This window comes from Apteryx mantelli, chromosome 6 (assembly GCF_036417845.1).
Source record: "Apteryx mantelli isolate bAptMan1 chromosome 6, bAptMan1.hap1, whole genome shotgun sequence".
NCBI classification, from domain to species: domain Eukaryota; kingdom Metazoa; phylum Chordata; class Aves; order Apterygiformes; family Apterygidae; genus Apteryx; species Apteryx mantelli.
In genome coordinates, this window is record NC_089983.1 from 40,291,395 (window position 1) to 40,361,034 (window position 69,640).

Below are 69,640 nucleotides of genomic sequence, written 5' to 3' on the forward strand. Positions count from 1 at the left end.
TATGTTAACATATTTCTCCTTCCACAGAAACACAATTCACATGTATCTCTGTCTATTTGCACAGTCATAATTGAGTGCAGACCAGAATCTATCTCTGTTTCCACACCAGAGGAGCTGAATACAATGTGCCTCTGGAAAAGCACTCTATGAGGTTTCCTGAAATGTAGCAAATCAATGAAAAAGGTAGCTGAAAAGAGGGGATTATCAGTCAGCAAATCTGCAGATTTCCTTGGGATTGTCAGTATAAATAAAGATTGTGAATTAGGATGTAAATAGGTTATTCTCACTTCAGTTTTATAGCCATATTCCAAATATCGAATCAAAAATGCACGGCCTGATTGTCAGACAGCAGTAGAGGGATTACAAGCAATTTACTTATTTAGTGAAGGATGGAAAAAATGAATGATTAGACTGAAGCACTAATGGAAATTTTAAGTATTAACAATTAAATATTTAACATCAAAGTTAGTTGGTGCTTGATAAGTAAAGAATCCTACAATCAGAGTAATATAACTCAAAGTAATTTCTTTTATTTGCTCCTAAAGTTACAATTAAGTCTTCCATGATTCCATGAACAAATTCCAATGTTTCCTTTCTGTTTTAGCTTACAAAATTGATAGAAATTCCACGTGACAGATAAAATGGATATACTGAGGAGGAGTTAGTGTAGATGTACATAGCAAAGTACAACGCTACATTGCTTAATTAAGCAAACTCCTTGTTTCAGCATCTGTAAATTCTTGTTAATAATTCTCTTTAGTCTGCTACTGCTAATACATTTCCTAATGCGCTGTGTCTGTCCCAGCTAGCTAACATCTGTCACATTGTGATTCAAACAATAGTTTTAACAGATGAGAATTCTCCAAGTCTTACTTTGCATCCAGCTTCTTTCAAAGCCTCAGACTGCACAAGAATGTAGCGCAAGAGTCACAAAATATTAGGCTTTTCATTCCCGCTGTCGGTGTTTAATATCCAATATCTACTCTCCAAAAGTCTTGGGTAACCATTGCCTATTTCAGAAAATGCCCCACATTAGGAAGTGCATTAAGGAGCAAAGCTCCCTAGAGTCCATAAATGTGAGCAAGAGTGGTTGCTTTCAGGGGAAGTTGTTACACTATGAATGGAATAATAAAATATTCTTTGAGCCAAAGAAAAAGAGAGAATGACTTAGCACCCCAGTGCAACGATGAGACATTGCCAGTGCGGTTTCTTTAGACTACTGTAATCACATTGTTTGGCTGCCTCTCAGACCCCCTTTTAACAGTTGCTTTAACCCTTTGACCAATTTCAGCGAAATTCTGGGAAAGCAGAAGTCTTAAAGAAATGGAAGGTCCTAAAGTTTAGTGTGGATAGGGGCAAGGAAGACTGAAACCTTTGCCTTTCTGAGGGAAATTCGCTGCGTGAGCTTGATAGTTTTGTGCTCGGCTTGGCCTGCCAAGTGGGCAGTGAGTGCACGTAAGCCCGGCAGCCGGGCAGCGCACCCGCAGCTGGGGGACAGGGCGCATGCTGCCGCTTGCCCAGCTCCTGCTCTGGGGAAGGCGCCGCGTGTGAGAAACAGTATTGCAATTCAGCGATCCTAGGGGACACACAGAGCTGGAGTTACTGGGGTGGGAGCGGGCAGGGAAGAGGACAACACTCTCTAGGAAACTGGGATTGCTTCATTATGCTGCTCACCGGATGATTTGCTTAATCCAGTGAGTGATTTTCCATGCACAGGTAACAAGCCAGATGTTTTACCCCCGTGGTCATTGGCTTTACTGGTAGATCTGGAGAGCGCACCCTGAGCAGATGAGGACAGCAGACCCTGAGTCCTGAGGGAGCTCATCTCACCACAGTTGAGCAGCTCTGGGGTGATGGTAAATTGGAAAAGATGGTAAAAGATGTTTCAAGACATTTTGCCATACCTGGGGATGGCAGTGCTCTGAGGACGGGCACTAGTGCACAGGCAAAGCTCGGCTCTTTTTTGAGGCCGTGTTCATTATTGGTGTGTGATCCCAATGCTACAAGTAAACCCGGCAAGCGAGGGTTTTGGAGCGCCTGCCGTGGCAGCTGGGAGCCCACAGCCAGTGTAAGCACACGGCCCCTGTACGGGAGCTTTGCCGTGGATGCAAAACTCACAGAAATGCAGAGCGCTGTGCTGCCAGGGAAGGGGACTGCTGAAAAAGTGCCCCGGGGAACCCCGGAGGGCTCAGATCTACGTCCCACCACGAGCTACCGCAGGGATCTGAATGTGATGGTACCCTGCGTCCTGTAGCACCCGGACCAAGCGCAGCCTGGCTGTGTCCCTGGATGGTGGATGAGAGGGTGGAGTGCAGGGAGCGCTTGGAGTCTTCTCTGGCAGGGGTGGGAAGAGCAGCTCCTCTCTTTGCCTTTTCTCTGATGTCTTCCCCAAACTCTGGCGTGACTTGGGCACCGGCTGCTGCACTTGGCCCCAGCCGGGCAGCAGGTGACGGTGGCCAGCTCCGCTCTGCCGCCTCCGCCGGCATCCCGACTGCCGGCACGCGGGGATGCGTGCTCGCGGTGGGGAGGCATGTGCGGAGCTGCCAGGAGCAGCCTGCATCGCGCTCCTCGCGCCCCGCCACCCTGCAGAGCGCTTGTCCCATCCGTGTGCTGCGATCGTGCCCATTGCCCCACGATAAATCAGCTCGGCCACAGCGGGGCTGACGTCTCACGCGGGAGCCCTGCGCGGTCCCTTATCGTGGGAGCAGGAGGGACAGTCGTTCGCTGGCGACGCGCGGCGATGGCAGTGACTAATAGCTGAGCAGGGAGCAGCCAACAGCAGGAACGTGCTCGGGAGAGGGGCTGTTATCCTCGGGACAGGAGGTTCCTGCGGAGGGGGAGGAGAGCGCGGGGGGCGGACGGCAGGGGCGGGGGGGTCCTGCTGCCGCTGATGCTCCTTAGGGCTCTGCAGCTGCAGAGAAACCTTGGCTCAGGATGGTCAAAGCTTGCAAGGAAAAAACGCTAGGAGGGAAAGGGATGGAGTGAGCGAACGGAGAGGTCCTCTGGAGAGCGTACACACAGCCCGGGGACCTCTGGGGCGCGAGGCATGAAGGAGACGGACTGTGGCTGACTATGTGGACCATCTGGGTGATCATCTTCTGGATTTCAACCCTCCTGGTAGGTGCTCAGAGCCGTTTATTCCCAATTGCATGCAATCACACGTTGCATGAATACGTGCACCTCTGAAGTGGTGGCATCTTTGTTTCCAAAGGTCTGCGTATAAGGTGGGAGTCTTTTGTTTTATTTGTGCTTCTGCTGCTTCCTGCACTGATTGGCAGGTGCTAGGTGCTTGGTGCCTCAGTTTCCCCATCTGTCTAAAGAGGGCAGTGTCACTAACCTGCCTTTGTAACATGGCAGGTTGTGGGACTCGATGCCATTTGGAGATTTACACCAGCAAAGCATCCCCCAGGGGGAAATGCCTGCCACCACTAACTCCTCGCTTGACTTGGACTGAAGCAGCAGAAAGGTGTTTGCCCCACAGATTTTAGTTTCCTTCCCTTTGGCTTCATCACTCGCCTGGGAATTTATGCAGTAGATGGGTCTCTGCTCCTCCTGTGTTGCAGGCACTCAGACCGGTCGGGAAGGAAAGGGCGACCTGAGCTACGGTCACTAAGCGCTAGTCAGTTTATTTAGATTTTGAAAAGCATGTATAAAATAGAACTATCAAGAAACACGTTCAGCCAGGGTGTGAGAAGTTGGGAGAGGCTCAAACTCTCCTCCAATGTAAAAAGTCACTGTTCCATTGCAACTAATGGGAAAATCAATTTATTTGTCCTAGCAGGGACTTGGCCCAGTTTCTGAGAAAAAACAAACTCTGCCTTGGCATTTTGATTGCACAATGAATGCATTTTGCAAACTTTTTTGCCTTTTCATCATCTTTCACAATAAAATAGTGCACTGGCTTTCCTGTCATTTTACTTTGTTGTTCTGAGGTGCTGCCTAACAGACTCTCTAAAGAGATCTCTTTACTCAGAGCTGCACTGAGAACACCTCCTTCTCCTTGTTTTTTTCTAGTCCTTCCAAATACCTGTTTTGATTATGGCACATGCTTTGGCATCCTTTGTTCTCCGTTAAACCCCCACCTTAAAATCAAAACACCAACCTCCAAATTAAAACTGCTGTGAATTCTGCGGCTGCTAGTTCTATCTATATTAAATATTATAGAGACCCATTCATTTCATGGGTTAAAAAATGTAGCTAGCTCTTGCTATCAATATCATGAACAGTAGATTTCTATACATTCAGCACATGTTATCGGTGCAACTACTTCTGCTTGTAATGGCTTTGATATAAGTGAGGCAGGTATCTTTTATTTTCTTCAGTATTAAGAAGTATTTAGGAAGAGCTGGAGAAGCCACATAGATGGAAGCTGCTTTTCCTCTTTAAGTTCAAAGCATATATTGGCCCCAAAATGCGTTTTTAAATGAGAAAATGGCAGGAAATGCATTAGGAAAATAAACCTGTGCATACGCCCAGCATGCGGGGAGCAAGGAAGACGGAGGCAGGCTGTTCGCCGGGAATCGCAGACGGAAAGCGGGGCTGGGCTGCGCGGCGCGAGGCCATCGGCCGGGGCAGTGCACGGGGCGCCGGCGTTCCTGGCGAGCGGCTCCGCAGAGCGGCCCGGCCCCGGCTCGCTCCCGGCTGACGTTGCCCGCTTCCTGCAAAACACGGGTTTCCCGCCGGCAGCCGGAGGCTCCTGCTGGCCCCGAGTGCCAAATCCAGTTACTCGCGTGTCTGTTGTCGGATGGCGGCGTCCGCCTCATCGGAACAGGGCGAGCATCATTCGCCCCGGGGAAAAAGAGTAATTTTAAGGCATTAGCTACATCAGCTTCCCGTTTGAACAACACGTTTTATTTAAGAAAAAAATGCCGTGTCCAAACATCGGGGTGGTTGTCACAGCCGAATATGCTAAAACCGTGCAGCCTCATCTGCGAAGTAAAGAAAGAATGTAGACTTCTTAAATCTTTTTAAAACCAAATCTTTCTTGGGACCGACAGTTCTTCAAAGGAAGTGGTGCCCACAAGATATATATGCTTCTTTAAGGTGACAAATATTCCTGTTTCTGAGATCATTATTAATGTGATTGCTAACATTTATATTTACAGATGTTCAGTATCATCTTGGACAACCCACAGGCAGTTCAAAGCAGTTTTGTCAGCCACTTCAAATGCTCAAGATTAATTTTTTTTTAAGTATTTTCAGTGTAACTTTTAGACAGACATACCACCACAGAGTTTGTGAGTTCTGAAAAATGTATTAAATCCTGTTTACTATTGGTAATCTAATATGTAACAATAGAGATTGATAAACAGTACTCTTGTTAAAAAAATCTAACAATGTTCAGAAATGATCAAATTCAACCTTCAATTAACAACTGAAATTACTAAATGCAATTGCATTTCTTTAGATACGTTACTCCAGTAGGACATTTCTAGTTTTTTCAAAGATTTAATGGATCTAATGCATTGAAATCCTGATATCAGAGAGTAATTTGTTTCACCCAAAGTCTTTGCATGCGTGATTCCAGAAAATTCATTGGATTATGCAGGTTTTTAGTTGATTTATTTCGTGATGCACAAAGACAAGGGAGAAAGATGCTGAAGTTAAATAGAAGAGACCAGTTACATGAGACACAATACACTGCTGAAAAGATCAAACTTTGTTCAGAAATGTAAAACCCTGCAAACTTCCAGCTGAAGTGAGTGGGATTTTAATCATTGACATCTGTTAGGCTAAAATTTAATTCATCCTTATGGGCCAAACTGTAGAAAAGGTAGTCCTCATTGCAAGGTTCTCAGTGACTATTCTCTCCTAAATCTAATCTGAAAGTGATCAGCAATTTTACAAGATTTATTAGGTTGAATACTAATATGACTCTGTCGGGTTAACTTCTTCTAAACTAAGTATATAAAAAATTTCCATCTGATACTTTTCAAATAATACACCCTAATTACTTGCTCTTAGTCTTTTACGTGTGTGTGTATGTGTATGTGTATATATATATGTACATATGTATTCCTTAGTGGGAGTTTATAAAGATTTTTTGTTGCTAATGAGGGATAAATTATCTAATTTATTATAATGGACACCTGGTGGTATCCAGTACTTGTATTCTCACAAATTATAGAAACTGGCAAAATAGTGATAGCATTTTTCCCTGTATATTGCTTGAAAGCTGAAATACCCCAGGCACTTGAGGAATATGTCATCAGTAAAAACACTGCAAGACTTAACCGCTGGGACCTTGTCCTGCAAATCGTTTTGCAGTGGTTTTTAATACATGCCATTTTAATGGTCATTAGCTGTTTTGTACATTGATTTTGGTTCAGTTACACGTAATATAAACTGCATATTTAATTGCTACACCAGGATCAAGTTAAGACTAACATTTCTCCCTTGCCTCGTGAGGAAGGGGGATGGGGAGAGACACAAAGGTGAGTAAATGTACTTAGGACAAACCCTACCGTCAGTTTTCTTGCAAAAATCTCAGCGAGCTTCTGCTTTCATGCTGGCTCCTGCAGCTTCCTGATCCATCACAGTAAACCAGACTTCGGTGGTCTGCAGCCAGCGGAGATATTTGGGCCAGGTTTGCGTGTTAATGTTTCCTTGGAAAATGACTTGCTGGTTTTATGGTTTAAGAGTGCCGGAGGTGAACGATTAGTTTGCTATTGCCCTAGGGGAGCCCAGCGGGACCCTGGGTGCTTTTGCAGTCTTTTGGAGCAGCATCTTGCTCATGTGCTGTATTTAGCAAGCTAAGAGACCTGTTTCTGTCAATATAATATCAGCAAATGGGAGAAGGCAGTAACTCAGTCTGTGCTTGCCTACTACTGCACAAAAGGGGGATTCAATTCCAAAAAGTAAGTGTATTCCATAGAAATTTTGCCCACACTCAGGTGACAAGATTGCATGGAGAATGTGAGTATAAGAAAGGCAAATCCTGTGGAGGTGGCATAAGTTTTAAGAGGAAAAGTGATTCCACTGTTTTTAAAATTTGCAGATCAGAGCTGTCCCACCTGTCTGCGACCTTCTGAGCGTCCTGAAGAAGGAAGAAGAAAACTGTGCAGAGACTCTTTCCCTGGAGGCAAAGAACAGGACACCTGAAAATGATCTGCTCAGGGGTTCAGGTAAAGGGCGAATGAACGTGCAAGGTAAAAATTGGTCTTAGGTGAACTTGGTGGCTTCAAAATCTGATATCCCCACATGCCTTTTCATCGGAGGCATGCAGCGTGCATGCATCTCTCATTTAGGAGCAGAAAACAGATAAGGTCTGTTATAAGGCTCCAAAAGCAGGATTTTGACCTTACTGTGACAGCAAATAATGGAGTCGTATGTATCTTTTAACTCTCATATGCACCTTATAATGCAGCTGCTTGACTGCAGTTGTCACCGCTGGAGAGCACATGAGAGCAACAATAGTTCACCAGATCTTGTGAACTGCAGAGGATCTGGAATTCTTGTCATCTTTGGCAAAAATATTCTTAGGAAGTCAGCCCACTAAGTGCAAGTTTACTTAACAAATTTGCCTTCTAAATCAATGAATACCAGTGGCCAACATGTAAATCGCACAGTCAAAAGATCCTCGTTGCTTCCCTCTTGCTTTAACTTACTTTCACGTAACAGAGGTCTCTCATTTCACAGATTTATGGTCCTATAAAGGATCTCTGCTTTGGGGAGGTCTTGTGGTACCGAGTCCTCAGCATGTAGACCGCTTCCCCTTTGCAGCTGAGCAAATGCGTTCGTGTACAAGGGATCTTAGAGAGATAACTGGGAGCAAATCTTGAAGCTTGTCCGTGAACTGAGTGTTAGCCCCTGCAGGCAACAGCCGAGCCACCATCACACAGAGCATGCTGCATGGGGGCAGCGGATGCGGCGATTTTTGTGTGTGACCAGCCGTTGCCACTGGTTTGTACCGTTCCTAACGTCTTGCAGACGGAGCTGTTTCTGGATGTCTTTATGGACTGACCCACGTCCTGGCCAGTGTGAAAGGGCAAGGAGCTCCCATGAGAGGTGCTGAGCGCGGGGTGTCCCTGCAGAGACCAGCCGCTGCAGGGAGCGAGATGAGCAGCTTTCGCTTGCTTTCAAAGCCTACCTCTCCAGCGCAGAGCATGGAAGACAGAGAGGTGTTTCACTAGGACCTGGCCCAAGGGCAGGACTCAGAGTGAAGATTTACTGCCTGCTCTCTTAGCATGTCTAGCATTTTTCCCTATCAGTGTTTTATCCCTGTGAGCCTGGCAGACTGGATGGGTTGCCACTGCAGGTTGCCAGATGTTGCAGAATACAGATCTGTCTCATTGAATATGAGCAGTTTGATTATAGGAATAAATCAATATTTCTTGTTTCTTTCTCTGTTGCCCTTCACTGAGGAGGAGAGTGATTTCAGGCAGTGATGCAGTTTGACAACCCAGCCATTTTTCTGCTCTGATCCCATGACACAGCTGTGACGTTGAACTCTGCCTTTCCTCCGTGCCAGGACACTGAAGATATGTACAAGCTAAACTTCACCGGTGGGGACAAACACTAGCATTTGCAGGCAGTGCCATTTCATAGATGGTCTCATTTTATCTCAGTCAAATAGCAGTCCCTCAGTGAAGATTTAATCTGGTTTTAACGTGGACCCAAATCTTAAAAATTCTGCCGAGGCCTTTTGTTGCTGGAAAGTTTAACATAGGAGGACCTTACCCTCTGTGCCCTTCCCCCAAATCTATGGAAAAGGCATTAAAAGCATAGTTAAAAGTACAGGGCTGACTAAGCCCCTGTCCACCTCTGTAGCTGTGCAAACAAACCTTCCTGCGGCAGTGAAATCCCAGAAAAATAAGCAGGGGCAGGATGCACATCTTTCCACTCCAACGTCATAATTTTGCCAGGGTTTTCTGTGCACCGTGTCTGATTTGGGGGCTTTATGCCAGTGCTGTTGGCATGAAGGTTTGACAACCCAAACACTACAGCAGGGGTAGGCATAAATATCACCCAAGGTGATGTTTTGTTTGCAGTTAAACTATATTGCTTTGAAATAAATGGTTACCAAGTCAGATAAACACTGGCACAGGGAGGGCACCAGCACTGAGCTACATTGGCTGTGAAAAAGCTCCACATTTCCAGGCCCTATTACTGCTGTACAGGAAGAAATCAATATATTTCTGAAAATGTAAATATTTTTGTCAGGCTGATGGAGCCTGGTCTTGTGAAGCACAAAGCATGTGAGAAGGGTGCTCAGCACTTCCTCCCCTGGCTTTCAATGAAGGTCCAGGGCATTCAGCACATGCCAGGACCTGGCAGGCTTAAGGGTGGTCCTGGGTTGACAGAAGGGGCATCAGCTTCCCTACTAGCACCCCCAAAGCCTAGATTCATCCATGTCAGCTTCACGTAGCTGAGCAAGAGGCTGAAGCTGGGCTCACAGTCACGCTGTGCTCCGTGAGCCATCAGCACCCTGATGCTCTGCAGGTACCACCAGAAGGCAAGAAAGCCAAGCCAAGAGCTCAACCACAAAAACCTCGCTCACCTCCCTGACTACAGGAAGGCACCAGAACAAGCACATTCTTGACATAAGCAGCCCCTGCACCTAAGTGAGAGAAACTGGGTGATTCTGGGCAGTGTCTGGCAGTCTCCGCAGCTGGCGGAGGCTTCAGATGGCAGAAGGTGCAGTGAGGGCAACTGAACCATAGGTTTGCACCTGAAGAGATCAGGGCAGGACTCCAGATTCAATGGCAGCTCCGAGATGGGGCTTCCAGCAGAAACATCCCACTGTTGGAGGCCTGGCCTTGGAAAGAGCAACATTACAGGCAGATTTTGCAGAATATGGGAGTGAATCCATGTTTTCTCCTGGCCTGTAACTGTGATGGTCTTCCCTTTACAGTCACAGAAACTGGAAGAGCTCAGCAAAGTTTTGCTCTCCTGAAGCAGAAAAGCCATTGACACCCTTGGCTGAGCCCGGAGAGTGGCCATTGGTCTTATTCACTCCAGCACAGTCTTAGCATAATGAAAGAGATGATGAAGTGGAAGAGTATTTATGGTGGTATAAGGGTGACATCAATACAGTACCTCTCTGCCCCTTCTCCAGTACCATTCTGAAACCGTTTAAACTCTTGGTCAAGTTGTGTCTTTTTGTATTTATACAAGGATTATGTAAGGAAAACACCAGGCTAACTCCAAGTGGAAGCTTTAGAAAGGTTGAAATGTGAACTAAAACAGCCACATCTGGTTTCTTTCAACTTTACAGGGCCATTGAATAGTTACCAGAGGAGAGATTGGTAGCCAGGGGTCTGATCAAAGGCCTACCACAGCCCAAGGTCCTCTTTATCTGGCTACTGGAGACCAGTGGAGTCAAGGACCAGAATGGGATGGTCCTTGAAACTGTTGGGTCTGGTTTGAAGCAAGCAGGACCTCTTCTCTCCCATCTAGGTCCCAGCATGTCTCTACAGGACCTCTTCTCTCCCATTCAGATCTCAGCAGATCTCAGCGAGACCTCTTCTCTCCCATCCAGCTCGCTTTTCAGAGTAGCGAGTATCATTGTTCCAACAGCTCCTTGGTCCTTGGACGATGTTGCATGGTGTTTTGTTGTTCTCCTCTAGGCAGATGTGCTGGAATGTGGGATAACATGAGCTGCTGGCCTTCATCCGCGGTGGGACAGACTGTCAATGCTCACTGCCCCAAATTCTTCCAGATGCTGACGGGGAAAAAAGGTATCACTAAACATACGCTTTTCTTACCTGGTTGTTTTTTATTAAATGTGGTATTTACAAGGATGCTGCTGTTAGATCCGAACTCCAAGTGAAATTCTGTCCCTGCTTCTTTTAAAAAACTGATGGCCACTTTGCAGCTCCTTTCACAACACTAAGCTAAATGCAGGAGAGCCTGGAATTAAATTAGCTAGGTGTTTTAAAAGTTTATTTTCCTTAGCCAGGCTGAGAAAAGTGGGGGAAGTAAGTGCTATTCTAAAAAGCAGCTTTTTAGCATGGTGTCTTAGGGAGAAGAGTTTTTTCACTCAGGCTCTATGTTTCTGTATTTCTGGCTGTCTTTCCCCTTCTAATGACTCTTAGAGCCAGAGGTTGGTTTCAGAGAAGCTTGACAAGGGGTAAAAGTTCACACAGCATTAAGTCTTACAAGTTTTGGCAAAACAGGTGGCCAGGTAGGGGGCAAAGATCCCTTTTGTGTCTCTGCCAAGAGAAAATCTGCAGTGGGGGTTCATCCTTTAGCTGGGGGCAGACTCCATACAAAGCAGAGGCTCAAATCCATGGGAAATCAGGTTGCATTAGCCTCATGGCTCACTGAACTACTTATTCGGAAAGAGATGAGCTTGGGCAACATTTGTTGTCCATTCTGTGGGATTTCTAAGCTGGAAATGAAGTGAAATTTATTCCTAATGTATTATGGTAATCATGAACTATTAAGTAGGAGTTTCTGCCTGCTTTCTGTTAATTTCTATTTTTTACCAATGCCTGAGAAATGTGCTTACATTTCTCTTTAGTGAGTTAATGATTCAGGTCAGAAGAGGGTTCTGCATTCTTTGGATATAGAACATAGATTAATGAGGCCAGTACCTACAGAAAAGCAGCCAGCGTCTTTTTAGGGAGGGAGAAACAGAAGACAAAGTATTAGATTGTCTAATAAAGATTAGATAAGTAAGAGGAGATGTATTTAGGGCCCTTTAAAATGAGGCACAAAGCATTTAGTTTAAAAGATATATCGTGCTATTGTGTATACACACAATCACTAGCTGCCCGTTGAATAATATGATCTGGTGTAAAGATAGAAAATAAGATATACAAAGACACAGATCACTGAGAAAACCATCTGGCATGCACTCGCAAGTCTTGAGCGTAGCAACATTGGGCCTTAAACGCGTAAGCCTGTTGGCTAAATGCAACCTGGGCTGGTGCAGCCGCTAGAGGGACCTGCCCGCAGCCTCTGGCTGTCACAAGCAGCCAGCGCCCTTGTGAAAGCACCGTCCAGGGAGGAAAACAGAAATTTGTTCATCCAAAGGTCATAATAAGAAATCCAACGTGCTCTGCATTATCTTGGAGTTAGATAGTCTAACAGCTTTAAACTTTAGCTGCCCTCCTTATCGAGAAGCTGAGAGCTGAGTTGCTTCCAATAAGCTGTGACCAAAGTGGCAACGTTCAAACCAGAAACCCAAGACATGGTCCGCTGGCGTTTACATTGTATTTCAGTCTCTGCTTCTGGCATTTTGAGTCAAAGTCAACAATAGTTTCTTCTCATTCTCACAGTCACATTCTTCGCTGATTTTATACTGCGGCTAGCTTGTGAGTCATGCGTTTAATTTCTGCTACAGTTGCTGCCCTGTCTTAAGCAATTTGACAGAAAGAAAAACAACAATTTGTTTGCTTGAAAGAAAAGCAAAAATTTTCTTTCCTTGCCACTTACAAAGGAGATGGGCAGCCACAAGTGCCAAAGACCCATATGTTAAGGGACGCAGATAGGGTTGAGCCCAACCTCTGGTCTCCTGGCTGTTGTGCTTTGGGCTGAAATCTCTACTACCATGTGCAGCCCAGACTGCCTGGCCCCTTCCCTTCCTGGCCCAAAGAAACAAAATAAGCTGGAACCAAATCGGTCTGAACATTACTGAAGTTCAGGCCCAGACCTGTCTCAGGCATGAAATGAGGAAAGGTGTGATGGCTGTGGGGACAAGAAGGCCACCTCAGATGGCCCCGGTCCCGCTGTCATCGCGCATCCCCCGTGCCTGGGCAGCTCTGAAAGCCTCTAGGACACCTGTGAACGTGGGGCACCGACCGCCAGATGGGCTGTAGGCCTTGATGCTGCTCCAAGCAGTGTGTGTCGCAGGTTGCCCCAGCATGTACATTGGCCGTAGCGACTAGCACTGTTGAAATTTTGCTCATGCCCATGAGTGCAGTACGCTATGCAATCTCCTGTGCTTTGCCTGTAATGCAGGCACAGGCACGTACCAACACACAACTTCACCTCCTCTCCCTTATCTTCTCTGGTCCTCTTTGACACCCTTAGACAAGTACCAGTTACAGGCATGTTTACAAGCCCTTCAGTCTGTTCTAAATGTGTCTTTGGCTGAGGCTGAAGCAGAGAATTTGCCACCACTCCACTTCCTGCTGGGTGCCAGGCAGGCTGGAGAAGGGGAAACGGTGGGACAGCTATGTCTCTTCCTTGTGTCATTGCTGTGCTGCAGCAGGGTATAGAAAACACGGCTTGAAAAACAAGCCTGGCCCTTGCAAGGATGCTAAGCTGGAACAGGATGTTCATAAAAGCATCAGAAAAATAGTCTGACACTGGCACACCCAGAGCTCATCCTCCCTGGAGATCGCAGCGTGTTTGTTGTGCCTTGCCTTTTTTCAGAGGTGAGTCCAAATCAAGTGCAGACGTGCTGTCAGGTCACCAGAACTAGCCCAGAGGTAGCAGGAGTCCTGCCTCCATCCTGACAGTCCCAGCAGGGCTCCAAAGAGCATAAACCAGTGCCGAACATGGCCCTGCATATGCATCTCTCTCTGGTCCCTCAGCACTGTGGGGATTATTTGCAGAAACAGGATGCCGCAGAGTCCCTGCGTTTGCAGCTGAATGTGCAGGCAAAGACAGATTTCTCCTTGCGGTGCTTTCTGTCAAGGCTTCCGCTTAGGGCTGCTGATTCCTGGCCTTCTCCAAGTCCTCGCTGCTATTGCCATCACTGCAGCAGAGCCAGGATTTCACTCCATATTTTCAAAGGGTGACTCCTACCTGACAGACAGGTGTGATTAGGACAGTAGGCAGTGGGCTTATTTCTTGACAAAAGTTTCTCTTCTCTTCACTCATAACCTATAAGCCTGCTAAGGTCATTTTCTCCCAGTCAGACTGTAAGTTGTCTTCCACTGTTAACACCTAACACAAATGTGAGCATGTTCAAACCTGTCATATTTAACCATGAGCAACTTGGCAGGGAATCCATCTCACTCAGCTTTAGGGGTCTAAAAGTCAGACATCTAAGAGTGAGCTGAGGCCCCCTGGTATCACACAGAGAGAAGTGAGTTGGACAAACTGACCCACTTTATCCAAGAATTGACCTTTCAGAAGTCTCACCTAAGTGAGGTGAATCCCATGCTAACCTTTAATTTGCCAATAAGCAATGAAATCAACAGCAGAAGATGCTGTCCAGACCTGGCTGTGGAGACCAGACTTTTAGTTTTTCATTTAAATCACACCAAGAAGCTATGCTTAAAAACAAAACCAAAGAAGTGATGAGAAATCACTCAGCAATGGCAGAGTGCCTGCAGGGCTGTGGTGTCCTGCACACTGGCTGCTGACCAGGTAATGATTTGTGTTATCTTCAGACTATGACAAACCACAGTACAGATACCTGAGCGGGGAGGACATTCGAGAAAGTATCAGGTTTGCCTAGAGTAGGAATCTGTGATTCACAGAGTCACGTGGTTGCTGATCTTGGAGTACTGGCCAAGAAACACCAGATGTACCGAACAGTGTTATTTATGTTGCAATTAATAAAAACACATTCATCACAGTCATCCCTGGGTTGGCAAACAATAGTGTGACCCACACAAGTACGCTGGGCAAATATCAACCTAATTAACTCAGCTGCATTTCTCTTCCAGCTATGGGGCGTGCATCGCCTGGGGGGAAACACTCCCTTTGCTCCTGCAACATCCTTCTGCTGAGGAGAAAAACGATGCAACTGGAAACGATTACACCTGTTTTTGTCCTTTTCTGTTGTCCCTATGCAGGTTTTATCTATCGAAACTGTACTAGTGAGGGTTGGTCAGCCCCATATCCAAGACCTGATATTGCCTGTGGTTACAACGTAGATGACTCTGCGAACGAGGCAAGAGTGAGTCTGAGCGCCTGTGACTGTAGATCCTTGCTCCAGGGCCTGGAGGGAGGGATGTTTTCAAACTGTTAAAGAGGGATTGAATAATATCATGATTGAAGGAGGACAACAAGGCGGGGCTGTGGGTATGGGTGTTCTTCACTGTAAATGCTTCCTCCAAATGGTCAGAATGAGTTGCTCCAGGGCAAAAGCAAAGGAGCTGTTTTTACAAGATAATCCATTTGTAAGATAGTAAGGAGCACCCTTCTCTTGGTAGGGGATGATTTTTGCTAGATAGTCAGATACAGATGTGAATGTAATGTTCCTCTGCAGCGTTCCTATTTCATGACTCTGAAGACCATGTACACGGTTGGATACTGCACCTCCCTCGTGACACTGTCAATAGCCTTAGTGATCCTGGCCTCTTTCAGGTGAGGAAAAGTGAGCATCATCATTGGTTTGCATTTGGTCAGGACCTCTGATCACTCCTGGCTGACACAATTGGCTTTCAGGACAAGTTAAAAATGGAAGTATTCCTGAAAAGCTTCAAAGAAATCAATGATGGAAATCACCTCTGAGCCTGTCTCCCAGCAAATGGCAGGACTGTTCCTCATATTGTGATCTCCTGTGCTTTATGAAATCTAGGTGAACATACTTCACAGGGTGGAGCTTGCACTACCTCCCTGCTGAGATTTTTCTCCGATTTCATTGTCCCTGTGGGCAGAATCTCTCCCCCCAACCTGCCCACTGTTCTTTTCTCCACTTTAGACTGTGGCTAAAACTGCTCTTAGTGCCACTGCATTAACTTTTGTGAAGATGTTGCAGGTTTACAGCAGTGTGACTGAGAGTAGACTTAGCTCCATGTGCCCTTATAACCTGGAATTTGCACTTGGCTGCTTATTCAGTGAAATGATTTTCCCTTACAGTAAATATCAGGGAGGATCCTCCAGTCAGAGGAACCCCAACTACTTTGCAAACTAGTCTTGAGGCTGGAAGTCCTCCAGACCCAGATAATTTGGGGGATTTAATACAGAAAACGTTATAGGGGTAAGTGTACTGTACAAATGAACCAAAGAAATTCACCCAGGTCTGGATAACTGGCAGCTGCTTGGCTTCAGAATTGAAGGGGGGAAGCTAGACCAAGCATATCAGTGTGAAATCTCAATTTTTCTGGCAACATTATGGGGGTTTTTTAGTACCTGAGTGGAGCAGATGTGACTTTAGCTTTTTAGGGTCTTCTCTAGGGCATCCCTCTTCGGAAATGAATTGCTCTTCCTCTTATAGGCAGGAAAACTGAATGATCTTAATGTGTCAGTTCAACATTAGTAAGCATTGAAACCTGATGTTTACAGCAACAAGCTGTCCGCTTTTTTCTAGGAATATAACTTCATAGGCTCTCTCTCTTTCTTGGCACAGAAGACTTCGCTGTACAAGGAACTACATCCACATGCATCTGTTCACGTCGTTCATCTTGCGAGCCTCATCAAACTTCATCAAGGATGCCGTTCTGTTTTCCTCCGATGACACAAATTACTGCGGGGTGTACACGGTAATCCTGTCACTTCCAGCATCCTCCGCACCTCACTTTTCTGGCAGGATTCAAGCCGTGGTTAGCATGCAGGGAAGGAAACCTCCGTGCTAGCTCTCTGTTCGACATAGCGGGTTACAGGAGAGGAAGGGTATGCCCTGTCCCTTCCCTGGCACTTCACCCTGCACGTTGGTTGGTCCAGGCTGATCTTTCACATGCTTGGGTCAAACCTGGGTTTTGGGGCTTCTCTCCCAAGTGGTCAGAAGTGCTTGGTGACACACACTGGCTCCCTGTGATCAAGAGTTGCTTGAGCTCGGCCAGGATGTCACTGTCTGACATGCAAATTGAAGTGCTGGAGATTTCCCTGTTGGTTTGGAAGGGGCATCTGCGTGGATGAGGGAGGGGTGAGGAAGTGAAAGAAGCCCTGCCTGGAGCATCCCAGACACACAGAAACCCAGGCACAGATTCTCCCCAGGTGTGGATGCCTGCGTGCAGGTGCCTGCCTTCCCCTTACAGTCATCGGAGCAGAGAGGGCATCCGGTTCAGTCCGAAGTGGACATCTTCATTCACTGGCTTGAGTGCATTGACCAGATCTCCGCAGAAGGCAGCGGGAGTTCAGCACCTTGACAAAGAGGCACCTAAATGTGGTGTTCCGATCTGGATGTTGAATCTCCCATATCATGGGTCTTCGCTTCTGCAGCTCCCATCCCAACGCACCACTTCCGGAGGGAGTGATGTCTCCAAAGGAGCACCTCCCACGCTCATCCAGCCTCCCTCCACAAATCTGCCACACGCAGGGGAGCCAAAACCCCTGCCAGCCCCACAGGGCCACCGGCTCCTCCCCATGGGCTGTGGCCAAGCAGGGCAAGTTGTGGTAGTCATTACACTGTCACGTCAGTCGTGCACTCACCAGGCTCAGGCACCACTGCAAGGGGACGTGGTATAAACCAGGCAGCCACTGGCATTTTCCCACCTTTGCCTCTTCTTCCAGCTAGCGGTGCATCTGGAAGGATTTTCTACCTTTTCCCTGGCTTTTCTCGCGTCCGGCAGCCTGAGCAGCTCAGATATTTCTGTGAACACAGGATACATCAGTGGAATGGGGCTTCTTATATGGCTGATAGATTCTGGTAGATAGGGCTTGCAGGGAAAGTCCAACAACATGTAAAATATTGCTGACGTACTACAGTTTGAGAGCTGATTGTAAGATACGGGTTCACACTTGCAGACCCTGGCAAAGGAACCTCCCAGATTTTGAAGGGTTTTTTTCTTTCTCTTTTTATTGGTGGCAAAATACCTTGAAAGTGTTAGGGAAGGGACTGGAAGCCATGTTCAGTGTTCTAAAACAAAAGATAAGAATTAAGCAGGGAGGAAAACAAAAACCAGAAAAGGGTTCTTTTACCCCAGTTTTGCTGATGTTTTGTTACTGAACAAGAAGTTTTGAGCAAATTATAATTATTTTTGTCAACCATTCTTCTTAGAAAAGAAGTCTGAGAAATACATTTCACATGCTTCACTAAGCTTATATTAATGCTACTGATACTAATAAGGCAGTGATAGTAAAGCTCTTCTAAGTGAGAGAGTAATCCAGGCCCATGTGTCCTTGACACGTTCAGTTCTTGTTAGTGAAACAGCTGATTAATGTACTTACCCATGCCAGCTCTCGTACCCACCTTTGGTATCTATATGGTCACCACTGGTGTAGTTAGCATCTCACCATCTTCAGCGTATTTACCTTCAGAGTGCTCTCAGCTATGTGATACAATATAGGAAATCAGCTGAGGCAAAAAGACAGAGGAAAGAATCAGATCTTTTTGCCTCTATGTCTTTGAGGGCCCACTAATACGATCAAGATGCTCGATCTGTGACCAAATCCAGGGTAGTACTGCAGCTATTAGATCAACCCTGCTTTCTTGTCACCAGCTTAGCCCCCCAGTCACCATAAAATCTCTATTTGCCAAGACTTATTGACCAGCACGCTCTCTGTTAGAAAATAGATGGAAACAGAAGCACAAGTTAATTCTACTCTGTTTCCTCAGGCCGGATGTAAACTCACGATGGTCTTCTTTCAGTATTGCATCATGTCTAACTACAGCTGGCTTCTTGTAGAGGGGCTGTACCTCCACACTCTCCTGGTCATTTCTTTCTTCTCAGAAAGGAAGTTCCTCTGGTGGTTCATCGCCCTCGGATGGGGTACGATGGTCTCCTTTCAGTAAGAATAATTACGGGATTGTTGTGCTTTCAGGATGGATTTATGAGTAACTAGCTTTTCCAACCGTAGGTACCCCAACTGTGTTTGTTGCGGCATGGGCCATAGCTAGGCAACTCCATGAAAATATTGGGTAAGTTGGTCGGATGAGGGAGGGTTGCGCTCCATGCAGGAACATGCACCCCCCTACACACTTGTGGGCTGCTCTGTGGGTTTTCTGCTCATTTATAATTGCTGGCTGCCAAGCAAACCAAATGCCATTTAACTGTGGTGCAAGCCTGGGTCCCAGCGTGGGCAGATCCCCATGCTGGTGGGGAACATTGGTCCAGCCGGCCAATCTGAAGAAGAATCTCAAATCCCTGTAGCATTTTCATGGGTGGGAGATGGCCTCTAAGTACGAATTCAGCCCATGACTGTTTCAACATCTATATTTGACTTTATGATCAGTGAAACTTTGCTCCTTTCACTCCTCCCTTCCAAACTTTTGAGAACTGGTTGTACTTTAAAGGCAGAATACAATTTTGTCCAGTGCAGGTTGATAGTTTTCTTTCATAGTTTTATTGAAATGCTGTACCAGCTAAGTGGGAACAGGCAATTAATTTTGTAAAAGAAGGAATAGAGTCCTGTCTGAAGTGCAAAACAGATTAAACCCTTTGAAAAGATGCCAGTGTTTTGATAACTGAATGCACCTTCTCTTCTATTTTTACAGGTGCTGGGACACTAACACTAATGCCAATACCTGGTGGATCATTAGAGGCCCTGTAGTTTTGTCTATTTTTGTAAGTCTTTTCTGGGATAAGCACATTCAAACTGTATTTTCAAATATGGTGAAGGCAGAGATCATCTACTCAACATGCTTTAGAAGTGTGTTAATGAAGTGATCTTAGCCCGAGCTGGTGTGACACACAAATTACTGCTTAAGCAACTTTTGCTCAGCAGGATTTAGTCAGTAAGTAATGCCCCGGGGCTAAGTTCACAAGGAAAGCTAGAGCGTCCTCCCAAGAAGCCAGAGGCTGGAGAAGATCAGGTTTCCACATCCTGTTGATTTCATAGGATCGGAGCTGGCCTGTGGAAGCTTGTTTTGGACTGTTTCAAGGAAGGCTCCGGAGGAGAAACAAATGGCTGCAGGTTTCAGTATTTCAGTACAAAAGCCTTTGTGTCTCCCGGTCACTGCCGCTCTTGGCAAAGCCAAAAGCAACTTGCCTCACACGACCATTAGTTTTTGTTTGCAGAACTGAAAGCAGCACAGGGGCTTCAAGCCCCATGTGTTAGTGGACCGCAACTATGCTAGTAAGGCATTGCTCACTGAAATGAGCCGTAGGCAGCGAAATTCAGAGCGAACCTCCCCAACACGAGGCAGTAGTGATGTAAAGAATAGTTTGGTACAACTAATACTCAACACTGATGGTTTGAGCTTTTGTTGTTGCTCACCTTTATAGCTTTAGGTAGGAAGGGGCTGAAGCCTCTCCCTGCTGACAGTTGTTTTACCCAGGTGCAATGCTCTGGGGTAGACCTCTCTGCAATGATTCATCTGAAGCCCTGGTACAGAAACATGTGACCTGCTAGTTACACTCAAGTAACCCGCTGACACCCCCAGCAAGAACACGCAAGAGTTCATTGAGGTTTTCTTGTTGCCAGTAGGATCCATTATATTTGCAAAACACAAATTACAACCCTTGCATGCTCTCTTGGTAACCTAAACAGCAGAGATGTTGGGTTGAAGTTCTGCTCCCATTTACTGCCATGCAGACCTTCATCCCCCCTGAAACAAGCAGAAGACAATCATGCAAGCGATTCAGAATCAACGTAGTGGGATTGCAGCATTTATTTCTCTTAATGAAACAACCTTTATGCTCCAGGAGCCAGGCAGCAATATTTAAATTCCAGCCAGACCTAGAAGTTCTGCAAGATGAAAACCACAATCTTAAATCATCTTTCGAGGACCACCCGCTATCCCTTTCTAAATTTCCACAAAATACTGATCACATCTAGCTTAACTACTCAAGGCGGGAGCAGGCTGCATGAGTCTGCCTCTTCTGCTGAGAAAGGCTCTTCTCAAGCCCATAGCCCCAAAGACAAACAAACAGTTAAACCTGCAGAATTGCAAACGTATCTCTTTATTCCTTACAGCACTTAATCCTTAGCAGTTCAAAGGGCAGAAAATGCACACAGATAAACTCTTTTGTGCTCTTGGACTAACCTTCGCTGCTGTTGTGCCCACCGGCAATTTGTCCCAGCAGGAATCCCACCCTCCGTCCTTCCCAAGAGTTTTCTTCAGCAGCGAAATGCCCCACACTGCCTCCACTGGTCATGCCTGAACTGGTGGGTTAAAAACCCCAGAATCCTCAAACCTGAACCTCCTTACCCTCCCAAAACCTGAAATATTTACTGTCCTTCCTTCATGTTCCCCTCCAGACTCACTTGGCTTAGGGAAACCCATGGCCTTGGTGTCCTTCTCCGATACGCACTGGCCTGCAACTAAGCATTGGCACTGTGGCAGTGGCATTTCCAAACATGCCCAGGGAAGGGTTAAAAGCCAGGGTGGCACAAGCCGTTGCGAAAGGCCGTGCAGGTGTGCAGTTCAGCCTCTCCCCCTCCGTGCTCGAGCCGCTTTAGCGAGAAGGGCACCTGCAGCCTGGCTCCGGATACTCCTGCGCTTTGCCTGGGAGGTCAAATGAGCAGAAACCGCTATTGCCTCATCTTCTCCCCAGCCTAGAAGCAGATCAGTATTTCTATCTGGTTTCCACCCTCAGAGAGGGGGAAAACAGAAAAGGAAGAACTATTTAAATGCTCGTCCCTTGCCATTTTTAACTACTTCATCCAGCAACACATTGTTTCTTCCAGCAGGGAACAGAGGGTATTTGCAATCTCTGTTAGCCAGAGGTGGCTCTGGTGCCTTCTCCTTTGCTGGCAGCCCGTGCCACCGGGGCACCGCTGGCTGCAGAGGTTACCTGCAGACAAGAGCTGGGACTGATTTTCCTGCTGCGTCCGGTCTCTCTTTTCTCCGGCAATTTGCCCTGATAATAAGCCCTGACAACTATTTAGTTGCTGCCGGGTTCCTGCAGTCAGCTACAGCCCCAAAACCGGAGGGTCCCATAACAGGAGCCGTGGCACGCCGGCGCGGGAGCACAGCCCTTGCCTGAGCCTGCAGCGGCCGGCGCGTTGCTGGCACCAGCTGCCTCCACTGCTACCTGCCAGCTACACGTGCCGTTACTCTTCCTTTTGGTTTCTGCTGTTTTGGGTTTTTCTTTCACCTTTCCTTTCTTTTCCTTTTCAGATAAACTTCATTCTTTTCGTCAACATTTTAAGAATTTTGATGAGGAAGCTCAGCTCACCTGAAGGGAGGAGTGGTGATACCAACCAGTACAAGTACGTCCTTTGCACCGTGCCTTTACGTAACGCGAACGCATCTTCTCAATCCCTCTCGCCCCATTGTACAGCGGCTTTTCCCTGTGTTTCCATTCGCAGGAGACTCGCAAAGTCGACTCTCCTCCTCATCCCGCTCTTTGGGGTTCACTACATCATCTTTGCTTTTTTTCCCGAAGATGCAAGTAGTGGCACAGTGGAAATTCAGCTTTTTTTGGAGTTAGCTCTTGGATCATTCCAGGTAATATTTGATATAGTGCTCTTTTCTTAAAATAAGAAAAAGAGGCATAGCATACATACCCCACCCAACAGAGTTACATTGGCAAAAACAAGCTGTTCAATCTCCTTTGTAATATCTCATCTTAGTCTAAAAACCAGTTCTGCAATTCTAAATCTATGATTTTTTTTTTATCTTGTAGGGTTTTGTCGTGGCTGTACTTTATTGTTTTCTTAATGGTGAGGTGAGTTTTTGTGTATAGAACATGCTCTTTCACTGCTCAAGCATGCTTCAGTAATCCGTGGGATATGTTCTCCAATAAATTACCTTTTTCATCGGCCAGTTTTCTCCCCAGCTACCTAACGTCACTCCTGAAATTCCTCCTAGATCTGGCAAACCTAAATGATTGTATGCCAAATGCAAACTTTGCCTCTCAGTGATTTCAGCCCCCTGCTCAATCAGATAGCGTTATTTCTTTCTGGGAACGGGGAGTGCGAGTAGCGTTCCGCACACAGTCACACTGAAAATCGGAGACAGATTCTGGTGTGTGAGGCTATTAGCTCTCATTCCATGTCTGTTTTCTCTGATCCTTGGAAGGGAATTTATCAAAAGCTGTATTGAGTCCAGTTCATTGGGACTCATCGTGTAAATCTTTGGGACAGAGACCGTTTCCAAGCTTGTCGTATGATAACTTGCTCTCCCGGACTCCGAGGCTAGAACTTGTGTTCTGAAAAACACTGCTGCAATTAGAGGTGGGGGAAACATTTCCAGTCCTGCAAGACCCTGAGATTTTTTGGAAGAAAAAAAAAAGTTAGTTCCTAAAGGTTGGAAGAAAAAGTTACTTTGAAATGGAGGTGGGTTAGAAATACTCTGAATGGTGCTTGAACTTATCAGAAGAGGGTTTCAAAAAAAGTTGTTTTGAACAGAAAATCTGTATTTTTTTAAGTGTCAGGATGTCCTGTATTTATAAATAAAATAAAAATCCTGGAAAAATCTAAACCAGACACTTACAAAGGCCAGCTAGTCTCTGTAAGCAGCTTCAACATCAATTAACATTTCTAATAGAAGAACAGGTCAACTGAAAATTGTGCAACAACAATATGACTAGAAGTGACAAGAGCCAGACCCTACCCTAACCCCTCAAACTAGGGGTTAAGTATATAAATCCAAACTTTGGCAAAGGTAACCACCTCTCCTCTTCCTGTTGTACTGCTCTCTGTGTTGCCGGGCTCCAAGATCAACTAGCTGAGCTAAGTATTTTGTGACCTTTCTACCCAGGTTCAGCTGGAAGTGCAGCGAAAATGGAGGCAGTGGCATCTGAGCAAACACTTGCGTCAGCATCTGAGCACCTCGGCTAGCAACGGAGGAAGCGGCTTAACTCAAGTGATGCACACGGTGAAGTCCAGCCCGCCAGAGCACAGGAGACCAACCATCCAAAAATCAAGCGTGCTTTAGTGGGCGCCGTACGCTCGGAGGATGCCTCCATCCTCCGATGCGTGTGGTTAAGTCCCGTGGACCGCGCTGGGACTCTTGTGTACATATCTGAAAGCAGAACTTGGCTGGAGATCAGCTGCTCTTGAAGCACATCTGTTCATCTGTATCCTGTGCAGCACCAGAGTTATTTTGCAAAGCAAAATGGGCCAAAACATTTTGCTCTTCTTCGGGTTTCTGGCTGCAGTCATTTGTGTTTCTTTCCACACCAATATTTTTAAGCTGCTATTTCTACCTTAAATGTTCATGTGGCTCCCTTCCAGCTTGTTTCAGGCTAAGCCAGGCATGTGATTTTTTTAGATGTTTTATATTTCTTCTTCTGTTGAAGCGGGGAGGATATTCAGCTTTGCAAGATGAAGGTTACGTGCCAAACTTTAACGCAGCCCATAGGCTTGAAACGCAAAATTAATTCATCCCTAAAATTTACTGAGATTCAAAATCTTGCTGCTGTGGCAGTGGACATTGAGAGCATTAGGCACGGCTGAGCTCCTTCCTCTCCTGCTGCGTGCCTATGCTCCAGGGGCAACGGCAAGCTCAGGAGGTTTCCTTCCCTCGCCTGCTCTAACAGCAGAGAACTCAGAAATAGCAGTGGTCTAATTTGGATTTGTATCAGTTTTTGAAACCATAAAAGAGCTATTATAGCAAATTCCAAGCAAATGGCCAAGAAAACCTTGGTAAGACGACGCTTTACTATTTTGTCTGTACTTCTGAGATTCGCCCAGCTAGTCTTTGAAGGGAAAAAAATGAAAGCCCTTGGGACATTTAAAACTGAATTGAACTGGACAACTGAAAGTGTCTTGTGAAAAACACCACCATATTGACAGGCAAAAATCTCTCTCGAGTCTGCAGTCGTACAAACCTGCAAGCTTGTACATGATAGTACACTGTCACAAGGTATTTGAGCTTCTACTTCAGCTTTACATTTTTAAGGATAAGATTAAGTAAATTCTCCTGGTTTGAGCTGCAAAGGGATAAACAAATTCAGCCAGCAAAAGCAATCAAATCTAGTATTTAATTTTGTATCTTTATTTCCCCAGTTGAGGCAATGCTTGCCTGGCTTTCTTGATGACTGAACAGAAAGAAAGTGGGCATTTACCACACTTCTCCCTCCTGCTCACCCATAAAGCGCTGGCAGAACCAGCGCGCTCCTGCGAAGTGGGGACTAAATGGCATTTCCCAGCTGTTGCCCAAACTGCTCCAGCAAGCTCTTATTTACACCAAGTCCTCATGGCAGGCGTCTGTCATTTCACCAGAAGCAAAACATGCAGAGAAATTTAAAGGATGCCTTCAAAGTTAAATCACCTGCCCAGAAGCAGGTGTTGACTGCTGTGATTAGCTGGGTTTTAAACTGCAAGTTTAAGGGCAGGAAAAAAATAATCTTTTTTTTCTTCCCCTGTCACGCTCTCCCTCAAGTGTGGATAAAAACCCTTGCTCCTTGCTGACTTACTCAAAACAAGCAGATCCTCCCAGCTTCTGGGAGGTTCACTTGGTCCCAAGGTGTTTAGCAAGTCAGATACTTCCAAAAAGACACAGTCATTAGCCTAATTTCCTCTCTGGCCTACGAAAGCTAAAAGAAGACCAACAAGAGCAGGGAAACAACACGTCTGCTCCCTGTCTGAGAATTAAACATTTGTCAGTAAGCCAAAGCAGCTGCTTGTTTTAAACACCAGTGCCTCCTTACTGCATTAATGAAGAAATATAGATGAAGAGATCCAATAAGGTGTAGTTAAGCAGGCCTGATGCAATTATTTGCTATGGCACAAGCCTGGGGAAGAGCTCAGCTGGGGAGCGTGGTGCAAGGGCTGGCACCTGATAGCCCAAGGCTGGGTACAGCCCAGGCAGAGCACGATGCCTCTTTGTACAGAAATCCTGAGCAAACGGAGCGGGGGGAACCACATGCTCTGAAATAAAAAGCTGATGATTTTCTTTCTTTTTTTTTTTTTTTAAATCGGTGTTCGGGCATAAACTATTAGCTTAGAGGCAGAGAAGTAAATCTTAGGGAGCGGTGCAAAGAGTGGGAGTGAGGAATGGGTGCAAGACACAAATTCCCGATTTCCATGGCCTGGAAGTACCTACAGGTGCCATTGGACAAAAAATCTCAACATGAACTCCGCGTGCGGAGATCACTGACTTTCCCCTTCTCCATACTTGCTCCTTGTTTAAGGGACTGTAGGCAGTTGTTATCAGTGGACAGGACTTCAGTGCCGTCTTTCAGACAGGTTGCTTATCACCATTCAGCGACACTGGTGTGACACTCGTGACAATCCCTGGATGTTCACTCCAGGTCATCGAAGGGGCCAGCTGCAGCTCTCCGAGCCAGCAACGCCAGCAGCAGCTCGGCAGCCCTAACGTCAGCAGTCGAAGACGTAAGACTGAATTTAAGAGGAAGCGATCAACGAATTCTCCCAACACAGCAACAAGGAAGTTCCCAGCCAAACTGACAGAAGCAAAAAGCAATGTTACACCATGAAGAGTCACGTTGTGAAACTCTTCACCACTGAGCATTGGGGGAGTTGAAATAAATGGGTTCAGAAGGGGCTTCACAGGAGGTGGATCCATGGCTGGCAATCAGGGGGAACCACAAGAAGGAACCCAACCAACACCCCCCTGGGACAGGCTGGTCTTGAACTTGCAAGCTCAAGCCAGGGGGTTAGAAGAAGAGTCATTGCCTGCTTCTCACCATAATCCCCAGCAAAGGGAAAGATGACAGGGAAGGCTAGTAATCTTCCCATAGTCACCTTCCCCTGAATCACAAAAGCAAGAAACTGCTCAACACCCAGCTGGGGGTTTCCCCGCAGCACAGCCTATGAGGCTACTGTAAAGACTTAAAAATCAAAGTACCAGTGACGGTGCTCTGGGCTGTCTCCCTAGTTAATGGGCCCTAGCCTCTTATTTCCTTATTCTTATCCACAAGCAACGGTTTGTGCACAAGTTTCCAATTAAAGCCAGCACCTGAACAAGTCCGAACAACTCTTTAACAGGAGGTGGTGTTCATTACCCAGCTCTTAAGAGACATTAAACCATCTGGGACAGGCCAATGGTCTCTCCCACGGGAGTGAGAGAGAATACCAGGTGCTAATTAACTTGCTTGAGGTTACATAAACTAATTCAGGGGTGAAGCTGGAAATCTGTATGCCTGACACTTAAGTAAAACTGCTAGTATAGTAAGCTTAAAAAAAATATATATATATATTTGCACTCGAATACTACTTTCTGCAGAGCAAATGAGCACAAGAAAGCTGGGGAAAGAGCAAAGATGCTTCAGACGCTGGGTACAGTGTGGGAAAACGGAAGTGGAAGACACAGGAAAAAAGCTATTTAGCTGGTAAACAGAACATGTAACAGCAGGAAATCACTGAGAGCCTAAAAGGTTCTCCAATTCGCATAAGCGCGGCTGACTGCCCCTCTCGTTCGGTAACGCAGCAAGCGAGCTGGCTGGCTGCTGGGGCAGCACGAATGTGTTGCAGGGAAAAGGGGAGCATCCCCGGGGGCTCCGCAGAGCCTTGCCGCCCTGGCCAGCACTCGGCAGGGCACCGAGCAGCCCTTCCTTCATCTGTCTCGCAGAGTGAACGTGCAGAACTGGTGCCTGGGAGGCATCACATAAACCCCACTCTTCCCCTTAAATCTGCAGCCCAATATCTAAACGTAGGAAGAGAGAATTGCAGTTCTCTTACTTTCAAAGAAATTTATTTAACGAACTTCAGGAATCTTGCTTGACACTCCAGCAGGCTTCAGAAAGTGAACAGTTACCAGTTGCTGCCACATCAGTTGTTGTAGGTAAGGATGTCTCCAAGACAATCAATCCTGTTCTGTAGTATTTAGCCACCAAAATGCCTCTTCACTCAGAATTAGTGAGTTAAGCAGTATTATACAAAGCTAGTTAAAAAATAAAAATTAAAATTAACTGTATTTTCATGAGAGGATTCATTCCCTACCCCAACAAAAGGCATCTTCTTCAGCTAGTCGAAGGCATCCTCAAGTCATTAACAACCCTGCCGAGTCTTAGGTGAACTCAATGGCCAATTGTCGACGGTCTCCCCCACCCCAAGTGGGGCAGGAGGCACCAGACAGGGACACGGTCTGGTTTCCCCCTGCCCTCCCCCAAGGCCAGGGTCTGCAGGTGAAGGGCACCATACCCCATGGGGACTAAAGGGAGTCCACACAGCATTTTGGATGCCACCAAGAAGGCACTCGGTGAAGTTACATTCCAGGTTTCTAGACAAGCCAAGGACACGCAGGCCCTTGTCTCATGTTGGGGTGCAGCGTGGGCATCCCTAGGCACCAGAGCAGGTTCATTGGTCATTTAAGGCACTCTGCCAACTGGTGACATCAAAGTGCAACAATTTGGGACTGGGCCTTGCAGACTCTTGTTGGGGTAAGTGGCTCCACTAAAACCAACAGCACTATCCATACCGGCGTCTGCAAGGTCAGCCCACTGGCATGCTTTGAACAGTGCAATTCAGCAAATCAAGAGCACCTTTAAAAAGAGATATGATCACAGTGCAGTTTTCCAGAGGCAGGTTAAGGGCACAATCCCAGAATTTGTCATCCTTGGGAGAAGGTCAGGAAGCTCTGACAGAGCCCCAGACACCCCAAGGGATTTGGGAGCTGTGCTGGGTAACATAGCTCAGTGCACCATCTTATCTGGAAGAGACGCCAACTCATGCACAAAAGCCCAAGCAGCACTGACCTGAGCAAGCCTCATGTCTAGACCTGGACTGAAACTGGATCTCAGAAGATGCTTAGAAACAATATTGTAAAAAAGTTATGGAAAGGAGACTGTCCTCATGTAGGGAGCAAGTCCACAGGAGAGCATTCAGCAAGTGCACGCTTAGGCTCAGGCAGGACTTGTGATTCTTGGCTTTCACATGGCTCCTCAAGCAGAGCTCTTCATTTGTGGCTCACCTGCACAGCCTTCCTGGCCTTTCTGCTATGATGCCTTTGTGTCAGGTAAAAAAAAAAAAAAAAGATTGCATCAAAATCACTGCACAGGAAACGAATACCTTGCTAACGACTATCAAGAACTACAGAGATGAGGCACATATAAACATTTGTCTTAAAACTAAACACAAAAAGTCTCACCAGCAGATACAAAACAGGCATTAAATCAGAGAGGCTCTGGGATACCCTGAAGACATTTTTAATCTGCTGTCCGTGGGGTGCTGTACGCTGAACAGGGAGGACGGGTTCAGAGCAGCCAACCTCTGCAGTCACCTCTCGTTTTACATCAGACACAAACGAGGGATTTTAAAACTGCAACAACTGTAGAGACCTCAGCACAGGGCAGATCCTGATTCCTGGAGCTGCCCCCATCAGTTCCCCCTTGGGAAACGTTGGGCTTCTCCCTCCCCTTCCCGTCATTAATCCCGTGAAGGAAAGGGCTTGGTGCGATCAGGAAGATGACAGTTCGATCAGGAAGACTGACAGTTCGCTCGTCCCAGCGGTGATGCTGCGGGAGAAGTCTGTGACGGGCTGGTCGCAGCTGCAGGAGGAGCCTATCTACCATTGCCCTGGTTGGAAACTTGGGGACCCAAACGCATGGCAGAAGGTGCAGCATGCTGAGAGGCCAAGGTGATGGTGCATCTGCCCAGCCACAACTCCAACCCAAAGCCCACACAGAGCTCATCCCCCTTTCCCAAAAAGGGGGCAAAAAAACCCAGGAAGAGCAGTGCCCTACAACAGCCGAGGAGCGCAGAGGGAAGCACAGATAATCTGTCCCTGATACCAAATGAGTACATGAGACACTGAAGTTGTGTCACACATGCTTCACGAGCTCTGGAGGACGGGGGAAAGCCCAACAGTGCCAAACCCATAATAGTACAGGCTGCACATAAGCCTCACAAACAAGCATGCTTGTGCAGGCTGCAGTTTGCCATTCTTCTACACATTTAACGGCAAACCCCCTTAATCCATTGCTTCAGAAAGCTGCATTTCAATAACAGCCAGTCCAAGTTCCCGCTTTGCTCATGCTGTGCCGTCCTCCACGCTGATCGGTGGGTCTGTCCTCTGAAATCAAACCGTCCAGCTGAGGGACGCTTTCCGCACACAATGTGAGATGCGGTGTCCTTTTCAAACTTCATTAGACTCCCTCTTCTTCCAGTCTAATTGGCACAGCTGATGACGCAAAGGCAGAGAGCGCCCTCGGCACCTAGATTTTCCCTAGCCTGCTCCCCGGGTACGTGAGGCTGTTGATGTGGAGTCCACTGATCCCGTTGAGGAAGAAGAGGAAGGCAGCAATGAACTCGCACCAGTACGTCAGCGAGAAGCCTGTGAAGGTGATGTGATCCCTCAGGAGGATTGAGAAGCTCAGGACTCCCGCAGATGACAGCAAGAAGGAGACGAGGATGAGAACCGAACCTAGCGACCACTTTCGCCTTGAGTTGGCATCTTCGCAGACCTGGGAGACCATCAGGAGCTCCAGGCCGAATATGGCTACCACGACAGCAAAAGCCACCATGCTCCTGATGAGGATCATCCCCACGTTCATCCCTTCCACGTCAGCCAGGCTCAGATCGGTGACGCATTTCAGGACGCTGCTGTTGCTAACGGTGCAGAAGTGCCAGAGCCCGAAGAGCTCCCCCCTCGCGAAAAGCCAGCGGCCATCGCAGACGGAGATGGACGACAAGACCACGGCTATGGCCACACACAGGATGATGAGGCTCCTGATGAACGCCTCGAAGAAAGCCTTCCGCGGCCGCCTGTGCGCCAGCAGCCTCTGCGCCTTAGGGGAGAGCGGCGAAGAAAACAAATTGAGTTAACAGGGCTCCTTTCAGCCATTAATCAGGCTGAAATGAAATTAGACGGGCGAAGTTAATGGACTTGTAGGAATGATGTCAGTGCTGGAGGAGATCTGGCCGCGCGGGCAGCAGCGCTCTGCCCCCCGGCCGGCTGCGGGCAGGGGAGCTAAACCCCGCCGCAGCCCCCCAAACCGGGCCCCGCGGCCCCGGCTCTGCCCGCGCAGCGCCCCGCGCTTCCCCGCCGGCTCCCGCGGCCCCGCCGCAGCCTTTCTGCTCCGCGCCGCCACGGGCGCCGAGACGTGCAGCGCCGTGCACCCGCCGGCCGTTCAACACCCCCCCTCCCCGCCGCCACGCTGCGCCCCCTCCCCGGCGTGCAGCGCCGTGCACCGCCCGGCCGTCCAAGCCACCCTTTCGGCCGTGCACCCCCTCCCCGGCCGTGCACCCCCATAGCGTGCAGCGCCGTGCACCCTCTCCCCGGCCGTCCAACCCCCCCCCCCGGCTGCATACCCCCTCCCCGGCCGTGCAGCCCCCTCCGGTGTCCAAGCCGTCCCGGCTGTGCACCCCCCCCATCGGCGTGCAGCACCGTGCACCCCCCGCTGCATACCCCCTCCCCGGCCGTGCACCCTCTCTCCGGCCATCCAAATCCCCCCCGCGGCTGTACACTCCCTCCCCGGCCGCGCAGCCCCCTCCGGTGTCCGAGCCGTCCCGGCTGTGCGCTCCCTCCCCGGCGTGCAGCACCGTGCACGCCCGGCCGTGCGCACCCTCCGCGGCCGCGCAGCGCCGCGCGCCCCGCTCCCGCTCCCGGCCGTACCTGCGCCCCGAGGGCGGTCATGCTGCCGCCGGCGCCGCGAGCCGCGCAGAGGCTGGGCGGGCTCCGGCCGCGGCCCTTTATGGCCCCGGCGGGCGGCGGCAGCCCCCGCCCGGCCGCCACGCCCGGGCCCGGGGCGCCGCTGGGCCCCCCCGCGGCGGAGCCGAGCCGAGCGGAGCCGAGCGGAGCCGAGCCCGGCCCAGGTGCCGCCGCCGCTGCGGGGCCCCCCCGCGGCCGGGGGCAGCAGAGCGGAGCGGAGCGGGGGGCAGGGCCCCCCCCAGCCCCGCGCACCCTCTTATCTCCACCTTGCCTATCTCTACCTGTGCCGTCAGCAAAAATGCCTCCGCTCGTAAAGTTTTATACCCTCGGTCTGCTCCTGTTTTGCCGTCCCCTAGCGATTTACTGATTGCTTTAGCTCCCCCCCCCCCCCCCCGCCCCGAAACAACAAGAAGAGAAAAAAAAGCCCAAGGAAGTTGTGTTCTGCTGTGTCATCAGAAACCCTTGTTTTACTGCCAAATTCTGGTTTCAGCTCCAGCCGAGAAAGCTGCCGTGATTCGGGGACTCCGGCACAGGGATCCCGGGACCCGGGCGGCGGTTCCCAGCCGCAGCGCCGGCGGCGGGGGCCTTCCTTCCCTCGAGGTGCCGTCAGAACTTGACCCGTTCTTCTTATTTTCCTACCTGTGCAGAACTGGAAGGCTCTCCGCCGCCGCCGCCGCCGTGTGCTGGAGGTTGTCGTAACTTTACCCTTGCTCTGATTTCCATTTCTGAGCAAATCAGTCTTCTTTACAGACTATCTGTCTTGTTATTTTAAGCTCTAAACCATTTTATAAGGGCTTTCTGTTTGTTTCCCTTAAAAATACATATATATCTGCTAGGATGTGGCTGGAGATTTTTCTGTAACATTTTTTAGTATTTTTCTTCTCAGGGGGAGTTCTGAAGAACACATTTAGGTATTTCACATTTTCATGATAACTTCTGACCTTTTTCCTTGTCCCCTTTTGCAATATCTTTTAATTGCTTCTCCTCAGAGGCGTACACACGACGGGATGATGTTTCCACCTAACTTTGGATTGGGTATTTTCCACTTGCAACACGTGGCAAATTTTTGCAGTGTCTGTTAAAAGTTGTTCTCTGGCTTTGTGGCCTGCAACATTTTTTGTCTTCTGAGCACGCTATCTGACCTGGCAAACTCGATGCTTCCTATGGCCCTTTTAATTTGGTCTCATCGGAGGACGGAATACACTGCATACATCCTGGCTATTTATTCGGCGAGTTAAACATTATTTCCGAATTGCAGTGTTCAGACTGAGGGCATACATTTACTATTAGGCCTTTCCACTTCCAAGTGCTAGATTTAAGAATATTTATTTATTTTTGGCTCCAAATTGCAAGCAGCTTGTGTTGTCTCACTTGCTGGATCAAGTGAACAAACTCTGCTTGCACATAACTGTGCTAAGCAAATGCCGGCTCAGGCCAGACAAAATAAACCGGTCTTATCTGGCAAAAACACTCACATGACTTGTGCCTTTTGTAACATAGGCTCAACCCTGCAAAGCGTTAGGCAATTTGGCCCCCCGTTAGCAAAATTATTAAGCATAGGTCTGACTTGAAAACATGTGAGTCACCCTAACGACTTGAGCAATATGGTGATTTCTTCTTAAACGAGGTGCATCCTGCTGAACCAAGACTGCTTTGCCGTGGAAGGCGGTGGTAGGCTCACATGAGCAAACGCGTGCAGAAATCTCTGCAGAACGAGGAACTTGAGTGGCTGTTTTGGAAACCCAAACTGCGCTGATCCAGACTGGGATCCCTTCATAGCTGTTGCGGCCAAGCTGGTTCCTTGAGGAAAGGGACTGGTTTAGCAATGCTACTTTTGTATCTCTTTTTGTTACCTAGGCTGCAAGCATACAATTGCTTTAATATTTTGTATTTAATTTAGCTTTTCCAAATGTAAAATGTATACCAGAATGAAACTTGACATGTAATTAATATCAGGATATAGCAGAATTGCTTCTGCTGCTATTTCTGGCTATTTGGCTATTAAATATGGCTGGATTTCTAAACATTTTGTACATCTTTTTAAGATGTAGAACCTTGCACCTTGTTCAAATGGAAAGGTGTATTTATTTTCATTGTCTCCTAACTAAAAAAACCCCAAAGATTTTCTCTGCCTTTTCAAAAAATAAAAATAAAAAATTGTTAGAATAAAAGATAAATTGTGAAAAAATGCCTCAAGATTACTATTTGGGGAAAACTGTATGAAAATAGTGTTTTACAATAGAAAGATCAATACTTTTAAAGGAACAATAGAAAATTAATTTCTCTTCTGATTTTTTTTTTTTAACCTACATCATAACAACATAAGTGACCTTTAATGCACTCCAAGTGTATTACTGGTTCAGCTGTGTCAATCTGGAATATTTGGTCTACTGCCACTTTCATTATTCTGTTTATAAAGTCCTTTCTCTGTTGAAATGGTTATTTCACATCCTCTCCCAGGAGAGAAATTTTTCAGGGAAATGTGTTCATAAATAATGGCGATTATTGCAGATTGCTATAAAACACGTGAATAGTTTAATCTGGTTGATTTAAAATAAGGAAGTTGAATGTTGAGGAATCTTTTCTAGCTCCAGGGATTGCAGCAGCACAGCGAGCGTTCAAGACCGCCAGCTCACGGTCCGAGAGTCACTGGGTGGCTTAGGAAAGAGGTAACTGGTGAAGTCTTTCACTTTGAGGTGAAGCAGTGGTTGCAAATACTGAACAATGATAAATCACAAATTCTGTCCTCAAGATTATAAAGCAACCCAAACTACCATGCACTGGAAGTACACAAGCGACTGGATGCGGCATGATACTTGCTGGCTCATGCAACAGAAAGGATCTGTTCCTACTTTTCCCAGGATATACCCTGCAGTATGGGGTTTTCCAATCTTGAAGTTGGTTATGTCTATAAATGCATTTATTTGTCTGTTGAAAAAAAATCTTTCTGATTGTGCATTTGTAACTCTTGAAAGAGCAACTGGTGAAGTTAGGAATTTAAGTCTTCATGTTATCAGATTCCTATTTCAAAATGTCTTTCCAGACAGAAGTTGTCCTGATCTCGGAGACAAAAGACCTTCAGTATGTTGTGGCTGATGCTTCAGGAGATGCCCAAGGCCTGCATGAAGGGCAAAATGGTTTTCTTCATATCTGCTGAAAAAGGTGGGAATATAGAAAATTTTGTTAGGAAAGAGTAAGAGACTGGTAGTCTGGTGCCACTGTTCCTTTGCAGTGCAATTTGCAATAAATTGAAAATACAAGCTCAGGAAGCGGCGTTCAGCTCTGGCTGGGTGCACCCTAGCTGGACTAAAACAGAGCTTCTGGAATGGGGTAAAAAGTCAGCAAGTTGCTGGCAAACTGCTCAAGCCAGGCAGCTTCTGGGAGCGTGGGCACGGTCATCCTCCGTGAGCAGTGCCCCAGGCAAAATATGTGACAGAAGGTGGTTTTGGTTTGTACCAAGGGCGGTACAGCTCGGACCAGCCCCTTGTCACAAGTGCTTTAGCTCACAATCTTCCTCACATCACTGCAAGTTAGGCAGCCAGCACGACAGCCTTGTGCTAACACGAGAAGAGAGGCGGTTGAGCATGTGAGTGGAGAAGGCTCCTGGCCAGATGGTTTCACTTTGCCTCCTGTCCAGACACCTTTCCTATGCCACAGGGAGCCCCCGGCCATAGCTGCCTGGCCGGGAGCTGTCACTTGTCATTGCAGCTCCAGGCTCTCCCACTTACTGCTGGACACCTGCAAAAGTTCACACAATACAGACTGCAAAAGTTCATGATCCTATTGCTCATCCAAATCAAACAGCAACTGTTAAGGTTCCCATAACTGCTTTGGAAACATATTGATAATATGCTGGTCCATTCCACCTTTCTCCCTGCCCCTCCCTTTCCCAACCACCCAAATTATCCAAAGGAAAGACAAAAAGAAGAGGAACTGAGAGACTTTAAACAGAAGGATGGGGTTAAAGGAATAGATTTTATATTCTTGGGGGGGAAAAAAAAAAGTTTTCACCACTGACCAGCTTCTGGACCTAGCTACTAATGTGCAACCTACCTCCACATCATACTGCGTATCTTCAGAGACCTCGCGCTGGGTGCTTGCTTGTTCTGTTTTGGATTCAACCCTTTGCCAGAGGTCCCTGAAATAGCTGGGCTGGCTCAGGTCATATCTGCAAAGTATTTGCATGTATCCATCACAGCAGAAATTGATGCTTTGAAATACATTCAAGACAAAACAGAACTCCAGCCCTTTTATCACTAATAAAAAAAAAAAGTGGGTCCATATTTCAGTACAACGCAAGCTGGGGGAAAAAAATCAGATTATTTGGTTTCTCAGCCGTCTTGTATGCGTTTTTTTATCTCAGTAGCAACTCAGATCAATGCAATTAAATACCAGAGTTAAAAATACTAAGTATGTTAAACTAGTGAGCATACTTTCAAGATTTGAAACTCCTTCAGGAAGCGTTAGGAGAAGATGTCATACTACCATCTCAGCCTTGTGGGGAACACTAAAATGAGTGTCTTGCACAGGTCTCTCTGTAGTCTCAGCATTTCTACATATACTTCTCATCTTAATTTTGATTATGATAGCATTACTTAAGTTTTGTCGGTCAGCAATCATAGCTGTGTTTTTGAAAACCTCAAGTCATTCTAGGTACGGATCTGATGAAGAGAGAGAGAAAAGAATCCCAGACTTCTGTTTGTGTTTTCATCACGTCACAGATCTCTCATTAGTTCAGGATGCAAGTAGCCTTTATCCGTAGAGGTAAAAACTTCAGACTCCATTAATGTAACTGATTCCCTCTGCAGGTCTCCTTCCCTGTTCCACACTGTCTGGTGGAGACAAACAAGGTGTCTCCTTGGCCATCTTAGCTAAGTAATATCATTTTTATTCTTCTCAGGGCGTGGAATCACGCGCTTGAGGCAATCCAGTCTTGCAAATAGAGAACAAAGTATGACTAAAAAGGGCTTTGCAGAGAGATCACATGATCTCCCACTTCGTCAGGGCCTTGAGCTCTTTTTATTAAGGCACTTCAGTGCAGTAGCAATACTTATAGCTAAAATAATCCTTTCTAGCACAAGGATTGGAAGGGATCTGTTGAGCTACTGATTCCATTTCCAGGCTGTTTTTCATATCACCTCTTTCATAAACTTGTCAAGCTCCAGGAATTTTGACCAGATGTTCCAGGATTGCAAGGGGCCTTGGGATCTTTATATATACTTTATCATATCCCCAGGCCCATGCTTATTAAATATACTGCATTTATGCATGGCTTCTCCAATAGTCTAGGCATTTTCTTCCCCCTAAGTATAGGAAAGATTCAAATGACATTAGAGGCAAGACACATTAAATGATTTTGAAAAAGGCTCTGTACCTCTTCAGGTACTCTTAAGGTAACGTAGGATTGCTCTAGAACTACACTGAATGGCAAGATGGTTGTTAAAAGATGAACCAGCAGTAACAAGTGTTATAGCATCAGACCTTGAAGACAAATGGACATGTGGTAGGAACAGCCAAAAGTCCAGAAGCCATAGGTGTAAGTGGGAAAGTTAAAATAGACTGCTGGAGCTTGGTCACCTGAAAGCTCTATTCTAGAATAACTCACTCAAGCTGGGTTTAACCTGGCTTAGATGCTGGCTCTAGAGGGAAGACATGCACATCATTTTCTAAAGTTGGAGACAGTGGCTCATGCGTAGAAGGGACTGGTGTTACTTGTACTTCAGCTTAGCAGTTGAAGGTTTGGCTAATTGAAAGACCAGTTATCTCAGTCTGAAGATGATTAACGTTCCTTAGGGGTATGTGTATGGGGGAAAACAGATTCCATCTTCTTCTGTTGTATTTGTATTTTATAAAACTTGCACTTTCTAGTTTTATTACTACGACTCTTACCCTAAGTGTTATGAGTATGTAATATTAACTTGTCTTATCTCTGAGTAGTTTTGACAAGTTGAAAGACTGCATAACCCTTTTGGGGTTAAAGTTGTGGTATTTAGGAATCTAAGCTGAAATGTATTTTCTTTTCCATTTTTCTCCCTCCTCCATCCATAACTGACCCCACCAATATGAACGAGATAGCTGAGATGCCCAGTCTCCCCAGACTGATGTTGCTCAATATTGTTGGCTCTGAACACTTAGTGGACAAGTGCCTACACTATAAACAACAAATGCAATTGTCATTTATTTTAAGCAGTCAAATCAGAGTCAAATAAGTTCAAAGGTTAAAATAATACTTGTATTGTGAAACATAATCACTCCAGATTAGGACTGAAGAATCTTGACAGAAAAACAGTCACCCTGAGATTGCCTTTTAGTCAAACAGAAAACTTAACTTCAAGGTTGCTAATCTATTATTGGCCGTAAGCAGCACACTGATACAGTGGTATTTGTTAAATCTGCACTAGGAGCGCTGCACGTTCACATGTCTTCAGTAAGTGCAAACAAAATCCACAAGGGAAAAAAAAAAAACAAGGAAAAAACCCCATCCCTTTTATAGCTTATCTCTAATTGCACTGGGCACCGTTCAAGTAACTTCTATGTGCAAGAGCTAATGGTAGGAGAGCGATAGACAGAACACTGTCTTATCACACGCAAGGTAACATTATTGGCATATCCAAAGTCCAGACTGCATTCTGCACTCTGCAAACTCAGCAAACCAGACCTGAGTGCATATACGCCAGCTGGCCTCTGACCGCCTGCATGTTAGCCTTGCCTCAGAGCATGTCTTTTCCCCTTCACAAACACGGCAAGCAGCAGAGTGTTGCTCTCCTTTCTTTGACCTAATACGGAGGAAATAACAGCTCCCTGAATGGGTGTCAGAACAATCCCCTGCTTTTTTGCAGTGCTGCCCCAGCCACCAAAAGCATCTGTTCCTCTGCATCAAGAGTACCTTATTACAGGTAGAGCAACTGCTCTTAAGTTGTATTTTAGTTTGAGACCTGCTGCTTCTGTTTCAAACCTCAAAACAGGCTGTATATCTTAAAGGTTATCTATTTTTACCACTGTATTAGTTTAATAAAAGCTATTACCTCTAGCTACAAATCTGTTTGCAAGTGTCCTTATACTATCCTTGCTCCAACATCACTACTGTTAGTGTTATTTATGCAACCCAGGAGTCCCATGCTTCACACTAGCAAGCACTGTGTGTTATGCAGTAAGTCAGCAGCATTTTCAGAGCAAACAACCCATGCCTTTATGAGACGTTCACCCTGCTGCTAAACAACCAGTCCACTGACTCAGTTCACAGCCTTTTCAGTGGTCTCCCTCCAGTAGTATCCACAAGCATCACACTTCCGAAGAGAGAAAGAGCATGCAAGAGGCCAGTTTACCAATAGCATCCAGTAGGTGCTTCATTCAGTAATGATTTCCAAGCACATCAGTTAATAGCTGCACAGCTAATTTTTCTTTTCATCATCCACACTGCGCACAGACATCAGTACCTTTGTTTCTGCCTTAACACCTCCTGTGAAGTCCCTTTACTGCATAGCTTTTTCTTCCATTAAAACTTGAATTTTTCAATGTACTTCTGAGATGCGCAATTGATAGCCAAAGGGCAGCTTCATTGCCAAAGGGCAGATTCAGTAGTAAGACCAGTGATGCTGCTTTTCTAAAGAAGGTGAAGTTGCAAGCAGAAATATGTTACTATGGTAAAAATAATGCACCCAAACACAGATATTCAAGATAGAACTGTTTGTCACTTACAGAGCCTGGTAAGCAACATTATTTGAAAATACAGGGTAATGTTTAAAAGCCTGGCCAAGACCAAGTTGTCTCCAGGATAAGCACCAGGGATAAGCATATATACCTGATCTGTTCCCTAATGCCAGACAGGTATGAGAAAAGAGAACAGCACTACTGTAATTATGTAGTCTCACAGGGAACCTAAAGCAGAATTAGGAATAGGATATAGTTCTTCCTACTGCCAGCCCAGTATTTAGACAGAATCCGATTCTGTTGTTTTAGCAGTCAGCCATTCTGAAAAAGCTAAATATCTGTTTTGACAGAAAGCATGTCAGCAGAACACTGCATGCTCACGGTAGGTAAGCTTCCAGCCAGTAAGAGCTGAAGTGGAAGTGTTTGCTAGTGCAAGTTACATTCTGCTACAAGTCAGTCAAATCGCCTAAGGATAACTGGCTTCACAAAACACAGCTGTGAAGATGGAGCTAGCTGTGGAATTTAGGGCTGACAAAGAGCTAAAACCATTTTGCTTTACGCTTAACAACTGCTCCTACCTCCATTTTGCAGGGTGAACGTATTTACCACTTCATATCAAGCAACTAACAGAGGGTGCAAGAAGGCAAAAAGACATGCTTATGTTACTTTCATAAAAGAACAAGGGAGAACAGGAATAAGCAACATCCTTCCCTTGCAAGGGCAAGGGATAAACCCTTCTTTATTCAACTTGCCATTAAAAATGTGTTAATCAGCTACAAGAGCTTTTTTGATTAAATGTAGCAGAGGTAGAAAGTTGTAATTTTTGAAAGGATGAGACGTCATGTCCACCTCTTACCGGTGGTATAAGAAAATACGAGTTAGAGCTATACACATTACAGTGTGTATAACATAGTACAGAACTATGCATTTAGCTAATCAGATAATAATGATAGCTCTCACCCCCATGTATTTAAAGAAATTAATTGCTTACCTGAAGGCAACTTGATCTGAAGTCCTCATCTGTTGAGATACCTAACCGTATAGTGGGAGTTGGAATGCCTTATTCCCATATACAGTTGTGACTGTTCTCATATGCCCTACAGTGGAGTATTTCAGGGTTTTATATTTTGAAAGTAAAGACTCTCCTTCCAGCATCAGCAACTCTAATACAGCAGATTTGGCAGTAAGAAATAGCTAAAGGAGTAATGGAGACGAGTTTTCTACAAAACCCAACAGTTTTAACTTTTGCTGATCACTGTTGTAAACTTCCCTTTTGAACAGCTTTGTAAGTGCTAAACTAGTTTATACTTGGTTCACCCGTCACTGTAGGCTCACTATATGATAGCTCAGGTAATTGCAAGTACTCTACAATTACAGGCAATCAGCAATCAAGCATCAGGGGCACAAACAGCTCAGTTTGCCACTCTTTTCTTTCACAGGGAAGGTTTTGTGTTCAGATGCTGTCCAACCGCCTTATCTCCAGAACCTCAACATTATTGTTGAGGGATAACATCTCCAAGATGTGTTCTACGGTATACGATTCTGTGATTGTTTAATGAGTCTCTGAAAGTCCCAGGCAACAAATATCCAACATCTTGTTCTTAACATACATGGCATTAGACCTAGCCTGTTCACAATAACCTTTGAGCTCTGGCTTTTGTGGGTTGCCCTTTATCTCCATGACAAGGAGGCAAAGCAGGATCAGCCATCACGGGGTTGGTTTAAAGAGGAGTCTATGTCGCACGAAACGCAGGTTACTGAGGCCCCCTAGTGGCAGGACGACTGGAGAGGTTAGCGCTAACCCTTGCTTTAGCCTTGGAAAGAAGTGTCCAAAGGCTGCAACGCAGCAGCTAAGGGATGTGCCTCCTTGTTTGAGGTGGGGATGAACTTGGAACAACTCCTGAGGGATGACCATCACGACAGCTAAATTACCAAATGCACTTTAATGAGTTCCAGATTATTTCGTTCACAGGAGGAAACTGTAACATGTCAGTACATTAGGCAGGTATGCAATTTCTACTGAACTATATGCATTATGAAAACAGACTATAGTACACTAGATATTTAAAGTTATCCTCAGTAATCAGTTTTCCACAGTATTAGAGATAAGGCATGTTTCAGATGTGAAAGTGGTTGCTATATTCAGTCCTTAGATGCCATATTTGCCCTTAAGTTCTTCCACTTTTGCTACATAAGCTTTCATTGCATCTTCTTTGGACATTCCTGAAAGACATAACACAGGAGGTAGTCAGAACAGGTACAGCAGCCCACCCCTCTCCTACAAGCTTCCCTGAACACACTCTTTACTCTTTCAGGGACACACAGATCCTAAGATGACCAAGCCTTGCAACAACATGGTGTCACAGGATCATCTGTTCCATACAAGCTTAGTTCACCATGGCTATATTTTCTGCTGGTTCACTCCCTGCAAAGAGCGCTCTAGGCTAGCAAAGACCCCAAATCAATGCCACCAGAAATGCAAGAGCACAAGATAATGGTGAAGACTGTTTATTTAGGCTGAGCAAACCCAGGTGATGCATGCATTCACTTATAAACCATGCAGATTTACACATGGCCTGATCATCTATAGGTATATGCAAGCTGCTGTTTGCTTGCATAAACATGCAACTTTGCTGCCACCTTATGCCCAGTTGTGCTGGCTACTCATTTCTGAACATTTTTCAATTGCGACCCTACTTTTATATCTAGGCTGGATGTTGCCAATTTACATAGGCATTCTCAAGTTATTAATAAAGAAACAACTTTCTGCAGCATTACTTTCTGCAGTGTCCCCGTTTTGCCTTTCTCTCAGCTACAGAATTGTTGGTCAGTTCTTGTCTTCCATCAAAACGATCCCTGCTGTGGCCAGACAGCAGAAAGCTAGCTGGTAGAACAATACAGCAGCTACCAGACAGCTGGTAGGCAACGCAGTAACTTCCTGCTTAAGTAGACATTTTTCAGCCTGTCATTCTGCATCTGTACAATTACTTCCCACTTCCCTGAGCCTTTCTTAAAAGTATCTTTCTCAAGTGTATGGTCATTCCAGTCTGTAAGTACTTTGGCATTAAGATGCCTTTTTCATGCAATTTACAATTCCTTGCTATAGCACTTAGCGGCATGCAAACGGAGAGCAAAGCTGAGAGCGTTACTTGGCTATGAATCTAGTATTAAAGTTTTAAACAAACATGATCAGCAGCCATAAGAAAAATATATTCCAAATCAAGGTTACATCTGCATAGACAGCAACAGAACAGTCTATTATTTGTATTCACTCCATTCACAATTATTACAGGAAAGCTATTTGAACAGCTCAGACTGCATTTTGGTGTAGTTCTAATTCTTATCTTACAAGGCAATGGTATTCTACAAGGCAACACATTTCCCCCCTGCCCCCCTATTTTTTAAGCAGACACTTACCTTTTAGTGCACTCCAGGCATCCCACTTTGCTTTGCCTTTGAAGTCAAGCATACCAGGGCGTTCTGAGAGAGAGAGAGAGAATTGACAGCAGAATTAGTTTGTAGGGCCTGGCTGTAGATAATACCTAGTCCCTTCCTGAAAGTTGTTCTGCTCTTAACCACAGACTACAATGACTCACCACTGCAGGCAACGCTTACTGACCTGCAGAGAGGGGAGCACTTCCGATGCTGAAGAGAGCATGCTGTAATGCTATTGGTGGCGACAGAGAGGTTATTCTCTGCCAAGTTCCCTTAAGACAGCAGCATTTGAACAGAAGAGCACCACACAGTCTGATTTGGTTTATCACTGTACTTTCTGAAGAAAGTTCTGTTGCGTGAGCACTACCCAATTGGAGAATATCAGCTCTAAAGTACAGCAGAAATCCCCCCGCCCAAGGTCCATTACATACCGAGACATGAAATCAAGAGCTAGTAGCATACAGCTTAGAACTCATTATCTTCAAGTTAACAGTATTTTTTAACATAGATTTTCATGTGTTCTATCATCCTAGTGGTATAAGCACTGAATTATAACTTACTTCATTATAGGCTAGGGATGACTGCAGCCAAAAAGAGAAGAAAGGGGTTAGATTTAGATGTGTCTGTAACCATTCTTCATGTAAATTCACCTCTGTGTTTTTACTTCTTTGCTATCTCATTAAATACAATCCTTCGGATTACCAATTAAAATGGAATTGGACAGTAGCCTGTACATTAGATAGACCAATATCCTTGCACTGCTCACATGGCAGCTCCACCCCTTACTATTACACAGATTGCTTTTCTAGCCGACTCCTCTTAGCTATTGCCTCACAGGAATACAGTGATTTATACAAATGTTGGTAATACTAACAGCTCTGCAAAACTATTTCACATTGGCAAGCATTAATAATGCTGCTTTCCAACCATGCCAAAAGTGTCAGGTCTTAATACCAAGCTCAGTTCTTTTGTCCCCAGTGCCACCCATCTTAGAAAGAGACTGCATATGCCTGTACTTACACTTCCAGTGCATGTCACTACCAGCTTTGACTTCAACCTACACCCAATAAACTTAACCACTAATTGGGTCAGGAGGCCACCACTCCAAGTGAATGGCCTTTGTCCTTTCTAAATCTAGTTACTCAAGTGCTCCACAAGGTCAACAGAGACAGGCTTCATTCTAAACGTTATTCATAGTCTGAGCTGCCAGTGACAGAAGCACAGCAGCAGTAGCAGCAGAATAGATTTGGCACAGCGTCTCACCTACAGAGATATTTCTACTACAAGCCTTCCAAGACATGATAATTAATGACAGCTCCTCTAAGAGTTTTTCCTGTTTTGCATACATCTGTGTTGTTTCCTTCTGCTTTGAACTTCCAAATCTATTTTTAGCAGTATATCTAATTACTCCCCCAGCCCCAAGTTTTGGGGCTATACATTTGTATAGTTTGCCTTGATATTTAAGCCTGTTTAACTAAGAAGTGTTTGCATTCCAGCAACAAACCTTGACCTAGGCAGCTACTTACTGATAGAGGGCTCCAAAAATCTGAAAAACAACATCTGCACAAAGGATTCTTAGCCCTTCTCGTAACGATTTAGGTAACTGCAACCGAGTTAATTCAAAACCCACAAGTTGCACCAACTCTTATCTATAGCGGTCAGGTCAGCTCGTGCCCGCAATGCTCGTAACCCCACGCCAAGTTGGTACCGAGCCACTTCTGCAAACCACGGCATTGCGAAGAGCGACACATGCAATCGGGGAGCGGCTTGGCCTCGCAGAGCCGTTAGCTGTTAGCCGTGACGGCGCTTCCCCCGGGCTGCCCCGCCGTACTCACGCGTGTTCACGTCGCCCACCGTGGCCTGCTTGAAGTGGCTGTAGACGTCCAGCATCTCCTCGTCCGTGGGCTGCGACTTGAGCTGCTTCACCTCCTCCGCCGCCTTCTCGAACGCGGCCTGCGGAGGGCGGCGCCGCCGTGAGCCCCCCGCAACCGCCGGCGGGGAGCTGCCCGCGTCCCGCCCGGCCCCATTCCCCCCTCCCCCCTCCTCCCCCCCCCGACCCCTCACCGACCCCCCCCCAGCGCCCCGGCCCCGGCCCCGGTCCCGGTCCCACCTGAGCCATCGCGGCGATCCCGGCACCCTGCCCGCTACCACACGTCTACTGCACCGCCCCCGCCCGGCCCGCCGCTTCACCCATCGCCAGAGCGCCCGCCGGCCAATCCTGACGCCCCGCGCGCCCCCGCGCCAATCGGCGCCTCGCGGAGGCGGGGAGAAGCGAGGCAAAGGGCCAATGCGAAGGCGGCGCGGGAAAGGGGCGGGTTTTGGGGCGGCCGCGCCGCCCGTTGAGGGGCGCGAGGGGAGAGGTGAGCTCGGGCCTCGCGGAGGGGGGGCGGGGCCGGGCCGCCGGAGCCGCGCGGATTGGAGGCGCGGGGAGGGGGCGGGGACAGCGCGCCCCGCAGCCAATCTCTCGGCCTGGCGGGGGGGACGGAGGGCGGGGAGGGGAGGGATTTGGTTGGCGGGGCTACGCGGGGCGGAGCGATGGGAGACACCCGGAAGTGCCGGCTGGGGAGCTTGTAGTAAGGCTTGGAGCCGTTAACGTTTCCCTGCTGGGAGGGGCTGGGGCGAAGGAGGCTGAGGGGGGGCTGAGATGAGCGAGGCTCTGCCCTGGGGGGGTGGTGGGGGAGCTGGGGAGGCGCTGCCCGAGGTGGGAGTGGGTTGGGGTGAGGGAGGCCCTGCCCTGGGGGGGCTGGAGTGAGGGAGGCGCTGCTCTGGGGAGGCGGGGGGGTGCCCTTGGTAGCCATCCCTGAAGGGGGAGAGCAGAAGGCCCTTTCTGCCCTTCCCTGGAGCCGAGACCCTGCGTAGGTAGCTCCTGGGGGCAGGCGTCCTCCCTTTCGCAACTGCAGGGTGGTGGTTGCCTCAGTGTAGGACCTTCCAGTCAAGGATCTCGAATGCCTTCTGAAATTAAGGATTTTCATGTTTTTTTGTGAGGCCGATGAAGCTTCTGTTTTGCTGATGAGGACAGTGGAGGGCTGAGGACTCTGGAAGGGCTCGCGTTCTGCAAGGAAGCCTTGTCCTGCTGCGTCTGGACTTCCTGACTTCAAGTTGGTTGTGTGACAAAGTCCCTTTCCTCACAAGCTGTGACCTACCAGTGCAGGCCCGGGAAAGCGTGTCTGCTTAGAAGGGGCACTGACCGGCAGTGTCTATGATTTGGGCAGTTCCCTGAGAAGGATCTTGCATGTTGTACCCCTGAGGAAGTGCAGCATAGTGTCTGGTCCCAGCCCTAGATTAAATCAGTCTGTCGGATTTGTACAGTAAGAGAGAAAATTATTGATTCTCATTTCTATACCCCCCAAATCTGAATTCCTATAATGTTCTTTCACACTGCTTAGGAAGGAGTGAATTTGAACACCGTCTTTTTTTTTTTTTTTTTTAACTATGCCCTCCAGATCTTGATCCCATGTGGAATAAGATCAGGAAAATATCTACCTTCTTCATTTAATTTAAATCCAGTTATTTTACGATGCAGAAGAGTATACTTTTCTTCATGGACATCTTTTACCTGTGTAGTATATCTTATATACAATAGAGATGGAATTAAAGTGCTGTGAATTATTAACAAAAGGGATTACAGATGTAAAAGTCAGTAGCCTATCATTGCTGTCTGTGTCTCCATTCTGCAGAAATTATTTGAAAAAAATATTCCTGTACAGCTAGGACAATACATTAAAGACGGGGAGGTACCTGGATACCTGCATGATGACCCTGCTTGCTTTTGAAAAAAAGGAGGGGGGGCGGGGACAAAAAAAAAAACAAATAAAGGGACGAATGGGGGAGAGAATCCTCTGAAGGACTGTAAGCAGTGATTAAAATGGCTGCAAAAGGATAAGAGATGCAGAGGTGGTGCTGTGCTCCTGACGGATGTTCTAGCACTTAGGCTGTCTTCTTTCCTTATTGCTGTGGCAGCCACAACAGTTAGTCCATCAACAGAAAACCAGATTGTTGAGGAATACCCAGCACCAAAAGATTGTCAGGGTAATAGCTCATTTTCCTGCGCTGAGAAAGAGCCTAACTGAACAAAGAATGTGTGGGTTTGTTTAAAGAGGGACTTAGGCTGATAAGACTATTCCATTTTAGGTTCTGCTCTCTGGTAAAATATTATAAGCCTTGTAGAGCTATTCTAGATACATGCATTATAAATTTAAACCCTAAATTGTATAATAGTATACCAGGAGAATTATTTGTATGTTTGTGGGGGGAAAATTTTTTATTTTCTTTAATATGATAAAAATGAGTGTTGTGTAACAGCTTAGTCATTTTTCAGGGTATTGTACCCTCTACAATATATTAAAAATATTTTGTTTTTGTTCATGTTATTATAGTCTTTTAGAGCAAAATTTTACTCATATAGCAGGTAAAATTTTCAGTCACTTAAAAACCAAAAGACATATTTGCATTTATCCATATCATTTTTGTCTGTTTATATAAACATTCTGGTGCTGTGTTCTGTGCTGAGCCATTCTAATCAATAGAAAATTGGTGTTTGGTGTTTGGTATCAATAATATCCTAGGTAACCCTGTTTGTTTTGAGATCCTGCTATCTCTCCTGTAGAAACAGGAAAAGTGAAGGCCTGAAAGACATAATGCTATTTAATATATCACCATGTTTTAATCTTTGAATGAGTCCTACCTGTACTGTGTTTTCTAGCTGGACTCATACATAGAGGAAAGTCAATAATTACTCTCTTTAATGTTTTCCAGGTTATTCACAATTAATTCTCATGTCAACAGAAAGCTCAACCATCACAGTTCGTCTTGTTCGCTCTTTTGAGCACCGGAATTTCAGACCAGTGGTGTATCATGGAGTTAATTTGGATCAGACAGTAAAGCAGTTCATTACTTTTGTACGGAAGGGTAAGGGGCTGTGCCCTTATTCATTTGCTTCGGTCCCGTATGTTGCTGTCCCTGCCAAAGAAAGTGGAGGGGAGCAAATGAATGGGAAAAATCAGTGGCTTTGCTAGAGATGCCAGATCTGTATTTGCATCCCCTGTGTACGCACCTCTCTCGGATGAGAGGACTGGTGTTTATAAGAGCTTCCACGGTCTGTGTGCCGTGCCTAAATTTGTGTCGAGACTGCTCCCCCTGCCCGAATCCCCATGTTTAGCTGAAATGAGACAAGGGCTGTGCTGCATTTGGCTCAGTGCCTCAGACTCCTTGGGCAGTGCTGTCAGGCAGCTATTCAGAAGTTGGCAGGAGTAAATTAATAGAATTTGGAGAGCCCTTGATGCTTAGGAACCGCACCAGTATGTGGAATGTTGCAAATAAAGGCTGTTGTTGGTTATTTGTAAAAAGAGAGAGGATCTTGAAAAGTTGTTTTTGACACTGTGAAGTCTCACAATGCATGTTTTCTTCTGAGTGTCTGTCTCCGTCTTGAGCTTTGTGGTGCGACTTTACTCATCTATGGGCCTCACATTTTAGAAGCACAGTTAAATGTGACAGTGTTGCTACAGGTTAATTGATGTAGACCAGCCCACGCAGCTGCAGTGTAGGTAGGGTGTTACACTAGTCTTGCAAATGTATTTCTATGCGCCTAAATGGAGACATTCAGAGGTGCAGAGCAACAGTGTTTGATTCTTTGCATGATGTCAGCTTAAACAAGTCTTGAACTGTTACAGTTGATCACATTTGAGCAACTTCTGAGACATTGCCCTGGGCCTCACAGCTGTATCGTGTCTTCTGCAGCTTCCATAATTCTAGAGAGTAATAGGCATGGCTAGATCTTAGGAAATCTTTGGAAAACTACAGACACTTTCAGAACACATGGCACTGCTTCTGTTATGAAGAATAACATGAAAAACAATGCTAAGAAACTTGCTTTTGATGTGTGCAGTATTGCAATTTTCTGTTACTTGAGACAAAGCTAGTGTTTGAGGAAGGCTTTTTGGAACATCATTCCGCACATGGACATTGCTGTTCCTGGTCCAAAAGCTGTGTTCTTTCTTTTCCTGCAATCTGTTTGGAAGGAGGAATTTGAGACAAATTTTTAAACTACTGATGAAATTATGGTTTCAGCTGTCTCAGTGCTGAGCACCCCAGAAGTGGCTAGGCCTTCCAAGACCCAGGATAAATCCCCAGATGTCACTGGGGACACAGGCACCAGGGAAGGTGTCATTGTTCTTGCAGTTGCTTATGGGCTCTGTCCTGCATGCTGTTAAAGAGTTAATTTTCTGCAATTTGGCTTCCTTTTTGTGACTGTGTAAAACAGTCACAAAACCATGGCTGTGTTTACAGAACAGTCCAGTTATGAATGATAGTTGTCGTGGTGCTGTTTGTATAAGGTAGTGAGAGATGCTGGACTTCAGACTGTAAAGACCATTAACAGGATGTTCTTGTCAGATTTCTGGAGGATCAGAGCCCCATGGTCATATCCTGATTGCATTTACTCGCTGTCCTCATGGGTAGTTAGGTTCACTGGGACTGCCCGGTCAAGTGAAGTTAAGCTGATATGGAGTAACTGTAGTATCGGAGCCAAAGGTTGTGTTTGTCTTCGGTGCTGTATGGAAGATTTAGTTGCAATATTGGTTCGGGATGTGATAACAGACACACTGAGGCCAGCAGTTTAAGGCTAACTAGTTAACTGTGAAATTACAGCAAAATAACAAAGGCAAACAGATAGTGTTATGATTCCAGTCAAAGTAACAATAAACCCAGCTATCCAATAATACTGAGCTAGGGTTATTATCTAGGTGTGCAAGTACGTAGGGAGCCACGGATACCAGGCGAGCTTGCAGGAACCAGGGCATGGTTTCTGCAGGGGAACGGCTTGGACCAGCCAATGGGCTCAGGGAGTTCCAAATTCCCCGGTCAGACTTTTATTTGTTGAGTCCCAGAAGCACTATCTGGGCTCATCAGCCTGTTATCACCTTGCCACATCTTCTGGAGTGTTTTCGCCTTCTGGAGTTTTGCAGCTCTTTGTGAATATGTCCCTTTGTCACATTTTGGTTAATGGGAGCAAGGATATTTTAGTTTTTGGGGCGGTGCTTGACCATGACTAGAGCATGAGGCAATATTAGCTTAGTGTTGCAGTACAAGTGCTCAAACGAGTCTCCTGTTTTCAGAATTTCTTTTGATGTGACGGTCCAGAATGCATGCACTGAACTCCTGTGTATTATTGGGTGGGGAGTGGGTGGGGAGAGAACTTTGTTTTAATGTGGTGCTTTTATTTTAATAGATGTGCCTTCAAGAACAGGACTTCCTCCTCCTTTTAAAAATTACAAGTATGGTAGGTGTGTGTTCTTTTTTTTTTTTTTCCCCCCTGCAAAATGTGGACGTAGTATTTTATACCAGTTTTTGTACAGTTTAGAAAGCAACAATTAGAATTCTTGACTAGTATCCTCATGCCAGTTGCGCTGCCTGCCTAAATTTGCAGCTCTGTATTCTGCACCTGTAGCAGGGGTTGTGCCACTGGGATCATACCTAAAACCCTGACCATTATTTTGGACTTTTGTATTAATCTTTGAAATAGGCTGCACATTATGCATTCTTTTGCTAATTGGCATTGGTGGATTTTGGTATTAATTTTTTATTGCTTTTGTAAGTGCCTTTTAACTCTGTTCTGTAAGTGCTACAGAGCAGCTTGTGACCTCAAATACTTTGGAATTGTTTTTCTCTTTGTGTTTATATATTTCAGTGTCTATTTACTAATTGCGAGGTCAGAAAGGATGGCAAAGCAGGAGCTGAATGCAGTAAATGGAAAATGCTTAAGACTGGAGATGCTTAAATAATTAACCCAATATAAGAGGAGGAGGGGAACAATGCTCAAAGTAAATAGGAAAGCTCTTAAATACAAGTTGACAGAATAAAGTAGCCTGATGTAAAAGTTAGGCTGAATTTATCCTCTAACGTAAAGCCTTGTGTATATTTCCTTTTTGTGAAGCTTGGATTGAACAGGTGCAGTTCCTCCTGTTTGGGACAAAAAATGCTTTTTAGATGGACTAAATTTATTCCTTTCTTGGAATTTGGTAACTTGGATGGTCAATAACATATATTTTTGGTGGCTCGCCTCCTCTTAAACTTGGCTATTCTGAAAGTTCGCTCTGGGGTTTGCTGCAGGTGATCTTCTGTCTCCCATGTTCTTGGTGGAGTCAGTGAGCTCCTTCCTCCACAGTGATTCCAGAAACTGAATGAGGAACCTATTTAATGCATGTGAATGGTGATTGACTCTACTTGCCTATTAAAAAAAGTAAAATCAAATAAAAAGAGCCAGGCATCTCATTCTGTGTTCATGCTGCTGGTGAACCAGACAATGCTAAATAAAAACAGGAAAAGAGTTATAGATTAAGATTTACAATGTGTCAGTGGCAAGGACTTGAACTTTTTATATATCGGTATATCTATATCTATCTGTCTATCTGTCTATTGCTTAAAGTCTTACAAATCTAGAGAACTGTAACTTTGAATTTGGAGGTGCCCTTCCTCCCCCCATTATCCATAGCTTTGGCTAGATGAGGGAGTCCTGTGCTGTCAGTTGTATTCCTGATGCTGCCTCTCCCTGCTGCTAGTTCTTTCATCACTTGGAGCATGTGCTTAGTTTTGCCTAAGGCGTCTGTTGTGGCTGAGCACCTGATTGCTCTGCTAGGGCTGGGCATAGTGTGGGTGAAAAACAGTGGTGCAGACGTTTAAAACCTGTTACACCAGTTAGTGGAGGCCTGCTTTTAGTGGAGTGGTGCCAGCTGTGCTGAATTTTCACACAGAAAAATGAAACCCAAGTTCTGAACTTCCCCTGAGGCTTTGAATCATTCAGATTCATGTTCTTGGCATCTCTTGTACGCTCTACTGTTTTGTTTTGTTTTTTGCATTTTGGTGATGAGAAGGCAGTGAGACTTGTGGATGAACAGTACTATTAAGAGTCACATTTTTCTTTCTCCTTTGTTTAACACTGCCAGAAATCTCAGTTGGACCTGGCTGTCTCTCACCTAACCTGCTTTGGTTTCCTTCTCTCCAGAATCCAGCACCACTTTGTTCTCAGGCTCTGGTTTTTGCTCTTGGCTTATTGCTCTGACTGACTCGCATCTTGTGACTTTCAAATCTTCATTTCTTTGCATGCACCATTCTTGTCCTTGGCTCTAGAACTCTTCCCAGGCTGTCGTCTTCTCTACCCTGTCATTGCCTCCTTTTCGCTGATGAGGGCAGCCTGGGTGCTATCTTGTCTTATAAGTAGCTTTTCCATTTTTCTCCATAAATATGGAGCAATATGGTAGATACTCAACACAATCAGTCTTAAAAAGTGATTTCTTGTCTATTGTTGCGGAAGATCTGTTACTAGAAAATGCAATGTAAAGATCTGGGAATGTAATTGAGTGGGACTAGATTGGGATGAAATAGCAAAGGCAGTTGAGAGGATGTAAGGCTTCAGCTAGGATGGGAAGAGGCTGCAGCTTCATCTCGCTAATGGAGTTAGAGAGAAGCCATTTAATAGCTCGAATGAAGATGTAAACAGCTGGATGTGAACAAGTAAAACTGAGACAACAGTTCACAGAATGACAAAAGACCAGAAAAAAGGGATGGGGCAAAGCAGATCTAGAACCTTAAAACTACCAGGCAGAGGCTGGATTGCATTCACAGTGGTAGAAAGGTTTCATGATTGCAGGAAGTTTTTTGCTGTGATTGCTTGGCCTTTTGGCAATGCTTCTATGCAAGATCCTGGTGATTGCCATTTCGTGTCTTGCTTCTAAAGGAGATGTGGGTAATTCTGCAACTTGCATTGCATACTAGCGATGCCTTTTCAGTGGGAATGTGGGGTAGTTTTGACCATCTGTAGTGTTCTAAATAAAATAATGTTCAATATGGGCTGAAGTGGTACCTCTTTGTGAATTAAAGGTATAGAAGCAAACCTCTGAATGGGAATGTGATCTCTTATTCTGACCATCTGGATACTTGCTCTCCATTGTTTGAAAGTTGTTTTAGCCTGCATTTAACTTCCTTGCACCCTTCTCTTACCAGACTTTTTCAGTATGTAGTGTTCTATTAAAGCACAACACAAAACTAGAACAGAAAACGGGCAGCCAAACAGCACTGTTTCTTGCTTCTTTGCTGAGAAGGGATCAGTGTGTTATTCTGAATTTGCTCAAACTTAAATGCTTTGGTATTTTTTTTACTGCTGCATGGACATCTTTGGATTTCCGTTTCCTCTGCATGTTGTCACTCAGCAGTTTGCTTTAGTTACCACATTCTTTTCCCCACTTTTTCCTTTCTGCTAACAAAACCAGGCCCACATAGCCTTTGGGAAGTCAGTGATTTTTTTACTTCTTTGTATAGCTTAATTTCTACCATGGGTGCTGATTCAGGAGAAGGATAATTTCAAGGAATGATCTGAAGTGGTCAAGTTACTGGGTTTTAACAGTTGCTGATTATCAACTTAACAATAGTAGTTGACAGTGAATGAACGTTGTTTGTCCTGCCCCAATTGCATGGATAAAACCTGTTTGGTTAAAACACCCTAACTGACATTTAAATTCATGTGCTTTGTCTGGGAGTCAGGATGGTCATTTAGTTATTGTAATTCAGCTAACAGACAGAAACCTAGTACGATGTGGTACCTTAAGGTTGGATTGTATGCCATGCAGTCTGGTCAAAGACTGTGGCTGCAGGACTAAGAAATAAAGATTTCCCCCCCTTTTTTTTTAAGACTGAGTACATAAAATTATTTAAAAAAAAAATTGAACCTTACTCTGCTTCTCTCTCCTTCCCCAAGTACAATTTTCAGTGTCATGTACCAAATAAGCCTGATTTGAGGAAAACATTGTATTTTCTTTCAGATACAATGAAGATTATTCACCAAGCACACAAGTCTAAGGTATGGTTATTATCTGTATTCTTCCTGTTTTGTATGCATTAATGCAGGCAGATCTCTGCACTGTAAAACAAGACTGGAGAAGAGACAGTAAACCCTATTCTTATCTTTGTATTCTGGTTCTCTAATCTGTAGACCAATGAACTTGTAGTGTGTTTGGAAGATGATGACAAACTCATTTTGAAAGAAGAAAGCACGCTGAAAGCAGCTGGAGTAGGTAGGAGTGCAATTTGTATTGACTGAAGGCGCTGTTCCTTGCGGTTGTCATTAAACTGATCACTGGCTGATTATGTTTGGATAGCTTGCTGAAAAGTAAATGCTATTCCTGATGCTCTTTACACTACCTGATAATTATTCAGGGAGGAAGGGGGGATAATGTACATTCAGATCATTGGACTGAGGGCAGCAGGTATCTGCACTCCAAATGTTCAGAATGCAAATTGTGATTTTTAGAAGGTATGCTTATAATTCTGCTGAGAGTAATTTTAAATGATTGACAGAGAGGTTATTAGTACCATGTCTGCTTGGTCTTATAAGTAACATTTAGACTGATGTTTTGGTTAGAAATTTAAGTAGTGGAACCAGCATGTAATAATGAAATAAGCTTAGATTTGTTTAATGTGCAACATACTGTGCCTAATAGTTGGACTGCTTGGGAAAGCTCAAGCAGTATCGTTTAGAGAATGTGCTGAACGTAGCGTAGAGCTGAAACTTGACCGGATTTCTCACATTTTGACAGTGGGATGCATATAAGGCATGTCTTTTGGTAATAATGTAAAGAAATGTCTGTCATGCTAAAATTGATGGTCCCTGGCTTTGGGGGACCATCACGGTCCTTTGGGCTCCTCATAAATGTGGCTGAACGACTTTGTGGCAGCAGGTACCTCAGGGATGTAGTTGTGTTCTGCCTTGGTACGGACACTTGCTCGTTTGAATGTGATTTGCCTAGCTGTAATGCACAGCTACTGCGCTCTCCATGCAGGGGTGTCGCCGAGAAAGCTCCTTCCTGTTTTTGCTGCCCTCGGATTTATCCCAGCCAGCGAATGGTTTTTCTTTCTCCTGGGTTCCTTAGCTCTTTTGTTTCATCTAACCTAACATGTTTCAAGCAGTGGAGCTTCTGCCGTTGGCCAGGTGGACTACTTAACTCTCTGTTAGAAGATACCACCTCAATGTTCTTGGTTATGCTCTATTATGTTCTTCTAAGCAACCCCCTTTTGTGGCCACAGCAAACAGAAATAAGCTTATTTTTTTAGGGGGGAGGGAAGGGGACTTGTGTGGGTTTTTTTTTTCTTTTTTTCTGTTTCTGTCCTTTTCCTTGTTGCAAATTCCCTGCCATTGCTTTTGGGGTTTAACTGAGTTGGGGTGAGGACTGTCTCTTAATGTTTTTCTCCTGGGTCTGCTGCGATTGTCCTTCCTAAAGGTTTTGGGGCACTCCTATAATATGAATAATAGTTATTCTCTGGCTTTTCCTACTAAACCAGGCCTTTTTATCTGGAAGAAAAATGGTTCCTCAGGAAGGAGGATTATTGGCAGTCAAGTCCTATAGATTTGTAATTTAGTTAGCAGAAGATTCATTTAAGCATGATTCTTATCTGCTTAAGATTTAAGAGGCAACACAGTTTAGGGAAGGGCCTGATGACAATGCCAAATGCCGAATTAGAGTTTGGTATTGTCCAGCACTGCCCTCATTCAAAACGGCATTGCTGAGTATTTGTAAATATATTATCCCTCTGTTAAACCGGGTTTGTAGCTCCAGCAGTGAAACAGTTGAATGCAATCTCAGGAAAGGTGTCTAAACGTTAGAGTAAATATTATAGTGAAGGCAAATTGGAATAAACTAGACTGCTCTATTTCTCTGTACAAAGAGAGGGATGGCTTAATCAGGGCAGAAAACAGTTTAAAGCCACTCTGTAATTTTTCAAAATAACTAACAGCAGTTAGTCATTGCTGTGTAGTTGGCATTTATCATAGAAAAGAAAAACTCTTACTTTGAAAAATGCAGCATGCCATTATACCATTTTGAATTTTGCTGTGTTCCAGCATATCTTGATATGAAAATTAGCTATTAGGAAAGGAATCTTTGTAGGAAAATCTCTGAAAAGTCCCCCTTTTCCCTCCAGAACTGGAAAATATTATATGAAGGAAGTGAAGCATGATACTGTTAGTCCTCATTTTGTATGTTTTCATTTAAATCAGTAAGATTTGAAATCTTCCACTGCCTTATTTTTTATTTTTTTTTAATATCTAGTTTGGACAAGATTTAAGAGAATAAAACAGAATTTCCTCTAGAAAATCTGGGAAATTCTGAGACATGCAGAACGTTTTTCTCCTAAGCTGCAGTTGATTGCCCTTGGCACTTCACAGGGTTGGGCCTGAGAGTTATAAATTATGAGGACATTAGATAAGTATCCTCAGGAAAGCCTCTGTGGTGGTGATTATTACAGCTATTATCTAGTCAGCAAAGTTAATGCTCGCCTGTTTTCAGAGCAGGATATATGTTAATAAAGTGTTCAGCATTCACTGCAAACAGCCTTATCTGTTTTCTAGTTGAGATTTGAGAATCTCCTACTTTTTTTTTTTTTTTTTTTTTTTTAAGCAGACAGGCAGACTTCATTAACTTCAGGTTTAATTTAAAAAACGAATGTGGATCTTATTGGCTCAGCACCTTAAAGAATTCCATGTTTAATAATTGTGAAGGCTTTCCATCAGACTTGTCTCTGTTCTGAATTAGTAATGTTGCTGACTTATTGTTTTAGAAGAGGAAGTCCTTGACCTACTGGGTTGAAAGAATTGTGACTGCTCTGAACCTTTGTGGGTCCTTTAGCACTGCCATATCCCCTGTGAATAATTAGAGGTATTTGAAGGTATTGCTGGAGAAGCCAATTTGTGTCTTTCACTTTGCATATTGTTGAAGCCTCATGAATTAATCATCAGCAGGGCAAAAAATTAACTTCTTCAGACACATATTTTGATGGGTCATGAGGGAGAATGTAAAGTGATCTGTAAAATATTCTACTGATCCTCTAAGTATTAAATTATTATACCTACAGGCTAATTTCATGGAAAAAAAAATAGTTTCTTTTCCCCTTTCCTAACAGAAAGATGGGCAAAAAAGAGAGAAAATCATGCTTCATTATTTTTCTAGCATTCTAAGATGCACAAATGTCACTTAATTTGTTGAATGCTTATATAAACAGTTCTGTAGTCTTTGTGTTAAACAAATCTTGAGGGGTCTTGTGTATGTATTTACTTCTTTATGTTCAGGTTCTTGTTCTAACAAGGTTAAACTACATCTTTAGTGCTAGATTCTTAAAAAACAGACAAACAAAAAACCCCACAACTCTGAATGTGGTGATTTGTAATTGCCTTTGACCAAAAAATCACCAATTGCCTTCTAAGAGTCTAACTATTCGGTTGTTGGGTGGTTCTTTTCCTGGTGTGCTAAATATTTTATTTTTCATCTCTTCTAGCAAATGAAACCGAATTAGCATTCTTCTGTGAGGAAGATTACAGAAACTACAAAGCTAATCCTGTTTCGGCCTGGTGAAGATCCCAAGAGATTGTTTTGTTTTCCCATACCTGTTGTAAATTCTCCTTATTCTGCTTAATGAGATTTTTTTTAAAGATCAATAAATCCTAGAGGATTGCTTTACAAACACTGCAATTCCCTTCCTATGGAAATTAATTTCTGTCAGGATGCTAAGACTGAGAGAAGGAAAACTGGGGGACAGAAATGCAATTTTTTTTTTTCCTTCTCACATTTCTTTTTTCTCGCTTGTCTCTTAAAATGTAGGTGGTGTAAAAGATCTCTGACCTGTGACACATATTCTCGGTGTGATCCTACAGCAGATATTAGCTACATATGGAGCTTATACAATGCACAGTAGTATCTTCTTCTAATGAAAATGGAAACTCTTTCTGACCAAATCACTGGGTATTTTAGAGAGCTTGACAAGAGAATCTCTATGTTTCAAGTAATAGCTTTTATTCACTCATTTTATGTTTAGTGTCTTTTGTTTAAATGGTGCAGACTGACTATTGTTTCATATTCTTCTCTGGTGAATGCTTTTCTTTATACTCTCTTCCAGCCCTCTTTAGCATGCTGAAGCAGACAAATGACTGTTGGGAGGCTTTTGTGTTCAAGGACCGCCTTGCCTGTTTCTTGCATTATTTCAGCGAGACACCTTCATGTAAGAGGTAGCAACCTGAGTTCTTGCAGGACATCAATACGCATAAGTAGGAATTGGGCATTTTTCCAGACAGAGTGAAAGTTCACGGTTTCAGTTTTAAGAATAGAACCTGAATGACTGCTTTTTTGTAAGGATGGGCTCAGTCTGTGAGCCAGATGTCTTCAAGATTGGGATTGATTCTTTCTCACTTTTCCTAAAGCCCAATACTGTGTTGCTAAATGTTAGCTGGTAATTCCAGGCTTTCCTGCTACATTAACCATATCAAGAATAAGAATAAAAAAATAAAAATCATGTATCCAGTAAAATGCCTTTAGGTAGACACTCATGAAACTGTTTTTTAGAGGTTGTCAAGATGGGTCACTGTGCCTCTGTTCACTCAAATAGAAGTGATACTGCCTCTCTTTTTCTAGCAGGCTTTTAGGGCAGAGGCTCAGCACAAACAAATGAGACCTGGTGTGCTTTAGACCTACACCTCTGCCCTCAGCCCTGGCTGACAGCTGACAACAGCATTTCCACTAGAAACTCTACAGAGAAATAAGCTTACCATTTGCTAGAGCTTTGACTTTTTAGTGGACCTGTGATAGTGAAAGCAGATGTGTGATTTCCAACGTTTCTAAATAAAAGTTCTCTTTATTTTAGACGTAGGGCCAGTGAAACCTCTATGTATTGTTCCTGCATCATTTTTTCATCCTTCCTGACAGCTCTCTGGGTTAGGCTGGAGTCCTTTCAGGTACTTGGTGTTACTCACTGACAGCTTTGCTTCAAATGGAGTTTTATTCTCTTGTGAAGGTTGTCCAGCACTTTGTCATCTGCGATTAAAAGGGTGACTGTATCTTCACCTTGTAATGAGGAATCCTGTATCAATGAAGACCCCGGTGTTCTCCTGGGTCTTAGATGCTGATATGTATCCTCTGATGGATTTTTTTGGAAGAGTTTGGCACTTCCCTCCTCTTTCTGTCCATGCCTCCTTTCTGTTGCTGGTACCTGCTTCTCAGACAGGGGCACCTGTTTCCGCTACCTTCTTACAGTCTGTCATATTTGCCAGATTAGTCTGGCTAATATGAGTCTGAAGATGAGTTTGTACTCATCTTCACAGACAGTTTAAGCTAATGCATTGCACTCCAAACAATACCAGCTTTGTTCTGCCACAATTACTGTAATAAAGACAACTTTGCAGGAAATAGATGGCATACTGCAGAAATCAGTGTCTCAGACTGTCCTACCAAGGCATCTTAGATGTCTGTCAGCAAACTCAGGCTTTCAGACTGAGCAAAGATTGTCATTGTTTTCCTTCTGTTCTGGGGATTTTATTCTGGTTTCCAGTAATTTCAGAAAGACTTGAGTTGTTCTTGTGATCCTTTTTCTCTAGGACATTTGTGCTTAAATGAGTCATCAAGGTTTAAAAATTGTCCTTTCTGGACTAGTATAGTCATAAAAGTTCAGTGTGACACTGAATGTGTCAATTTTATAGCATCAAGAAGAAAGTTCTAAATGTTTTTTTAATGCAAATATTCAAAAATCATGTGTCATCCCAGACTAGCTTCCCTTTCTGAGGGAAGGGTTAAACTACTGCTTTGTGAACTCTCTTTACTCTGGCGATGGCACTTCACTGGCTCTTTTCTGCAGCAGCACAGTGGAGCCTTTTGTAATGCTCTCAGTGACGCTGCTTGGAAACTGGATTCTTTCTGAAGTGTTTTTCTACTGTGCTCTTTTACTGGACCTTTAATGACACTTCTTTCTAAAAACCAACCAAACAAGCAAAAAAACCCTATAGATAATCACTGAGAATGTGCTAAAACAGATGCTGTTCCAACATTTTTCAGTGGGATATGATATAGGAATGTGTAGCCTGTGTCAAAGCAGATTTGATTCCAGAGTCGTTGAGTACTGACTGAAATCTGTGAATGCTGGCTAATGAATTACTAAATGCTAAAAACCGAGTTGTCTTTGCCCATGTCTTTATGAAATCCTTTCTGTTAAAGGAAACCACTGCCACAGTTGGTTACATGGTTTGTGATCCTGGCAGAGGTCATGAACTGAATTGGTTCACAATTACTGTTAATTGAAGGTGGCTTCTCCATAATGTGCAGAGGTAAGTTGTACAGCTTTGCTAGTGTTCTTAGTCATTGTGGGGTTAATGAGGATTCATCTTTCAGTATGATCTCCCTGGAGTCTTTCGTCAGCATTTTCTTTCTTTTTTTTTTCCAAACAGAAAGAGCAGGTTTTTCTCTAATGCCCTTTATGTCCTCCAGGGTACATGCTGAAATAAGAACTGACTTCTCCTGGGTTATAGCAGTGTAGCAGTAAAAGGTGGTTAAATTGGGAGGGGGGACCTAGGGTGTGTTTTGGAGAAAGAAAATGACTTCAGAGAGCCTGGAGTTTTGGTTAGGGATGTGGAAGAATAGCTACTAGAGAAGAGAGGGAATTGGGAGAGGAATTGCCTCAAGAAGGAAGGATAGGTAAGTCTAACTAAATAAACACAGAAAATCTTGAATACACAACACTCTGATACAGAATTACCTGAGTAGCACTGCTTTTTATATCTCTTAAGGGTGTGAAAATGGTGTATTTTACATCATTTGTGAATTTTAATCAGCTTTGGAGTTGAAGTCGCAAACTGCTGGAATAGGCACCTTGATTCTTCTGGCTCCGACACGTTTCAGTTTCTTCATGCAAATGCTTTTGTGTATTTTTCTGTCCAGAGGTAGTCAGGCTGACTCTTGAAGACACAAGAGCGAAGAAAATTGCTGACATGGTTAGCTTAGCGAGTTAAATGCTGCCAGTTACCAATAGCATAGAGGAGTCCTCAAAGATCTGCTATGCAGCACCGTTAAAGCTGGGGAACTGCATTATCTGATGGAAACATGCTTAGAAGTGATCCAGGAAGAAGCTGTAAGCTGTGATGTTTCTCTTTCACTCTAGGAGCGTACAGCACATCCCCTGACAGATAATTCACTTAAAAGTAAACTTGCAGGTCACTGTTAGTCAACAGTTACCACAGCAGTGACAGGACAGCTGCAGATTCTGTCCTTGCAACCTATTATCCACAGAAATCCTGAATGTCCCCGGATCAAAAATGAGAAAATAGAATATGTGACACTTGTTTTTGGGCTCATGTGGCTGAGATGATCCTGGCTTCAAAGTCAATGGCAGCTGCCTGGAGGCTTTACAAACACTTGAAGTAAACGCACACTTTTGCTTATTGAACAGTTCATTGGACTGAGCTCAGTCCTGCTGGTTGGCACCAGATCCTTCACCCTTGGTTTCCTTTTTGTAGTACTACTTGGCACAGATTTGCATATGATTAATAAATCTAGCAAAGATGACCTGTAACTATTGCTGTTCTTCATATTATCAGCACATTGACTCTTTTCTACTATTCACTTTATTATTGAGTGAGAGGGGCACCTTGTCAAGACTTTTTGTTTTGATGATACGGACACACCTTTGTATGTTTTCTCTGTCCCTTCCCTTTGCTTCCCTATTCCCTTTGCTTCTTGCTGCCAGCTCTGCTGATTTCCAGTGTTTTTTAGTGGTTGGGTTTGTACCTCCTCTGCTAGGCAGTAGCAGCATTTCCTGTGACAGTGAATGTACTTTTTTTTATTATTATTATTATTCATGAAGGAATATCCTTTGAAATAAAGAAGAAACCTCTTCTACGGTGCAGCTAATATGCACAACAGAGGATCCTTTGCTGCTTTACAGAAAGACTTACATAGAATAGCACTGTCCACTGCTCAGCTGAAAAAAAAAAAGTTTTCATCACAAGCTTTGTATCTTGGAAGGAAACAGGAGAGAGGTTACCTGGGGAATGCAGCAAAAACCAAGACCTATTGCCATAAACTGTCTTCGTCTGCAGAGAAAGCCACCAGATGTCAGTACAGCCTGTTCTTTCATTCTCCAGAACCTGTGTAAGCCGAGAAATATTTAGTGTTTATGAAGAGCGCTTATCTGTGAATTGGTTTAACCTACAAAGTCTGTGCTAGGACTCCAGTGATGAAAGCTGACACTCTTCTAGCAGAAAGTGTTTCTTTTTATGTTGAAATCAAAAAGCGGCAAATTGAACTGATATCAGTGCTTAAATTCTTCTTGTTAGAGGGCATCCTTTGTGGAGCCTGTTCCAGCGTATCTAAATCTTTGCATGCCATGAGGAAGCATTTGCAGAACATCCATTAGAAGAATAGTCTGGAAAAGATCAGCATTAATTTGTTGAGGTTTTGTAAAGTAGACTTTAAATATGTCTTTTTTTTTCTTAAACACAAGAAAAACCACCCAGAACAGACACACGTGCAAAGCAGAGCAATAAATCTTCAGCAACACAGCTTAAACACACAACAAATGTGTCTTCCATGCTTCTGACCCTAAGCTCCTACTGTTTCTTCCTTGTAGTGCAAGAGATGAGGAGAACCTGGTGCCATGTTCTCAGGGCCATGCTTTCTGAGCTGTGATGGGATATGAGTTTTGGAGCTTAGAAACTCCAGCATTGTACATAGCGTTATGCTTTGAATGATGGAAGTGTGCATAGATGCTGCCTGGATAAAAGGGTCCATTTGACCTGTTGCACAGGGAGAAAGTGTGCCTGAGCTTTCTGCTGAGATTCCTGTCGCTTTTCTTGCAGCAGCTTGCAGATGGCAGCGGGACTGTGGAGGAGATTAAAGTGAGGGGCAGAGTGTGGGTGACCTAAATTCTTACTTCCTCCTGTTTTGGGTTTCTTCTTCTGTTCTTTTCTTCTGGTCTCATAGCACTGCTGTCATCCTAGGGGTTTGCCACAGCTTGCTGTTTATAAGAACAGCTCATCACTTCCAAACTGTCAGTGTAACCCTCAACGACCACACACGTTCTGGAGGTGATGCATGGGAGATTGCAGCTGTGCTGTCCTCGGTATCTGCAGGGGAAGAGGACTGCATGCAGGGCTGCAGTCAGCACTGTGGTGCAGGTTGTTTGGGAGGTGTCCTCACTCCTCTTCCCTCTGCACGTCACCCAGTCCCGCTTCACTGGAGACCAGGACCTCCTGCCTCTTGAAGCACGGCATGCTTGGCAGGTAGCTGAGAAGGGTGTTTGGGCTGGTGATGCAGTGGGAGAGCAGATGGGGTGCAGAGGTTTTATCTTCCTGGAGATGTGACATGTTTGATTAGATGGGGATTGCAGCTTTTGTCTGCTGACATCCCCTCTCTTTGAATAGATTCTTCCCTTTGCAGTGGGCCAAAAGCAGGTAGCCAGAAGAGTGCAAGTTTCAGCTGGTAGTGAATGCACTGAAGTGCTTAGTATGACAGTTTAGATTAATACAAGAATTTACCTTTGTATGTCCAATTCTGCCCTTGGGCAGGTGACTTGGTGCTGTGTACTTAGAATTTCAGCAAGTTTTGTAAGAACTGTTTTTGTCTGCTCTCATTTCATACCCCAGTGAGGTTTCATTCTGCTTTTTAGGGCCAAGGGCCCAGCATAGGAAAATGTGTTCTAGGTGTGTTACTCTTCTCCTGTTCTAAACTCAAAACATATTCTTCAAAGACCAGTTTGGGAAGCCCCTTTTCTTCAGTGAACTGAGATTTTAAAGTTGAAGGTATCAGTCTGTTTTCCATACTACTCTGAAGTCACAGCTTTGGCTCTCCGCATGTATTGGTTGTGCTCCAGTTGGATGGAGCACATCAGTTAGTTTAGAGTCAAAGAAGCAATCTAGAAGTGAAAGCCTCATATCCGAACAATTAGTATTACTGCCTTTTCTCACCACTTTGGTTTTTTTTTTTCCTAAATAAAAGGAACCCGGTCTTGCAGAAAGCAGACTTGACTCTTGTACAATATATTTATTTTCTAGAGTGCTGAATGAGACAGCTACTTAAAAGCAGCCACCTGATTGTAGATGGCACTTTAAGCCAGTAGACAGGCATATAACAGCAGCAGCTGAAAGCTGAAGCTAGCTAAACACAGATCAGATATGAGAAACAGATAAGAAGACTAACCAGCAAAACAGCAGCTATAGTGGATCCTCCGCTGCTGAGGTTTCTAATTTAAAGCAGATTATAGTTCTGGGAGAGCTGCTGTAGTGCCACTTTAAGTCTCTGAAGGATTCCTCTAATCCTGTGGCTTATTTTGTGTGTGGGGCCAGTCAGGAAGGTCACAAGAGTTTTTGGTTTTTGAATATCAAAGTGCTACACATGCTCTGCCAACAGGAACTGCCCCTAATCCTAGATGGTATCGTCTTGCTGTATATTGCATGCTTAACTTTAAAATAAGTGTGGTTCTGACTTGCACCTAAAAAACCTCGTGCAAAAATTCTGCAAAACTGATGTTGCTTATTATGACAAAATAAATAGATAAAAGAAAACTGTCCTAGTGTAACAAACCTGGTTCTTCAAAGCTGAGGCACAATCTGCAAATCCCACTAACTCAGTGTGTGAAGTTTTGAGCTCAAGGATATATCGGACTTCTGTGGCTGCTTCTAGCAGTCCAGGCTGCTGTGCCAGCCATCTTGGAGAGACTGGAGGAAATCTATTGTATAGAGGTGCTGAAGCAACTGCATTCCCCTACAGATTTAACTGCAGTTTGATATATCACTTTGCAAGTAAATCCCTGAAGAGCAGGAAACCAATTGCACTGCTAAAAGCCTTGGATTATAAAACAGAAGGAGTGAGAGAACTGTACCTGCAGAGGTTAAGCTTCAGCACAGGAATTTAAATGAGCTCATTAAAATCAACGTACAAATTAGCTCATTAAAATGCAACGCCGCAAATCTAGAAGTTGGTTGATCTGGCATGCCACTTCTACAAGAAGCGATTTAAGAAATGGAGAACAAAACGATAGTATTAAAACTCCCTTCCTTCCACTCCCGTAAACCTCACCTGTAACTCCCTCTTCCTTGAACTCTGTACCAACTGCACTTTTCGCTTACTGAATTAAGCTTGTCCGTTCCTGTGCTACAGCTGCTTGTGTAATATCACTGGCCTCCTGTAATTACACGTATGTCTGCAGGCACACACGGGTGGGCTGCGCCCTCCCACCTGCGCAGGAGCTCTGTAATAGAGGCTCTGGCAGACGGGGTCACAGCAACGATCGCTTTCACTTATCATCTCGATAACGAGACTCTCTACCAGATGCTGTCTGTAGTGGGTCTTGTTTCTCAGTGGTTAAATTCTGGATAATCACACTCCTCCCTCCTAGTGCCATTACCTACTAAAAAGATGCCTAAAAGTAATGCTGTTGTCTAGGGGGAGCGGAAAAAAAAAAAAAAACAGACCCAAATGAGTATTGATGTAACTTTATAGACCTGTTCAGAATAACTTTGATATAGCTACAGAGGCCAGTGACTAGAACTGATTAAAACTGGCCTTGTTCTTACAGCTTTTCAGTTGTTTTTTACATATCCCAGAGGCACATAGTAGGCAATACAGAAAATAAAAATATAAAGAATTTACATTCCAGCTGTATATTCTGCAATAAAATATATATATATGTGTGTGTGTGTGTGTATATATATATATACACACCATATATATATGGTAACTCCAAATACAAAAACAGTTAATGAGGAAATTTTAAGCTAACCTCACTAAACCCCTATCAATATCAAATAATGCAGTAGGGAAAAAAATTAAAAAGGCAGAGATCATTTAAAAATTCCTCAAACCACTTTTCAGTACTCCAGAATCACAAGAGATTATTCAAACCATTGTCAAAGGTTTTAAAGACCGGACACCTCCAGAGGGCACCATTTGAAATGCTGCTCCAGTTCTGCATTTATAGGAGTTGGCTTCAGTCTTTAAAGAGATGACGGCTAGCTGGACAGCACGTTGGCAGAGGCATTACCAGAAGACCCCAAATCGGCCGTTGTTAGATGCTGCGGAGCTGCATTGGCTGTAGGACTTCTGAACTGGCTCGTCTGCCCGCAGGGCTTGCGTCTGTCTGAAAAGCACCTTGCTGCCTCACCAGCAGAGCCAGCTCCTCAGGTAGGTCTGGGTGCCCGACTCTGTTTCTTCTCATGCGCCTGGTCCCTTTGCCATCAAGGGGAAAGGGTATGTGGGCGTGAAGGTTACGCAAAGCAAAGCTGCAGGCTTTGGTTCTGCTGTGCAAAAAGGTGAGTCGGACCTCGCAGGACCTCACAGTAAAACCACACCTTTCCCCCTCGAAGACAAAGCCTTCAAGACTGCGTAATATTCATTCCCTGCCTCCCACTCTTTTTTTTCTGGCAACAGGCAGTAGTCTTGCCTGACCTAAAGAAGTGAAAAGAAGCTTAGCTGTGGAGGAAAAGGCATTTGAATACTTTATCGTAGCCAGAAAATGTGCAAACTGCTGCTTTGCCTGATGATGAAATGGAACAGAGACTGGAAAGAACAAGCTTGCCGAATCCAATTTTACCTCAAGGGTGAGTTACGCTGCAGTGGGTGGAATGATACCCATGTGAAACTGTCTCACATCCATGCAGAAACTTAACCTACCATTCAACTGCAAATACTACCTTTTAATATACCTGCTTGGTGAGTGTTTTTACCAGTTGCTGGTCTGGGCTTGGTTGTGGTGGTGGTGGTGGAACCTGAATAACCAACTTTCTGAAAGGGACGGCAGGAAAGAATGGTAACTCTTTGCAAAAAAAAAAAATTGTCAGCTGATTGTGAAATCCTAGCATTTCCCTCCTGCTGATTTCCTTTTATTCAGTGAAAAGAAATGGTGTTTGGAGACTTTAGTGTAAGCCTTATGCAAGAACTGAAATCCCTGAGTATTATCATTGGCAGCTTGAGCAATAGTTGAAGAATATTACCCCCTGCAGTCATTTGAGGCTAAACAGGGAATTCTTAAAATCCTCCGTCCATGCAGAAATCATCCAGGTTACAGAGACAATGCTGACTTGTAGAAGGGCTGATGTGCCCCCAAATTGATCCGTTTTCCCCACTTATATTAGCTTGTTTAATAGCAGGTACTTTCTTGCCCACAAAGCATACCTTATTTGATACTGACAGCGGTCATTTTTCAAAGCAATGCTCATAATTGAGTGGTGTCTTTTACTTAACTGTAGGAAAACCAGGCTATTTCAACCATGTCCTTACATCTGACCTTCTGAGGCAGTCTTCTTGTATCATCTTGATCTCCTGCATTTTAAATGAGCTTTCGTGCAGAATGGCTGTCTATTCTCCATTCAGATGATCTGGATCATCCAAAAACTAAAGAACTATTCTGATAAAGAACAAGAACTTGAAGGGGTGGGAAGAGACAGGAAGAAAATGAAATTAGGATAGAATTCTTCATTGCCCTGTACCTCATCCAAGGTGGGTGTAAATTTGGAAGAAGAGCATGCGATACCTGCTATGCAATCTAGTAAGTGACTTTATAAGGTGCAAGGCAATGGAGGACTATGCCCAAAATGTACATTTGCTGTATTTTCTTTGTGGTCAAGACTCATTAATCCCTTTGCAAGATAGTTCAAAAATCTTATCACTGCTACTGAAACCAATGGTTTCAGAGCTGCTGTTTTGTCCACATAAATGGAAATGTTCAGGTGACAATGTTTTCAAAAAGTTTCACCCTGTTATTTGATAGAAGGCCTGCCAGAAGGCCTTGGTTTTCTCCATGCAGTTTCATGAAGCAGCAAGTCTTTCTGATAATTATCTTCACCCTGTTTCCATCAAATACTGCCTGAAACTTTGGTTTAATAAAACAGAACATATGGTAGCAGCAGGTGTCATCCCAGCGACAGCAGTGCGGAGGAGAGGCATGAATGTTAGGGACATCCCTCTTCAAATGCTGTTATACTGCTGGAAAAGGTGATTTGTTTCCACAGCTTATAAATGTGCACCAGACACCTTACAGGAGCACAAGTACCATCTGTACTTGGAAAAACAGGCACTCCTTGGACTTGCTGGATACTTTTGCTAAAATCAGCGGACACTACATAACATGGATATTGTTCTTATTTGGCTGTGCAGTTCATTGAGGAGACCAAAACCAGAGGCAGTTCATGTTCCTAAACCTCACTGCTTTGGTTCATCCAGACACTCAAGAGGCTGGATTTCTTCCCTGGCATAGGGGCCTGAAAATCTGTGTTCTTTCATCTTAGAAAAAAAAACCAAAAACCCCAAGCATTGAAATTTGTGAGAGTGGCTAGGGAAGCAACAGTACAGAGATGCCAACCACTCTCTCAGGTGACTGATCTGACAGTATCCCATTGGTTTTCCATGTATAATAGTGCTGCTAGCTCAGCTTTCATGGTGATATTTAAGGCAATAATTGTCCAAGCAAACCAGCAATATAGTTTAAATACTACTGTCTAACCTAGTTTCATGGTAATCCATTCTCTAAAGTCACCAAATTTTATTATTTACCCACCATACAATTATACCAAAACATACATACGTTTAAGGAAAAAAAAACAAAACCCACCATTAATAGAAATGTTGATAGTGCTTTGAAATCCTCTGTCACAAGAGGGGCTTTGCTACACATTGCTAGAGGTCTCCCCACTCGAGTATTCCCCTGTCGCGCTGGGCAGGACGAACTTCACGTATCTGCCCTTTTCCCAGCCCCTCCTGATTCGCAGAAGTCTTTGCTGGATGCAGGGCAAACTGAAGATCACTCTTGCTAGGATCACAGTACATGGGACGAGCAACGTGAGGGTGTAGGTTGGAGGCAGGTAGAATTTATATTGGTTCTCATCGAAGGCCCTCGACCATCCGTAAGTGAGCGTGTGAAGAGTGCTAATCAGCAAGGCAATAAATCCAAGGGTGGACTAAAAGAAAATGAGAAACAAACCAGTTAGCACTATTTTTCCCTGTAAGTGTATGTAGCACAGAGAAAGCAGTAAGTATTTCTGTTTCTTTGACAGAATAAAATGTGACTTAAAACCTTTCAGGGGTAATGCACCAGACTGCATTTTTCTTCTTCTAATCAGAGGTTAAGTGTGATAGTAGAAACTCAGCAGGAGTTTCCAAGAAGATGCTGCCAGCTCAGCTGAGAGGTGGGCTCCTGCCTCTGCGAAGCTGCCGCCCCCAGCGCCTGCTGAGCCCGTAACTCCAGGGGAGCTCACAAATGCTCCTCTCGAGGTTGCTGCTGCCAGCTCTGTGCTGCTCCATCTCTGGCTTTAAGTTGCTGACCTGTGGGCAGAGCATGCCCTCTCCTTGCGCAGCATCGTGGCTGAGGGCCAGCACTCAGCACCTTCAGAAGTCGGTGCAAGCTGTAGCCTAGCGCAGAGCTCTACCTCGACAGCAAAGACGTTAAGCTGCGGTCACCTCCCTGGTGCTTTCTTGCCTCCATCAGAGGTGGTGGCTCCTGAGCTGGCAAGCTCCCACGGCTCGCAGGCGCTCAGGAGGAGCCGAGGGCTCACTCACAGAGGCGTCCCAAATGCAACCCTCCTCCTCACCCCCCAAGTGGCTATTTGCTGTGTTTCCAAAGACAAAATGCAGGTGCAGCATATCGCTGTGTTGCCCCACTCTGAATGTTTGGGCTAAGGCCGCAGTAGCAATCCAATTTCAAGATGCCTACGCAGGAAAGGTTTTGCCATGCGCTACTGATGACTCTAACTTAGGGAAGGAAGACTTTGAAAGTCCGAATATCTGGCTTGGTGTATCCAGTTAGAGATCAGCAAGAAACACTCTTTTCCTGAAGGTACGTCCAGGGAAGGATGCTCAGCAGGGAAGAAGGGAGCTGCGCAAAAGAGGAGGAAGGACCAATCATTTGCTCTTGAAAAAAAGTCTCAGCTGGAAAACTACTCAATTGAAAATGTTCCTTCCTCTCTTTGTTTGCTAGGAAACCATTTAAAAACCCAGGCAACTTTCTGAAATGTACCATGTGTTAACAGCAGACTAGATCAAGACTTCCCTACCCTTCAGAGCTAGTTATCCAGAGAAGCGGGAGGGGAGGAGATCTCTAGGACATGCTACCAAATTGAGGCACTTTACTTTTACAGCACCTATCATCACACAGTCGTGTGGGTGTCTCTGAGCCCTTACAACCCCCTCGCAGGCCAGGGAACTCTTCTGCCTGTATTACAGCCGATCATTACTCAGGGTTATACCAGGAGTCAGTTGCTGACCTATGAGCCGAACCTCGGCGCTGTGTGCTATCTATCTATCTATCTCCGCACGGCTCCTTTCTTCCAGCCGCAGCCCTCCTCCTTACTCAAATCCACGCCAGAGCCCCAAGCCAAAGCGATAACAAGCAGCCAACCCAAACAGGGCCGAGATTCGTTTCACTTGGAAAAATTAAGAAAGCGTTTGCTGGGATATGCTGCGATCGCAGTTGCAAGACATAATGCTCCTAACAGGAGGAAACGGCTCCCGGCTCGTCCATCATTTATCGACCGCTAGCCTCTCTCCGACAGGCAAACCCCCAAATCCCCGGGTGCAGAGAGGCAGGAAGCGCCGGCTT

The 69,640-nt window shown here is 45.0% G+C and overlaps 5 protein-coding genes across 7 annotated transcripts in view; 2 read left to right on the forward strand and 3 right to left on the reverse strand.

Annotated features, from left to right (window-relative positions):
* Positions 1-2,890: 2,890 nt before the first annotated feature.
* On the forward strand, positions 2,891-23,551 carry SCTR (secretin receptor). The gene is given in 14 exon segments (XM_067298584.1): positions 2,891-3,010; positions 3,013-3,117; positions 6,998-7,124; positions 10,569-10,679; positions 14,697-14,800; positions 15,113-15,210; positions 16,196-16,328; positions 18,344-18,497; positions 18,586-18,646; positions 19,223-19,292; positions 21,791-21,882; positions 21,982-22,120; positions 22,299-22,340; positions 23,375-23,551. Coding segments are annotated over 14 exon segments (1,533 nt in total).
* Positions 23,552-27,252: 3,701 nt separating this feature from the next.
* On the reverse strand, positions 27,253-31,195 carry TMEM37 (transmembrane protein 37). Its single transcript, XM_067298585.1, has 2 exons — positions 31,136-31,195; positions 27,253-30,308 (listed from the first exon to the last, which is right to left on the reverse strand). The coding sequence occupies exons 1-2, from the start codon at positions 31,154-31,156 to the stop codon at positions 29,736-29,738; spliced, it is 594 nt and encodes a 197-aa protein (XP_067154686.1). The 5' UTR covers positions 31,157-31,195; the 3' UTR covers positions 27,253-29,735.
* A 9,550-nt stretch (positions 31,196-40,745) lies between these two features.
* Positions 40,746-44,465, reverse strand: DBI (diazepam binding inhibitor, acyl-CoA binding protein). The gene is made up of 4 exons (XM_067298586.1): positions 44,367-44,465; positions 44,092-44,209; positions 42,239-42,301; positions 40,746-41,044 (listed from the first exon to the last, which is right to left on the reverse strand). Exons 1-4 carry the CDS (start codon positions 44,373-44,375, stop codon positions 40,971-40,973), a joined length of 264 nt encoding a protein of 87 aa, XP_067154687.1. The 5' UTR covers positions 44,376-44,465; the 3' UTR covers positions 40,746-40,970.
* A 313-nt stretch (positions 44,466-44,778) lies between these two features.
* C6H2orf76 (chromosome 6 C2orf76 homolog) lies at positions 44,779-56,761 on the forward strand. Of its 2 annotated transcripts, none has more exons than XM_067299344.1 (7): positions 44,779-44,829; positions 45,242-45,354; positions 47,012-47,164; positions 49,482-49,532; positions 53,068-53,105; positions 53,238-53,319; positions 56,573-56,761. In XM_067299344.1, the coding sequence occupies exons 3-7, from the start codon at positions 47,032-47,034 to the stop codon at positions 56,647-56,649; spliced, it is 381 nt and encodes a 126-aa protein (XP_067155445.1). In that variant the 5' UTR covers positions 44,779-44,829; positions 45,242-45,354; positions 47,012-47,031; the 3' UTR covers positions 56,650-56,761. The 2 variants fall into 2 exon arrangements, with proteins under 2 accessions (XP_067155445.1, XP_013815194.1); XM_013959740.2 differs by having other exon boundaries at positions 47,012-47,154; positions 49,482-49,536.
* A 7,784-nt stretch (positions 56,762-64,545) lies between these two features.
* STEAP3 (STEAP3 metalloreductase) overlaps positions 64,546-69,640 on the reverse strand; it is a 24,546-nt gene continuing 19,451 nt past the window's right edge. For both annotated transcript variants that reach the window (XM_067299343.1, XM_013959735.2), the window contains exon 5: positions 64,546-68,003. In XM_067299343.1, coding sequence (XP_067155444.1) covers positions 67,713-68,003 — 291 coding nt within the window. In that variant the 3' untranslated portion in view covers positions 64,546-67,712. The remainder of the gene's footprint in view (positions 68,004-69,640) is intronic.

Excerpts from the sequence above, each read along its gene's own strand:
- TMEM37 (XM_067298585.1), bottom strand. The coding sequence starts at position 31,156 with ATGACCGCCCTCGGGGCGCAG. Across the intron at positions 30,309-31,135 it reads TGACCGCCCTCGGGGCGCAG|GCGCAGAGGCTGCTGGCGCA; the intron begins GTACGGCCGGGA and ends CTCTCCCCTAAG.
- DBI (XM_067298586.1), bottom strand. Across the intron at positions 42,302-44,091 it reads GGTGGGCGACGTGAACACGC|AACGCCCTGGTATGCTTGAC; the intron begins GTGAGTACGGCG and ends TCTCTCTCTCAG. Across the intron at positions 41,045-42,238 it reads TGCCTGGAGTGCACTAAAAG|GAATGTCCAAAGAAGATGCA; the intron begins GTAAGTGTCTGC and ends TATGTCTTTCAG.
- C6H2orf76 (XM_067299344.1), top strand. The coding sequence starts at position 47,032 with ATGTCAACAGAAAGCTCAACCATCACAGTTCGTCTTGTTCGCTCTTTT. Across the intron at positions 47,165-49,481 it reads CATTACTTTTGTACGGAAGG|ATGTGCCTTCAAGAACAGGA; the intron begins GTAAGGGGCTGT and ends TTATTTTAATAG. Across the intron at positions 53,320-56,572 it reads GCTGAAAGCAGCTGGAGTAG|CAAATGAAACCGAATTAGCA; the intron begins GTAGGAGTGCAA and ends CATCTCTTCTAG.